The 68829-nt window shown below is 47.5% G+C and overlaps 4 protein-coding genes and 1 long non-coding RNA gene across 6 annotated transcripts in view; 3 read left to right on the top strand and 2 right to left on the bottom strand.

Moving 5' to 3' along the window:
- The first annotated feature begins 11241 nt into the window (after window positions 1–11241).
- On the top strand, window positions 11242–18723 carry LOC144102071 (uncharacterized). Its single transcript, XM_077635348.1, has 3 exons — window positions 11242–12098; window positions 12860–12995; window positions 13863–18723. The coding sequence occupies exons 1-3, from the start codon at window positions 11452–11454 to the stop codon at window positions 14079–14081; spliced, it is 1002 nt and encodes a 333-aa protein (XP_077491474.1). The 5' UTR covers window positions 11242–11451; the 3' UTR covers window positions 14082–18723.
- LOC144102072 (cyclin-dependent kinase 2-associated protein 1-like) lies at window positions 18719–23474 on the bottom strand. 2 transcript variants are annotated; one of them, XM_077635351.1, is made up of 3 exons: window positions 23374–23474; window positions 22996–23060; window positions 18719–20660 (listed from the first exon to the last, which is right to left on the bottom strand). In XM_077635351.1, the coding sequence occupies exons 2-3, from the start codon at window positions 23026–23028 to the stop codon at window positions 20358–20360; spliced, it is 336 nt and encodes a 111-aa protein (XP_077491477.1). In that variant the 5' UTR covers window positions 23029–23060; window positions 23374–23474; the 3' UTR covers window positions 18719–20357. The 2 variants fall into 2 exon arrangements, with proteins under 2 accessions (XP_077491477.1, XP_077491475.1); XM_077635349.1 differs by having other exon boundaries at window positions 23321–23459.
- Window positions 23475–23676: 202 nt separating this feature from the next.
- Window positions 23677–52343, top strand: LOC144102069 (Golgi to ER traffic protein 4 homolog). The gene is made up of 7 exons (XM_077635346.1): window positions 23677–23803; window positions 26822–26900; window positions 30242–30323; window positions 33835–34126; window positions 35393–35533; window positions 38830–38972; window positions 51432–52343. The coding sequence occupies exons 1-7, from the start codon at window positions 23694–23696 to the stop codon at window positions 51554–51556; spliced, it is 972 nt and encodes a 323-aa protein (XP_077491472.1). The 5' UTR covers window positions 23677–23693; the 3' UTR covers window positions 51557–52343.
- Window positions 52344–57383: 5040 nt separating this feature from the next.
- LOC144102070 (transmembrane protein 186) lies at window positions 57384–58460 on the bottom strand. The gene has a single exon (XM_077635347.1). The coding sequence runs from the start codon at window positions 58318–58320 to the stop codon at window positions 57601–57603; it is 720 nt and encodes a 239-aa protein (XP_077491473.1). The 5' UTR covers window positions 58321–58460; the 3' UTR covers window positions 57384–57600.
- An 8613-nt stretch (window positions 58461–67073) lies between these two features.
- The window catches only part of LOC144102068 (uncharacterized), a 4581-nt gene continuing 2825 nt past the window's right edge, over window positions 67074–68829 (top strand). Inside the window, exons 1-2 of the long non-coding RNA XR_013308165.1 lie at window positions 67074–67445; window positions 68619–68676. This is a non-coding gene — a long non-coding RNA (uncharacterized LOC144102068). The remainder of the gene's footprint in view (window positions 67446–68618; window positions 68677–68829) is intronic.

The following is a 68829-nucleotide window of genomic DNA, read 5'->3' as shown; positions in this document are numbered from 1 at the left end:
TTCAGGATATTAGGGGAGCCTATGACAACGTTACTCAGGAGCATTTGTGGGACATATTGGGCACATTGGATGTGGAAAATGGAGTAATTAATCTTTTAAAAGATATATATATATAGAGGTAACAGAGTGCTCATAAAATGGGAAAAAAATGTATCAGGGCCTGTAGAGATACAGCGGGGGCTTAGACAAGGATGTCCTCTGTCCCCTTTGTTGTTCATGTTGTACCTGCAAGGTTTGGAGGCCAAGCTAGAGGGGAGCAGACTAGGTTTCAACCTATCTTTTTTCAAGCAAGGGGAATTGATTAAACAGACATTACCGGGACTAATATATGCTGACGATATAGTGATAATGGCTGACAACAAGGAAGACCTGCAGAAGTTGTTAGACATATGCAGTACAGAGGGAGATAGATTAGGCTTCAAGTATAGTAAGGAAAAATCTGCAGTCATGACATTTAATGAAGAGGGAGGCGAGCATAGAATACAGGAGTTCGTGCTAAAAGTAGTGAATGAGTACAAGTATCTTGGGGTGTGGATAAATAACAGTGTTGAGTATCTGACAGAGCATGAAAAATATGTAATGAATAAAGCTACTAGGAATGCAGCTGTCATGAAAAATAGGGCACTGTGGAATTACAATAGGTATGAGGTGGTAAGAGGGATCTGGAAAGGGGTGATGGTCCCTAGCCTGACCTTCGGGAATGCGGTCCTGTGTATGAGGCCAGATGTTCAAGCAAGGCTGGAAATTAGGCAACGGGGAGTAGGGAGGTTAGCTTTGGGAGCACATGGCAATACACCAAATCAGGGGGTACAGGGTGATATGGGATGGGCGTCTTTCGAGAGCAGAGAGGCTAGCAGTAAGATAGCATTTGAGGAACGATTGAGAAGGATGGAGGAAAAGCGGTGGGCTAGGAAAGTTTTCAGATACCTGTATATAAAGAATGTTGACACGAAATGGAGAAAGCGAACTAGAAAATTGACAAGCAAATATCTGGACCGCAGTAAGGGGGCAAATCAGCAATTATCGGTTAAGAAAAAGGTTAAAGGAACAGAGAGAGCTTTGTGGAAAACATGGATGCTGACGAAATCGGCACTAGAAACATACCGGACGTTTAAACAGGAAATTGTCAAAGAAAATATCTATGATAATTGTAGGGGAAGTTCTTTGTTGTTTGAGGCCAGGACTGGAGTTTTGCGGACTAAGACGTATAGAGTCAGGTACCAGGAGATAGACACTTTGTGCATTGCGTGCGGAGAGGAGGAGGAAACAGCTGAACACTTGATACTTTTCTGTAAAGGGCTTCACCCTACAGTGGAAGGCAGCGGGGCTGACTTACCCAAGGCATTGGGGTTTAGGGATAGTGAAGGGAAAGTGGATTTTAAGAGGTTAGAAGTAACCAAGCGAAGGTTATCTGGTTGGTGGCTAAAAGCAAGACAGGAGTAAAATTTCACAAGACATGGCTAGGTGGCTTGAGCCACCGCCCGATGTAAAGGGTTCAGCCGTATCCATCCATCCATCCATCCATCCATCCATGGTCCTATGGCATGACGCCAGAAAGCCACACTTCGTTAAAAGTATCAAGTAGGGTTTGTAAAGCCCTCCCTTCCAAGTTACGGAATAAGGAGTTAGCTATGCCGTCGTGCCCGGGAGTAGCGGTAGTTTTTAAACGTTCAATGGAGGCCAGCAGCTCTGCCATAATGAGGTCAGAAGTAATCCCATCGGAGGGCTCTGTAAACAATGAGTCAGGTGGAGACGTAGCGGTGCAGTCATAATTTGGAAAAAATTGACGGGCCGCTTGTTGTGCAAATGTGTCCTCATCCACATTTAGCGCGAGACAAATGCTCTCTGTGTAATCTGCAACCTGAGAAGGGCGCTCCATGGCGTGAAACACTCTCCAAAGATGTCTATTGCCCTGCGTAGAGGACAAGCGGGCACACCATGCAGCCCAGCGTTGCCTGCCTAGCCGCTTTGCATAGCGCCGCACCCGTGCGGTAGCGTGGTGAAGAGTAGGAAGAGCCGATGGGTCATCGGGGTGACGAGTAGCGTAAAGATACGCCTGGCGACGAAAATCCCACAGATTCAAGAGATGCATGTCCGGGTTTGGGTCGTCTTCATTTACAGTAGTGGTAATAGTGTGAGTAGCGAGAACAGCAGAGAGAGTAGACAGTGCTGAAGAGGGGTTGAATGTAGATAAATGATTGTCTGCGCGTATATAGTCCCATTATGTTATTTGTACAGTGCGGCGTATTTTCCGTGGACGCGTAGGCGTGAGGGAGATAAAAAGAGGGCAGTTTTAAAAAGGCTGTTTAAAAAAGGCTGTTAAAAACGTCCGAGCTTGAGACTCGGTGCGCTCGTCCCAAGTCATTGTTTCCAACTGGTTTTTAACCCCTTCAATAATTGGGCGGAGCTTTAGTAAACTCGCTCTCACACAATTTTAACCAACAGCAGTGCAGTGGAACCGTATGTGCAAGTGGGCGGAGCCCAGGGCTCCCCGGTGCGAGCCCAGTGGACCCCACACCTCCTGGAACGTGCAGGGCGCGTGACTCCGCGTGCGCAGCTTTGCTGCATGTGCATTCCATCGAGTGCCACGCATCGGATTTGCCGTCTCCGCTGACAGCAGCAAAGGAATGCCTTCAGCGGGACAAGGTCGTCGGCCCCCCTGCCGGTCAGCAGAGGATGACTCGGCGCCAGAGCCGAAAGGATTAGTGCCGTAGCTGGCAACGAGGCACCCTAAGCGCGGGCGTCACGCCTCGACGTACATTCCTAAATTTCCCCCGGGCATGACCGCTCCCGTGAACAGGTGCGGGGGGGGGGGGGGGGGGGTCTTCAAATTTATTTCATATTTGTTAATGTACCTTTCTGAAACTTAGCATGCAGGTATATCATATGATACTGATTTTAAATAGGCATTAAGATTTCAAATATCTCACCTGGAATGAAATATATGGCAGATTAGCATATCCTAAATATGTCATTTCTTACGGGCCTTTATAGTAATTTATCAGTTAAAGAAAGCTTTTTCAAGAATAAGCAGACATTTGCAAAGGCCCACAGCACATCATAAAGCTAATAAAATGTCTATAAGTCGTTTTGCTGATCATAAATAGTTAACAAAGTTGTAAAAAACATGGCAGTAATTAACCCACACTTGGCCTAATTGCTAATCTATCATGTTTAAAGGAAAAAGGAAAGCTTTAGGATGTGCAGTGGACCTTTGAAAATGTCTACATATTCTTAAAAAAGGTTCTTTTAACTGAGAAATTATCACAAAGGCCCATAAGAAATGACCTAATTGGGATGTTATTTTGCCATAGATTTTTTTTCAGGTGAGATATTTGAAATATAAATGCGTATTTGAAATCAGCATTCTATAATACATCTGTGTGCCAAGTTTCAACAGGTTATGTTCACAAATAAAAAATCAAGGTCTTAAGGCCCTCATTCCCCCCCCCCTTCCCCCCCCCCCCCCCCCCCCTTAAAGCGATAGTGTTTTTAGTGCAGAGCTCAAAAGAACTTCTTGCCACTCTGGATGACATAACTTCGGCCACCACGGCGTTCTCAATAGATATAGAAGATTTGTTCTACTCTATCCCGCATGAAGCCTTGTTTGCAGCTGTCAAGCAGCAAGTAGAAGAATATGGTGAAATCAGCTTCCGCAACGCAGTTAGCATGTCCTTGGAACAATTCCTTGAACTTTTGAAATTTTACCTTGCCTCGACCGCAATCTGCCCCAAAGGACAGTTTTATATTCATAAAAGTGGCGTTTGCATTGGTTCATCGGTAGCACCCGTCTTATGCAGTATTTTTCTCTCTTCTTTTGACCAGCGTTTGCAGTGTTGTCTCTACGACCAACATACTGTGCGCATCTTTAGGTATGTGGATGATTATCTCGTGATGGCAAACCTCTCTGCTAATTCTAGTCTGCCTGATTCAGTGAGTAGCATCCTCAATATTTTCAAGTGTGAAGGAAAAGGGCTTCATTTCACGCATGAATTGCCTAAGGGTAACCAAATCCAGTTTCTGGATATCAATCTAGAATTTACGGCCTCACATATCTGTTGGTCCTACAACCCCAGAATGAACAAGCAGTTTCTACCCTATGACAGTGCACATTCAAAGTTGGTACAGAGAGCGATCGTCCACCTGGCCTGCCGTTCCGCCCTAGAAAAGTCATGTCAGCACAAAATGAGTTTAAGTCTTAACCGTCAGATTGAGAGATTGTATGCTGCTGGGTATCCAAGGCAAATGATAGCCTGTGTTTGCGAAAGCCTGCTACAGAGCATGAAGAATACAAAACGTCAAGCAAACGAAGAACGAAAACCTGTGTGTACCATGCCTTACATGCATCGTGTGTCACACAATTTTAAGAAAGTCGCAGGAAGATACGGCGTCGAACTTGTGTTCGCGGTGCCGTGTAAGCTTTCTAAAGTGTGTGCTTTCTTGAACAGAGAAGATAGACAGAAAAGATGCAACGTAAACCACAGCCTTGATTATACAGAATGCGCCAAAGAAGTTATCTATCAGGTTCCATTGTCCTGTGGAAAGATGTACATCGGCCAAACTGGGCGATGCTTCAATGAGAGGGCAGCTGAACACGTCCACAATCTGTCTACCAACTCAGGGGGCAATTTAGCTTTACATTGTAAAAAGTGCGAAAAAAAAATTGCCACCCGTTTCTCGACAGCACGAAGTTCCTCGCGACGGCTAGAACTAAAACAGAAAGGGAAATAATTGGGGCCTTCCTAATTGCAAAGAATGCTAACAATTGTGTGAACACACCGTCCATTCTGCTTTCGAATAAAGAAATCTCGTTTTTAGAAACTAACACTTGAAACTGTCCTTTTTTAACCCTGCACCTTTACTCTTGTTACTTGTTGTTCCATCCCTCATAGCTTTTAGCCTAGTTTTAGCCTTTGTCATTTTTGCGTCACATTTACCTTTGTTTATTGTGGTTTTCATAATTCACTCTCGGTTTCATGGTTTTAGCCTCGTTGTTAATCTTTTGTATCGTTCATACGGTTTGTTTTCTATGCTTTCCTGCCTACTTTTTAGTGCTTGCACCTTCATCTTTTACCGTTGTTACTGTTGATTTCACGTCTCATTCTTTTGCTTCGTAAGTTTTTCGCTCGTAACACATGGTTAGGCCGTCTTCGTTTTCGTTCTCTTTGAAGTTTTGGTTTCACCGTCAGGTTTTATCTTCCTCTCTCCTTTTATCTAGGTATCAAGGGTGTTTAGGCACGCATACATTTGGGGTCTTCTAGACTGGTTCTCCAGATTGGCTCTAAGAAACTCTTAAACTTATCTGCTGTGCTGGATTGGGGTCGTGTCACATGGTGGGTGGCTTCATTTAAAAGGAATGCTCGAAAGCGTTTTTCGAATAAAAGTTGGAAGTCTGCGCATTGTGTGTGTACGTGTTTCCTTGCCTTTCGTCCCTGTTTCTGTCGCGCAGTTTAATCATGAACGTTAAGGAGATCGTGTGGCAAAAAATCTGGCGGCGTCATCGGCGTCGTTTATCGTGAGCGAAAAATGCACGAAAAATCTCCAGAGATCGAAGGAACCACGTAGGTCACGTGACCTTGTGGCGTTACCATAACTTTCCCGTCGAATTGTGAGAAAACTGACCACCGCGGTTGGTGGCAGCTAAATTAATGATTGGTCGCGAGAAGTTGCTCAGGGGGAGCAACCTGGTTCGCGCAAGCTCCACCGATGGCAGCACCTGCCATCGCAGGTTTAACCACTGCGCCTGGAATAGTCTATGAGGACTGCCATGAATCTGTGAATGTTAAGTAGAGAATGACCAATTCTGCGTACATGGGCGTTTCATGCTAAAGCTATCTTGTCATACCCTTCAGGCGGAGCTTAAGTGTATCCTCCAATATATATATATATATATATATATATATATATATATATATATATATATATATATATATATATATATATATATATATATATATATATATATATATATATTCACTGGAGAGCAGTCGCTTGGACCGTGACGAAAATGAGACCTCCTATTCAGTGACGAGACGCGCACCTGGTTCAGCTTTGACTATGAGATGGCAGGAGCCGCTGCGGTGGCTGAGTGGTTATGGCACTCGGCTGCCGGCCCGAAAGACGCGGGTTCGATCCCGGCCGCGGCGGTCGAATTTCGATGGAGGCGAAATTCTAGAGGCGCGTGTGCTGTGCGATGTCAGTGCACGCAAAAGAACCCCAGGTGGTCGGAATTTCCGGAGCCGTTCACTACGGCGTCTCTCATAGCCTGAGTCTCTTTTGGGACGTTAAGCCCCCATAAACCAAAACCATGAGATGACAGGTGGAATCGCGAAACCCCAACCGGTTCGCCCAAAAGCTGCTCCGATCGTATGCTACGTTGTGCCGCCGTGGCCGCTATAAGAATGCCTCGGCGGTGGGTACCGGTATTAGCTGTTCACTCAACGGCCTCTACCCTCTAGGCCTAAAGCAGGTAATTCCGCAACGTAGAAGTCAGCGCTCGGAGTAGACATATTTCAAAGGGTTAGTTATCACCCAGCAACTGCTGTAGATATTCGCCCTGACCTTCAGCTGCATGCGGCCGTTATCAGGTATACGGCTTCTGTTCTCGCGTGTCGATATCACTTGTGCGGCGTCGGGTAAAGCGAGGCCCTCGGATTACACGCAGCTTTCTCCGTGCTCTTCCGCGTAGCGCGGGTGTCGCTCTTGCGTCAGGCGAGCACTACGTGGATAAGGTTTATCGCGTCACGTGCCGGGTACAGGAAGCATATTACGTCGTTCGTCTACTGCCTTCGGGAGCGGCTTCAGCGCAGAAGCCATGTGTGCAGCCGCCAGACAAAAAAAGCATACGAAATGCATGCTTGGTATGGTTTATGGGGGCTTAATGTCCCAAAGCGACTCAGGCTATGAGGGACGCCGCAGTAAAGGGCTTCGGAAATTTCTACCACCTGGGGATCTTTAACGTGCACTGACATCGAACAGCACACGGGCCTCTAGAATTTCGCCTCCACCGAAATTCGACCGCCGCGGCCGAGATTGAACCCGCGTCTTTCGGTCCAGCAGCCGAGCGCCATAACCACTCAGCCAGCGCGGCGGCTGCGAAATGCATGTGCTCCGAAACAAATTCAATGTAGCGCGGCATCGTGACCCACTTTTGTGATATTGATACCAGCAGGGTGAGTATGCACGCTTGGACTGCGCTTGAGTGGATGCAAATGAGTAATTAATCCCTTTTTAACAAATCTACTCCACCTTGGGGGTTTCCCCTAAACATTTGACCGACTGCACATCGTACTGTTGCAAATTCGAGATGCCCATTTGAACCTGATCGCTGAGGAAGATGATTACTTGGAAGCTGATGAGTCATGCATACTATATAATGGCCATGAAGTCGGTACCAAACAAATTTTTGGAGGAAAATTAGCAAGAACAATAGACACTCATTGCAGGCACCAAAGCAAGCAGCCAACCTAAATGTCATTGTATTTCCTTCCTTAAAGTGTGGTTAAAAAGGCGCCCAAGTTTCTTCCGCCTTGAAATGTTTTATTTTCCTTTAATTGTGCTTTCTATCATTCGCTATTGTATACATTCACCGTAAGCCTAACGTCTTTCTTTTCCTCGCGTTCACCTATGTGATTTTACTTGGCATTCACCACCAAGCTCTGGCCAATCGCCACGCGTACACATGTATACCATATCTACAGCGGTCAACAACTTGCTGCACTTTACACAATGCACCTGTCTTGCGGAATCTAGCCAATTTAGCATCTTGTACTTTGCACGGCCCTAGATGCTGCAAGAAAGCATGCTGCCTCATGCGCGGTGGCTTTGGCGGAAGAGGTACAAAATTTCCGTCGTACGTGCTGCTCCCGGAAACTCCAATTGGACAGATCATTTAGGACGCGCCTAGGGAACATATGAACCCTAAACACGATTTTTTTTATTTGGCCACGGGCATATGCACGCGGTCAAACGCTTACGTAGTGCGAAATGCCGAAAAAATTGCGGGGGCACTTAAGCTCCGTATTTCAGGAGTGCATGTTGTTGGGCGAGTCGGTCGCACATCGTTGAGTAAAGGCACTGCGCAAAATAATACAAACATGGACGAGAAGGGCACAAGGACGGGCGTATAGGACAAGAAACGGGCGCAGCCCGTCCTTGTGGCCTTCTCGCCTATGTTTGTATTATTTTGCGCAGTATACCTTTACTCAACGACTTCAGCTCCGCCTTAAGGCTATGACGCGATATCGTACGTGATGGGTTAATTCCTCTACATGCAGGATCACTGCAGTGGCAGGTGCTCCCAGCAGTGGGCCTTGTGCGACCCAGGTTGCTCATCGCGAGCGACCAATCATTTAACTGCCACATTAGGCAGTTTGCTCACAATCCAGTGGGCAGTTTGTGATGACGCCGCAAGGTCACGTGGCCTAGGCGGCCCACCTGCACCCTTTGTTGCTCTTTGGGGACCACCTGCCAGAGCCATGCCCGGCATTTTTCGCTCACAACGCCAACACCGAGTGCCCAAGAAATCCCCAGGGTACTGGCGGTCCTGTGATGATTGCTGCCCTCCCAGCAGTGCTACATTTCCGGACTGCTATCCCCTACCCCATGTCGCAGATTTCACAGCACCGCTACATGGCGCCAGCATTTTCTGTAAAATAGGTCTGGTCAAGGACTACCACCAAATCTCCGTGCAACCATCGAATGTACCCAAAACTGTGATCATTGCACACTGATTTGGCCTTTTCGCATACATCCGAATGTCCTCTGAACAAAAACTCCAATGCCTTGTGGACAATGCATGACTTACATCGACGACATCGTCATTTTCAGTGGCGATGCTCAGCGGCATCTTGCAACGCCTTTCTGAATACGGCCTCATCATCATGAGAATCAAATGTGACCTCGGCACGTCGGAGCTTGGCTAGCTTGGCCACCGTGTGGACCGTTCTGGTATCCGGCCTCTTCCATCCAAAGTCAAGGCCATTGAAGAGTTTCCGCAGCCTTCTGCAATCCGCAAACTTCGCGAATTTTGCCTTACCAATTTTTGTTGCCATTTCATATGTCACTGTGCAGCACTCCTCAAACCATTGACGTTCTCCCCGCTACACTTACCTGTGCGGTTTCTCTGCCCAAACCAGCCGGCTGCTCACCTACGCCATCTTCCACAGCCACTCCTCAGGAGCGACCCGTCTCTTTGCGTCTCCAAGCTGCACCGGGCTCCTTCACTATAGTCGGATATAACTCAAGAATGCAGCTGCTTTTCCCCGTCAAAGTATCCCCTTCCAGCCAATGGGGTCGGCCAATTCTCATGACCCTGCTAGTGTCACAAAGCAGAGAGTGGTAGATGAATGGCGATAATCCTTTCCCTCTGTGGTCAGGAATAGACCCATATCTGCATTGAGGCGCCGCTCCCTGCATTGTCACACTAGCAGGGTCGTGAGAATTGGCCGACGCCATTGGCTGGAAGCGGGTCTTTTGATGGGGAAAAGTCACTGCGTTCTTGAGGGAGAAGTGTGCGTGTTGGCGGGGGGGGGGGGGGGGGGGAGGGGGGGGTTGGACAGGCGGCACTGGCCTCCGATGACGAGGATGACACGGAGTATCATCCGAGTTGGGCTTCCGCCTCGCGCTGTTGCCTCGCGCTTGTCTGTTCTAGCTGACCCAAGGCAGCCAAGGCAGCAGCATTACCGGACATTATACTGCCAATAAATCGGCCATTGCTTCCCTCGTCCCGGCCTCAGACTGGCTGAATCGACGCTCTCCGCTAGGTGACAGTGTATGACACCGCCGGTGGGTGTGGGCAAATGTGGGGCTCTTATGCTATATGGCATAAAAATATTCTGTATTAAAGCCTTTGAGGTCTCTATTGGCCGATGTGGAGGCAAAGGCCCGGCCTTTCGTCCAACCATTTCTGGCAGTCAGGGGTGTCGCTGCGCAGAGCGGCCTCCTACTGCGTGTGTTCGGGGTTTGGAATTGGGCCGATAATGGGATACGACGGGGGGGGGGTGAAAACACTTTCCGCTTCGTACAGCCGTGCACGATGAGAAAGACACCACCAAGGAAGTTAGCAAAATAAAGGTGGAATAGATGGTTGCAGCTAATTCCAAAAATTATTGCATACCAGTGACGGCTTTAAACTTGGCTGTCGTTCGAGGATTGGTGCTAGGGTGTTCGTTGTGGGGTGGCGCAGATCGCAAGATAGTGGGGAAGGGGCGTTGAATGTTGGCATGATGCTTCTGTGCAATTGCTGTTCGTTAGAAATAAATGAACAAAATGCAGCGATGACTGAGGGCTGCACATGTACCAAGGAGGGGGCCCAATACGGGCTGCGGTATCGTGAAACGTCCTCCTTGTCAGAGACTGAGCAATACGCTCTACAGGTTTCTCAGTGGCTCGGTAAATTCGCCTCCCCTTTACGCCGCGGTGACTGGTCATTTCAGGAAAACTGCTACCGCATGACTCATAGCCGCCAGAGATATGGTTGTTACTGTGCCCAACAAAAACATTGGTTGTATAGCCTTGCAGTTAGCCACAAATAAAGGTGGCCCATACCCACTACAGGGGAGTGGCCAAAACACAGGCGGTGAATTGCTGGAAACAGAAGATTGTTGTTGTTGACCTCATAAATAGAAGATGTTGTTGTTATTGTTGTTGCCTTAGTGACATGGCACGTAAGATAGGACGGCGGCTCTGAGGCACGATCTGATCTTAAACCTCTTCACAGAGCACTAGCCCAAGCACGTTTGTTGTGTTTTACGGTTTTAATGCGACAGCATTACTAGGTTCATGAGACGAAATTCCGTCGGCGACCGTCGTTGAGGCCGAGAGATGGTCCCAAAAAATGACCTAATTACGCCGTCTCTGAACGAGGCGCACGCGTTGCGTCAAGGCCAAGCGTGCTACAGGAGGAGCACATGGTGTCGCGTCTGATGACAAACCGCGGCAGCGAGGCCAAACGCGCTTAGCCTCGAAGTCCCGAACGTGTGCCGGTCTTCGTGCACAATACAAACCACGCATACTAACCATCTCGCAGAATGAACTTTAGTGGAAGAAACTCGGCCGCACAAAACAGTCTCTACAATTTTACTTTCATTCAACCCATCGAGGTTTAAAAAGATCGAAAAGATTCTTCGGGAGCAAGCTTGATGCAACTTTCCTGATTCGTCCGAGCCGGCGCGCTAGTTACTTTTTCGCTTCACGAAAACGTTGCGCTTTGATACGTCTAGAACGAACCACGAAAGAGCAACAAAAACAAACATGGCCGCCTAGACTGCGCGCGGAAGGCGTGGGCGCGGTTAGCGCGGTGCTTATCGGGCGGAAACTAGAAACGACAAGGGCGTTTCAGCCTCATATAGGCCGTGACAACGCGCGAACGCTCTCTCTCCGGCAAATAGGGCCTGTGTCACTCGGAGGTTTAAAACTCCTGGCGCAATAAGATGAACCATCGTCGTGAAAATGGCCCTAGCCGACGACGACAGCACGGAGGTCGCCGATGGCACCCCGGCATCGCTTCCAGTTCAAGAAGTGCGGAAGGCACTGCGGAACCTGCATAAAAAAGCCGTCGCCTCGGGCCTGTCCGAAGACGCCGTCGCATGCATTGTGGCCGACGAGGTGAGCACGTCGCAGCGACCGAGCGATTCGCGCGTCTTGCTCTTCAAATGGGCCGTCATCGCAGCCACGATCGCTTTCGTCTGCTTCAACCGGGGTATCCCGGACCTCGCGAACGATCGCTGCCTTGTAAACCGAGGCGGCCTGTACCTGGAGTTCACGCGACCCGTGCTGTCATGCGACTTTTGTCGCGCGCCTACCGAGGTGACCGAGCTGACGGCGATGAGCAAGGAGGACTTCCTGCGCATCGGCTACACCGACAGGCCGATCGTGCTTCGAGGTGGGGCAGCCAGTTGGAAGGCGATGCGGACGTTCAGCTACGCGTTCCTGCGGGACGTGTACCGTAACACCAGCGGCGCGTTCGATGTGAGTCGCCACTACTGCCAGTTCTTCAAGTACGACACCGACTTCGAGGACCTGGAGGACTTCTTCGGCATGCCGGAGTCGCGGGCTGCCATGTCGAGTCCCGAGGAGAAGACGTGGTATGTGGGATGGTAAGTGAGAAGTGCGGCTTTTGCTGGGCCCGTTGGCGGAGTGTTACCGTCAGTGCGATCATGTCGATCGCAAACTTGGTCTAACGGTTCTAACCTCTCAGTGGCATCTTTGCCGACTTCAAGTGGTAATGCAATGAGCTATGAGCATAATGGAATTGACACGGACACTGCAAACTTAAGAGGCGAAGTCAATGTCTGTTCAGCAGCGATTTCCTGTTGTGCTGCTCTCATGATTGAAAGGGTTAATAATAATAATAATAATTGGTTTTTGGTGGAAAGGAAATGGCGCAGTATCTGTCTCATATATCGTTGGACACCTGAACCGCGCCGTAAGGGAAGGGATAAAGGAGGGAGTGAAAGAAGAGAGGAACAAATAGGTCCGTAGTGGAGGGCTCCGGAATAATTTCGACCACCTGGGGATCTTTAACGTGCACTGACATCGCACAGCACACGGGCGCCTTAGCGTTTTTCCTCCATAAAAACGCAGCCGCCGCGGTCGGTTTCGAACCCGGAAAGTCCGGATCAGTAGTCGAGCGCCCTAACCACTGAGCCACCGCGGCGGGATTGAAATGGTTCGGTTCAGCATCTGGAACAGAATGGGATGCACATCAACAAACACGTGGTATTGTACAAACGTAGAAAGTTGCCAACAGACTGTGGTTTTGCTCACGGCAGCAATGTTTATTCAGCCAAAGCCCGCATCATTGAAGTTGCGACTGAAGCCAACAGTGAATGAAATCACCTACATTGGCTTCTTTCAGGAGCAACTGTGACCAGCAGGTTGTTGCAACCTTGAGAGAACACTACACAAGACCAGACTTCTTCCCCGAGGATTCTGAAGCGAGCATCATAGACTGGATATTTATTGGATACGCAGGAAACGGAGTCAAGACACACGTAAGACACATTTTTCACATCTGAGTGAAATGTAAGGAGCAGTAGCTGCATGATCGATAACTAATGATGACAGGGAGTTGTGCTTCTGCTGTAGTGCCCATGAGGAATGCTTCAGCGTTATTGAAGCTCCCATTTTTATTACGCTAGCACTTGTAGTGGCCATTCCCCGCATTTAGCTGTTGTGTCTTTGTCTTTGTCTCTGTTTGTATGAAGCCTGTTTTGCGGCAGGCAGCAGCTCAATTAATCGTGAGGAGCTGCTCGCGAAGAGCAAACTGGATTGCAGTCCAACCCAAGCAACCCAAGTCCCACCTGAGGCAGTACCTGCCATAGAATGGCAATGGCGCATCGCTTGACCCTTGCACCACTGCGCCAGGAGTGGTAGGAAGACTCCCAGGGATCTGTGAATGTAGAGAATGACCAATTCCGCAAAGCAAGTTGCTTGATAAGGTCTTAGCTCCGGTCTAAGGTTTTGCTTTCAGTGGTTCAGGTTGAAACTAGTAGCCATCCATTTGCCTGTGTCGCGTTTGGTTTATGGAGTTTAACGTCCCAAAGCGACTCAGGTTATGCAGTAGGTGGAGGGCTCTGTATAATTTCGACCACCTGGGTTTCTTTAATGTGCAATGAAATCGCACAGCACGTGGGTCTCTAGCATTTCGCCTCCTTCGAATTGCGACCGTCGCGGCCAGGATGAAACCCGCATCTTTCGGGTCAGCAGCTGACTACCATAACCACTGAGCCATTGCAGTGGCTGATGAATATAACACCATAGCACAGAAGTTAGTTTTTGTGGCCTGCTAGGTTGTGCTGTGACAAGCAATCCACGACGTTATCTTTATTACTTACACTTTGCCTTGTACTACCTTATAGCTTGACTACGTGCATCGTCCGTCGTGGCAAGCCCAGATCCGGGGGGCGAAGACCTGGACCCTGCTGCCGCCTCCAGAGTGCGAAACAGTGTGTGTGCCTTCCTTGAAGGTCACAGTTAGGCCCGGTGACATCATTATGGTAAACTCCAACCACTGGTACCACAGCACTTTGGTTGAGCCTGGCGACATCAGCATCACCATTGGGTCAGAGTACGACTAAGGTTTGGCTCGCATCAGGCGGTTTCTGCAGCCGATACAGCAGTAGCACTTCATTCATCAGTCTTGAAGCTGTGCGAGGAAGAGTTATTACGGCCTACATTCGACTCCAAGAGCTTTCCACTGTGTGGCCTGGCCACAAGATAGGAGTTACAAAACTACAAGTACCCGTTCCCCTTCGTCTTATGAAGTCACAGCCACATTTTGTATAGATGGAAGGCAAACTTTCACTACGAACTGCCTGCTTTCATCTTCCTGGGCATGTGTTATGGATACAGGCTGGCAGAATTTATTTCAATGGCTGTTGAATGGGACTACAGTTAATCAAAAGTTGAAATAAGTTGACCGTGTTCATGAGTGATAAGCTCAAGAGTGAGCTTTTGAGTGAATGGTATTTGTGATTGAATGTATTGATGGGAGAGTGAATTGGAGAGTGAAAAGGGTGTGCAACCAGTGAGATCTCGCATTGAACCTGAAAGTCTCACCTTAGAGGATCTGTTGCTATGAATTCGAATCTAGGGGCACCACTGTTTGTCCGGTGTCAGAGTGTTTCTTTCATGAAAATGCAAATATGTGCTCATTATTTTTTATTGAGGTTTTGTAGACGCATCTCATTATGCTGACTGAACTGGCATAGCATTTTGTGCACAAAGACGTAGCAGCAACAGTGGATACACAAAAAAAATATACACAACAGCTGAGTTGCTTGCATCTGTGCTCGCAATAAATTCGAATTCGATACGAATTTGTAGGCACACAAATTCATCAGTGTATTCGTTGGGATGTGCCTGATTGTAGGGGAGCTTCAGCAGACAGTTTTTTTTACTGTAGGTACTTCCAACACAATTCGGCCCCTCATAACACTTGAAAGGGATCATATTTGTGTGGTGCACCTAGAATGTTCAGCCAGCTGTGTGTGAACCTCGGGAGGGTGTATTAAGAAGTGCCAATTGATTTCTGGTTCCACAATGTCTAAAATTGATGGTGCAAGTACATGACAATATGTTGTAGAACACACGTGTACAAACAGCAATAGATTATCAGTTGCTGTTATCATTTGCAAAGTCTCAATGCATTTGACAGACATGAAAGTGAATTATCAGCTGTGAAAATGCTGTGCTAACTGGGGTGACGAGTGAAAGAATTCTGGCACAATCAGGAATACTCAACCCAGAACAGAGAACACATATGAGCACCGCTGAGGCATGTTCCTTTTTTTGTTCCAGATTCCTTTTTCTAGCTTTATGCCACTTACTAGTCCAGCAAATTTCTTTCCGGTGTAAAGCCAGTCCTAGCTTTCATGACAGTGCTGCACATTTTCCAGGTGCTAGCTGTAAGCAAAGCAGTATACAATGCATTTGTCCAGAATAACTTCGAGACTGGCTGTTCAAGTGCTACTTCTGGATGCTGCTTGAGAAGGAAATTATGAAGGCACAGTACTGTCTTGTGCGTTATTGGTGCGATTGTTTCAAAACATGTCCCACCCAGATGTCAGTATGTGTTGAATCAAAGCACTGATGCAATAACTTGTAGGGATGCAAAGGGGAGAACATTTTACGGGCATTGTTGTGCTTTATCCAGCACTCTTTCGTAGGAGTCTTTTTAAAGCGTAGTTAATATGTTGGTTGAAGTGTTAGCTAGACACTCTACTGTGTTCCACTGGCAAAGCTAGCCAATGAGGGTAACCTTAGTCTCCACAGGGCTACCTTTCAATCCTATCTGTGGCGACTTGTAGTGTGGGTGCTGTTTCTTGATGCACTGCCGGTGCCTTTTGGGGAAGAGCTTTCCTGGCTTCTGGGGCTGCATTCTCTAATGAGAATTTCCGGTGATATTCCCACTTTTTTGCAATTCTGCGTTGCCTCTCTTTGAAAAAATAGTTGGCTGGAGTGACGTGGAGCGTGGAAACGTGGAGTGACAAGGTAGCTACAGCTGGCCATGTGGAACTTGGTCACCTGACCAACCATGTGACGAACCACGTGATCAGGCGTGGCGGCATAGCCATAGGGTGGCGGCTCCGCCACCACCACGCTGAAGGCTCGAAATGCTACCGTAATGTAGCTCTCGCTACAAAATAGATTGCTGGGCATTTTCGACTGGATGTACCTGTTAATCATGCTTTGGTGTCAGAAGTAATGTCCAAATTCTCCTCTGTCTTTGTAAGACAGAATGCTGTAGTAATGACAGCATCATTTTCTTTAAAAGATGCCGACGCAGGAGTGTTCCTGGTTCTGGGACAACTGACAAAAGCAAGTTGGGGGAGACTATATCATTCTTCTACCCATGTTAGCACATATGGCGTCAAATCGGCAATGAGAGAGCATATCCAGAATAATTTCTTCCACCATGCTTAATTCGGCTATTTCGACCTGTATATTCTGGAATTTTGCTGAACAGATCATTTCAGAATGCAGCCCAGTATTGTCACGCTTGCTTTTAGCTTTATTCCTCTATGGTCACTTGACAAGGACTGAACGAAACATGTCAGCGACTACGAGTCAGCTTAGTTTAGCTGTAGTGCAGTCTCGTGAACGACATTTTGTGTGTGCTGCTGTTAATGTCCCTTGTTGCAATAGCATAGTGGTGAAATCAGACACGCCTTAGGTAAACGGGGTGTGGCAATATACTACACTAAACTGTTCTGTAATTGCTGCTTCAAATATTTAGTATTATTTTTATATCTAGTCCTTTTGTACCAAAGTACCGCATATAACCAAAGGTTGCACGAGAGCCGAGGATCTGCTAGGAACATTTTCCTTGGTCGCCTCCACTGTACTTCACAACAGTGTATTTTTGAAAGTGGATTCCAGAAGTTCACATGAGCATCGTGTTTGTGTACTTTCAAGTCTTGTGCTATGTGATTGCCAAGCTTTCTTTTGACTTGCGATATACGGAGTTTGACTTCGTGGTGTTGAGCCAAGGTCACTGGGTAGTTTTTATACCTTGGTATTTTCTGTGTTATTTGCTACGTCATCTTTCCTGATATTCTGCACTCAGTTCGTTGACCTGTGTGCTTTGTTTCAAGCTGGTGACACTTTGTCGCATTTTTTTCCTTGCGCTTTGTTTCTACAAAGCACTTGAACATTTCGCTACATTTATACACTTGTTTTGCAACATCTTTACTTCCTACTCACACATGCAATATTGCGTGCAGTTATCGCATTGAGGCACCTTTTAAGCAAGCTTTTTGCTTTTTAGTACGTCAAAAAAAAAGGGGGGGAGACGTGTGAAGAAAGCAAAGCTCAAGAAAGGATGCTGTGTATGTTTTAAAATATGAAACACCTCAGCTTGAGGTTTTATTTTTGTCCCAGGGCAGCTATCTGTGCAGAATAAGTCTCAGGCAGCTGCCCATTTAGGAGAATGCAAATCTGTGTGCATTTAACCCACAAATAATCCTGCTCAACAATTTCGAGTGCAAAGAAGGTCAGCCTTCAGCCTCAAGTATGCTGTTGTCCGCATTATAATTCCTTGCAGGCTTTTAGGTACTAGTACTCTAGTAAGTGTTCGTATAATCTAGATTAGGACGCAGGATGTAAGAGTGCTTTCAACGTTGTAGCGCTGATGAACGATATGTACTTTTGCAGATGAATGTGTGCCTTTGTGCAGTGCAAAACCGCTGGGTTTGTAGCAATGCAAAAGAGTGATTTACATATAGCAGCATTTAGAAAACCGTTTTTTCTCAGGATAGCTCTAGGGTAGCATGTGAAGTGGTTTATGCATACTGTAAGCCATTGTCGAGTTTGTCAACGGATGAAATGTTCCTCTTAAGGGGTCACAGGAACAAGCTATGCATTTTATCTCGACGCCAAAGTTTTAGCATTTAAGATGTTTACCGTCGACTGCACTTGTTTAGCACTGGCACATTTGTTACACCTTCACACCCACATCTTTTTTTACAGCTGTGCCTTTCTTTGAACCGTAAACCTCACAAGGTAGAGGTCCAAGCTTCCGGTGGCATTTTTTTGCACAGGTCTTAAAAGAGTGTTCAGATTTCCGAGTTGCCCTGAATGGGCAGTAGAAATGCATGCGGTAGTATCGATTTCTTTGAGTTTGCTCACTAGATAAAGAGGGTGGTGCTACATAATGACATATTTTTCAGGTATGGTTATTGACAACAAAACTGTGAAAGCCAGGCTGTTTCTTTGTATGAAAGGATTTAGTTTTAGGTTGTTAGTGGTTTCATTCTGTCTGTGGCAGTAGTAAAATATCTGTGCATTATAAAAAGTATGCATTTGCCAAATTATTATTGCTTCTAAACATGCCACAATTGCATTTAAAGTGCGACAATCTACCTCCATTTGTCTTACGATGTGTACCTACTGTCCAACTACATTAGATTCCAAAAGCTTGACAATGTGCATTGGTGTGCAACTTCCCACATTTCCTAGCATATTTTAGACAAACTTTAACAAGAAGCCTACGAATGCATTTTTGCATTGACAAATTGTTCGCAAACATGCCATCGAAAATATGGGCAGTTACACTGGTTAAACAATTAATAGCAATACTGTTTTTTTGTGGTGTTACGGTTGTTCCTGGATTGATGAAAGACCTCATCGGGAGGTAGTTTGTTTCAGGGTTTCCAGTGCCGTCCTATTTACATGTTGATAGATGTTTCGATGAATAAAGGGGTTACACAGCACAGCATACTCTGGGTGTGTTTATTCACTCATTCATAAAGACAGCAATAGCGTGAAAATAATGTCACTCCTTGGATACCCAGGCTTGGACTTTGCACACACATTTGTTGACACTGGATCAATACTAAAAGCAGTGTGGTGAGATCAGTGTATGCTTCTATAGTTATTTGGTTAACACAAGCAGTGAAATAGACTGCTTGCAGAAGAGATTCATGAAGTGCCCCTAGGATACAACACACACTGCAATACAAAGCACTCTAAAGCCTTGTCAGTACCACTTATGGACAGAGCTTCAACGCAATACACTAAGCTGCTCACACAAGCCAACAGGTGCAGAAAAGATAGAAAAGCACGACTTTTGGCAGCACATTGTGGCATACGAGCGCTGCATTACCGACTTTACAAGTTCTCGATTAGCCATAAAACCCTGCACTGCCTTAAAAAGGCGGGTTACTAAAACCAAGATCAAACAACAGCCTCCAAATGCCATTCCCTGCAATGCATTCTTTTTTCGATATTATACAAAGGATAAATCCTGTCCTTCACAAGTGTGGCTGAACTGTCAGAAGTGTTGTTGTGACAATATAAGATAAAAAAAAGCACACAAATGTAGCAATGGCTTCCAGCTCTGTTGCTTTTCCATGCAGGGTTAAAGTGTTTAGTAAATCTGGGCAGGGGGTGCGGATGTGTGTTGCATTCGTGCCCCTCCATATCATGAGCACACACCACTTTGAGCCCCAGAGAACTCCTTTTTCTGAGAGAGTCTGGAGTAGCTACACTCTAAACAGAAGGGAGAGTAAGCTGTCCCCTAGCACACTCCCTTTTATGAAAGAAGGAGGGCACTAGAGAACAGCTTACTACTCCCATATAAGCATATTCGTGACCAGTCATGGGGCAGTGGGCACGTGCGCAGGCATCAACACCAACAAAAACAGCGCGGTTTCACCAAACACGCCATAAGGTGCAGCTGTCGCAGTAAAACAACATGCAGCGGTGCACCACACATACACACCCTGCAATGGCAAAGAAAGAGTTTGAATTGGGCCCTAGATATGCCTGCTCTTGTCCGGTACTGTCCCCACACTGTCCTTCTAGCTACAGAAAACCAACTAGCTGAACAAGCGTTAATTCCTAACCGCAGCTCAGTTCATCCCATGTTTAAGGCCCTTCTAGGAGAAAAGAAGGGGCAAAAATAAGAGTGGATGGAGCCCACACTGAACATAGTTATTGCACGCTTAAGCCAATCAAAGATAAAGAACTCTATGCCTGAAACTAGCAAAAGCGGAAAATTTAGAGAAAAAGCCAATCTGAATAAAAACTGGAGCACAACAAGAGAGGTTTGCAGGGTAACGAGGACAGAAAGCTCTCAGCAGGAAGTTGTGATGCAAACCAAAAAAGGTTTGTCCTGAATATTCTTTCCAGAGACCATTCCTGTCTTCCTCAGCACAATTCACTTCTCACGCCCAAACCCTATAAAAAGTTTAATGTTGAGCAAACACCTAGAAAGCCACGTGTTAAAAAGAAAAGGTAGAAAAACACCATAAACACTGAAGCGAAAGAGTAAAAAGGTCCTTAACACCTATTTATCTAGGAACATCCCTCTCCCTAACACCACTTTCCCTGCTGTCACTTCGTATAGTCCTCTAAGACCTGGCGTTGCGTTCAGTCTCCATGAGGCACTCCCGCACAAGGATGCGCGCATGCACAATGCCACGCTTGAGGCGTTCAGCTGAGGACTTGCTCCCGGCGTACGTGGGCCGTATGTCACGGCCAAGCTCCTCGATGACGGCCAGCAGCTGGGTGTACTTGGATGTCTGTGGGTGGCGGGCACCGTCACCGGGCACCAGGCCCATGTTGACTGCGCCCGGACTGTGGCTCGTCTGCAGGGGTGTGCCGGGCTGGCTCTGGCCCGGAGAGTCGGTGGAACGAGAGTCTTCATCCATCACCTGCAAAGACAATGAGACAAATGTGAGAATGTTGTGGATAATGGTACAGCACACGCTCGTTAATTAAAACTCATTTGAACATAGTAGCGGCTTTGTGGTTTGAACAACGGACTCATATGCTGGAGGTGTGGGGTTAGATCCTCAGTGCCAAGGCAGGTGCCTACTGCCTTTTTTAACAGGTACAACCTTTCCCCTGCCCTGATGCTCAGATTCTCGGGGGCTGAAATGTTTGGGGAAAGTGTGGCTTTGGCCCCACTGCGGAATGACCCAAAACGCATTGTGCTATAGCGGGGTTGGGCCAAGTTGTCCCTGTGCCACTGAAAATCCTTTGAAATCGCTTAAGCCAAACCACGGGTTTCTTCGGGCGGTTTATTTGAACTGACATTTTGGATATGTAAACATCAAGGGTATCAAAAAGGGTCTCCTTAATTGTAATTCTGCAAGGTTAGACCGGAGGCAAAACGCAAAGGTGGTCAAAATTATCCTGGAGACCTTCACTACGGCAGCTCTTTCTTCTCTCAGTCCCTCCTTTATCCCTTCCCTTACGGCACCCGCCACGGTGGCTCGGTGGTTAGGGCGCTCGGTTACAGATCCGGAGTTCGCGGGTTCGAACCCGATCGCGGTGGCTGCGTTTCGATGGAGGCGAAACGAAATGCTAATGTGCCTGTGCACTGGCATCTTAAATGTCCCCAGGAGGTCGAAATTGTTTTCGAGACCTTTTCCTTCTTTTCTTCTTGCACTACCTCCTTTATCCCTTCCCTTAACCCCAGTTCAGGTGTTGGCCGATATGTGAGACAGATACTGCGCCATTTCTTTTCCCCGAAAACCAATTTCACTTCACAGTTCCATCCAATTTTCAGTCTACTTTGAGTTAAAACTGCCGAGAGTTGCCTCTTCATATTGCAGACACTGCTACTTCTATTCAGAAAACCTTTCTCACCTATATGGTCTATGCAATCCTCAAGAAAGCCAATTAAATCATTAGTTTTGCCATGTGGAACATGAAATGTTATTTTTCTGCGAGCATGCAAAAATATTTGCACTAAGTGCCTCAACAGTTGTAGATATCAAAATACACCTATTTGTCACATAAGCACTAGGGAGCCCCGATTTTTTTTTTCTTGGGAGGGGGAGGGGGGATGCATATGCCATGGACTCTGTCTACAAGCCCAAGCTGGAGGACACACAGCCAACTTCATTGTTTTAACAAATATTTACTGTCTTTGCTAGCTAACATCCCAGCTGCAGTATGATGAAAGCTAAAAAAAAAATCATTGCGGGCTGTAGCACACATTCAAAAACTGCTGAGAGTATGCTATGAAGTGCATGATTTGTGTACAGGTGCTGTCAAAAGTAAATGAGACAATATAAGTGGAAAAACTCAATATCACAGCCCTGATTTCGAGCATCCTTGAATAGATATATGCAACCTAATTGTGATTGTGTGAATTTTACAGTGCACCAATAAATTTCGACCACTGTGCTTCCCATTCGTTTTTTGTTTTTCGACAGCGCCGCCTTCCATTTACTTTTGACGGCGGGTGTAGCACATGGCGTTTGAAAAATCGCATCCAAGCCGAGGAGAGCTATTGGCTAAATCAGGCGAAGCTAGTGGCCACGCTCCGTCACGCGGACCAATCACGAAGCACTGAATGTTTGGCTTTCAGAACTTTTGCGGTAATCAGCCAAACATTTGTCTGCAAGCTTAAGTAACAGAAGGTCCTCCTCTTCCAGTTCACAATCGAATTCGTGTCCCAATTCGTAAAATTGTGAACCGTCACTATTCTGCACGGTGCTATTTGATTCTGATTGGAATGGTTCTTTATTGCCTTTCGCCACACTTTGATGTTTATTAACTTTGTTATTTTTTTGCTGCCATTTCACCCACCCTGCTTGGACCTGTACAAGGTTTGCAGTATTGAATAAAGAAAGAAAGAAGAAAGAAAACCTTACGCACCAACAAGCAAGGAAAACCAACGTGCGAAACGGGACAGTTTCTCAATTAACGCTGCGTGAGTGTGTGTGTGGGGGGGGGGGGGGGGGGGTCCTTTACTTTTGCTTGGAAGTATAGAACAAACCCGGTGAACGGCACAGAATTGCGAGGATTTCGATACCGTGATTTTTTTCTTTGTAGCTTTAAAACTATTTCGCTGAAGCCATACGCGAAATGAAGTTGCGTAGCCTGAACTCCGAAAGCAATACCCGTCACAGCACAAGACGGGTTGACGACGAGATATGAAGAAGCCGCGAATGTACTGTACTTCGCTTCGAATAAAAAAAAAAAAACGTGTCCGCTCAGCGCAGCTCTCTACAGGCCATGTCGAAGGTCGCTTACCTCTATCGATTTCAACAGCCACTGATGAAGCATGTCAACGAAAGTGAAGGCACGGAATCACGAACCTGTGGAACACAAGAAAGAAGCACCATTAACGCCGACAAGTCTCTCCGCGTGCTAACGGCGTCCCGCAAAAGTTTAGAGCGTGCCACAGTCACCCGTTAGACACCGCGCAGAGCGCGATGCCTAATCACTCCTTGCACTCGCGACACCGACCGAACCGCACGTCGGCGTGTCAAAGGCTCTTGGGTCAGTTTGGAATCTCCTCTCAAGTTACCGCGCGCTGTCGATACGATCAAAAAGAAAGTATCGAAAATGAACGTACGCTAGGACCCAACATCATGCAGAGAGGTAGTACAAAATTCGGGAACTCCTCACAAGTTTCTGCCAGCCCAGCCGCAAACCCAACCCTGAGAAAGAAAATAGAAGTATCACAACGAGAGGGAAATTAAAATAATGGGAGCATTCTTTTATTAACGGGAGTGCCGAAAAGCGACACATAACAAAACACTGAAAACCTATAATTTTAAACGCTTTCTTTGTATTTAAAAGTACATGCAAGTTTGTTGCTTTTAAAACACATGCACAAATGTGGTGCAAAATTATAATTAATTACACTTTGATGGGTGGCTTACTGAAATGATTACTCCGTACCAAGTCGATTCGGGTTTTGTTACTTCCCAGATGGGCTGGCCAAAATGGCGTCGCGGGTGGCGGGGACAGTTCGTGTGCTAAACAAATTGCAAGCGTGCATCGATGCTGGAAATTACTACGAAGCTCACCAGATGTACAGAACTATATATTTCAGGTGAGCTGACGTGCCACCGAGTTTTTCGCCCCTTGTCGAGCCAGCAAACAGCTCAGCGCCGATCGCCAGTTCGTACTACACGCAGGATCGCTTCAGTTCCGTCGAGGTCTTGTTTCAGTTGTCGTCACCTGAGAACCAAATGAGCAAATCGCGCCTGCAGAAGCCCACGTAGCGCGATAAACTGTCGGAGCCTGTGCGGCGTTATGCACGGTTTTGTTCGATGGGTGCATCGCCCGACATTTAACTCCGCTCCTGTGACGAACAGACTGATGGTGCGTCTTGGAAGAGAGCTTGACGCTCATACGTCACACGTGTTTTCGTGGTTTCGAGACGTAGCACAGCCGGGCTCTGAGTCCGCAGTTGCACTACATCGTTTCGAGCTTTTCTGCCAGAAAAAACAACAACAATAAACATATGTGAACTGCTGGAAACCTTCGAAACGGAGCATAAAACACAGCGCAGCCGCATTTTGATGAGAATGCAACTGAGTGTATCCCGGCTGACCGTGATGAAACACGTTCGTTTGTCTTGCGTGGGTTGGTGGGACTTGTGCAGCTTTGGGGATACCGCGAGTTAAGATTACGCTGATGCAATTATTACTTTGAAGCTTAAGGCGCGAGCCAGAAGCTAGTTAGTGTGTTTCGAAAGCTCAAAACCGTTGTTGGAATTTCAGCGAATGACATTGCGACAGGTTGTGCGCTGATTAACGCAACGTTAACGTAGGTGGCTCATTGGTCAGGATGGTTTGTAGGGCTGTTGAGGCCACGTAGTGATCGCACCTAGTCGATAGCGACTGCGGCAGTTAACGTGGGTTGTGAAAAGCCTGCTATTGTATTGTTCCCCGAATAGGATTGAAAGAATTGCATAAAACCGAAACGTTTTGAGTGTGACCTTTTTACTTATGTAAAGCCTATTTGGCAGTGGTAGTTACGTACATACGTCATGCTAAGTGTAATTGTCATAGAAGTGCATTTGTGCTAATGTTTTCCTGCAAATCATAGTGTACTATCTAAGTTCTTTACAAGTATGCTGTTATGGCCATAACTGCAGTCCAAGTAGATTCCATCACTAATGTTGGGCACTGATTAAAAGTGTGACAAACAAATGAATTAGAAAATTATTGACTAAGTCCGATTTCTTCCTGAAAGAGATTTTTATTTATACTGATCATGTGGCAAGATTTTTGTGAAACCATATAAAAATGATTCTGCAATTTTCTGCCTTTTTTGTGCCATGAGATTTTTGTGGAGAGCTAATAGTTTAAGCAGGGCATAAATCTAAATGAAAATTTGTGTAAAACAGGGAAAACAGCTGTGTGCTTTATAAATATGTAAAGACCTTGAAACAGAAATATTAATAGGTTATGTGGAAGGGGGGAAGGCTTGCAGCTGCACAACATTGGAACAGAACACTGAAAGCTTTCTGAGCAGTAATAATCAAAATATGCTTTGTATTATGTGCATGTTCAGTGTAGCAGGGACCATACTTTGCAGTCCAGTGTGTTGGCAACCACTGTGCCTGTACTTGAGGTAAAGCGGCCTTTACTTCTGCGCCAAAGTTTAACAAACTTATCTTTTCAAGGGGATGAGGGCTCAGTTAAAACTGGCACTTGATGTTCAGGATCTCGTACTTTGGTTGTCATTCATTGTCAGTTGGGCGTTCATTTGTCATTTCGTAATGAAACACGGGGGACGTCGGTTGGCGAAAAAAAAAAAAAGGTGCCACCTCATTATCTCATTCTGTCTAGGTCCAGACCTCAGTTTAGTTTCAACTGATGCCGATCTAAAAGGTATAAAATACGAAGAGGAAGACATCTGGCAATAGAGGAAGACAAAGGACTTGCCACAGCAGTTAATTTTACCGGAAACTCATCGTTGTGATTTGTTCATTCTCCACCTGTTGTGCTGCGAAATTGCAGTTGCTGGTGCTCTCGAGCGTTGTGTGTTTCATTCCGTTCATGAGTCTGCATCCACTGTGCTATGTAGTTGTGCAAGGACTTCAAGGTTCATATGAGCACCAAAGATTGACACTGCTCCTTTATTTTGTTGGTTGTGTTACAGTTTTATTTTTGAGCAACACCTGATGCTTCCACACCAGCCGGGTTCAAGCTAGTTCGTTAAATGCTGTAGGTATATATTGTGCGGTGCATAGCAAGACTTTTTTCACAAAAAATTAGGAAGAGACAAGCCCTAAATGTCTTCATAAATGTGTTGTTTGTCCCCTTGTAACCATTGTGTGAAAAAATATTACTACGCAGTGCACAAATGTACATTCATTCATGACCAATATGAGAGGGGAAAAAGTTGAGTACTCATTTATTGATTACCCCATGATTATGTGTGACAGGCACAGTTCTATTCTGTTTTCTAACTTTTTCCTCTTGGCTTATAATATCCAAACATTGGTCCCAAATTTACTGCAGAAATAACCAGACAATTGCCAATTTTAGCCAAAATTTCGTACCCTCTCAAATTGCTCACGACTGTTTATCCAGTAACTGTATTATTATGGTGCTAAGTGTGAGGGCATCGGTTTAATACCAAGCATGGAAGGCAAGATGAAAAATGTGTGTGCTTTATTTGTCTACCTTTCATGGCTCTGTGTTTGATCTCACACATGGTGTTTCCTGGTTTTTTTTCAATGGCCTGGCAACTAGCCTTAAGTGTGCTGAGTGAGGGACACTTTTGTCCTGGTATTCTGGCGCATGTTAAATGGACACGAGGCATTTCACTTGAACTTGTCACATATTTAACAGTGCTGGTTCTTGATACATTTATGTTTACATGTCATGCTTTTAACGATAAGCAGTAGCAGCAGGGTTTTTTGTTGGGACAAAAAAAAATGCAATTTAGCACACATGTTCAGAGAAATGCCTGATTCTTCCACTTCCTGCTAAGCACACTTGCTGAGTTATTTTTTATGCTGCACAGACATTGTTTGTAAAGGTAGCAAACTTTTTCTTCACCTCTCAGGGAAATTATAAGTGGTATGGTTTCATGTGGTCTGTTGTCATTGCAGGTACCGAGCCCAGAAGAGATATAGTGAACTCAAGGAGCTACTCTACGATGGTGCCATCAAGCTTCTCTCTTTGGAACAGGTTAGCTCGTTGTCTGTTTAGTTAGCTAGCTGTCTGTCTGTGCATTTGGGATTGCTCAGAGCATTTGTGAAGTCAGATGTTAAATAGGTGTTGCGAAGTTAGGTCAGCTGCCAGTCATATATATCAGTGAAGTGCGAGGAATTAAAAATGGCAATGCTGAAAGACAGCTGCATGTAGCATGTCACACAGCCGAAATATCAAAAGCACTTTTTCAATGTTAAACGGTCCCTGAAAAGCCCACCGAGCATTCATGCTGCATACAAGACCTCAAAAGCGAGTGGAAAATTTACGATACATTTTTAAAAATTCTCCCCTTTCGCACCTCGCAGCGACCAACAGTGCCGAGCTTTCGCGCGAAACCTGGCCTACGACGTCATGTCGTGCTAGTGACGTCAACAGCCAAGGGTTATCATTGGTGGCCCATGCCAACTCTTTCAGATGTCATGCAGCTACCATGGTTGTGTCCGGCCGGTCAGGAAGCTGCCACCCCCCAGGAAATTCCCGCACGTGTGAGCAGCCTGCAGAGGTAGCAGAGAGGACGAGTGGCTGGGGCCAGTGAAAGCGCACCGATGTTTCAGCGTGCAAAAATTGACAACAAAAGAGGAAAAGGCGCGAAGACATGGAAGTTCAAATACGCATTAAAAAAAAAATTCTTGCTGGAGGACATTTGTGAAGCGCCGTCCTTTATCAGCCTAGGCGTACCACAGCTTTATTAAGTGTCCCTTTCAGAGGCCCTTTAAGAGATGGCCTCAGGCATGCTATTATCTATGCTAATTGGGTTTCACCTACCGTTGGTAGTTCATGACTATTTAGGGGCTAAAAATAACATTCAGGCATTTATAAGACTAAGGTGGCCAAAGCTGGTGCTGGACAGGGTTGAACGTCTATCACTTGGAAAGTTCTTTGTCTTGCAGTGGGCTTGAGTTGGCTGACTATTATAGTGATGATGTTTATTACAGAGTGAGAGTATTTAGCAGCAGCTGACATGTAATCACTCTTATCTTTGCTAATTGCCGCTCTTAACGCAACCCTTTCGGTCCCTGGGCAGCAGTTCTACTTGTTTCTGCAATGGGGAATAATTGAAAGCAATTTGAGACTACTATATTTGACAGTCTAATGTTGCTGGACTCACAAGTCACCATGAGCATATAGATATGTACTGTTGACCACAAGCACATGTGTGGAGGGCAGTCCACATTTATTTGACGTCCCGGTAGCCGCGGCTGCTGAGCCAGCGGAGAGGTATGTTGACGTTGCTGGCCTGGTCGGTTGCTGAAAAGCGTACTGGACTGCGCGAGCCAGGTGGTGCTCCGAGCTTCTTCTTCATCAGCGCCGCAGGCGATACCAGCGCCGCTACAGATGCTCCCCCTCTAGCGCGATGCGCAATAAAGGAAAAAAAAAACGAAGAGAGTTATGTACAAAGCCCGTGGAGGGTCTGGAGATATGGGTGAGCACATTTTGTCCAGGGAGAAGTGAAGGTCGATGTTCCGAGTGGGGGCGCCGGCATTGGGTTCAGGCCTCAGGAGGGCGGACAAGGCTGAAGGGCGGTGGCCGAGGAAGGGCCACGGGGCAGTAGGATGAAATCATAATATGGGTGTCCCAGTAGGCACAGGCGAACGACACACTGCTCACGTGAGGAATGGCGCACTGGGAGGTGACCCATAAAGAATCACTGTTGAAAGCCGAAGTGTCTCGGTGGCAGGAGGTTTTGGGAGACGGGAAGGAGCCACTGTTGTGCGCGAAAGCTTCAGGTGAAAGGGGCAGAACTGAGCTGGACTGAGGCACAGAGCACGGATGATGGGAAGCAGAGCTCTGATGAAGTCGAAGCATCTGGGCTTGCAGAAGGCCAGAGTGCTGAACTGCGCCACTGTGGCCACTCAGGTGTCCAAGCGCAGGGGAAGCGGATGTGGTACCGAGGGCAGAAGGGCGCTGTGTGTCGAGCTCACAAGGGGACTGTGCAGTAGCATGTGCACCGGAATGCACAACACAGGTCGGTGGGACAACTGAGGTCGACACAGCGCTCTTGGCATTGGCCGGGCGCCAGTGCCCGCCGGTGCCATGATCGGCGCCCGGGGGTTCGGAGGCGTGGAATGAAACGGAAGAGTCCGAGTCAATGCAGGGGCGCACGGGGCATGGGGCATCCCTGGAGGCAGTGGTAGAGGCGCTTGAAGGAGCGGGTGGAGCAAGCTTGGGAGAGACCACGGTGTAGGATGAGGCAGCTGATTGGGAAGGGTGGCAAGAGACCGATGCGTGCTCGCGTGGCACTTGCCGAACCATGGGTGGGAGCTCATTCGGTGGCGGCAATAGTCGACGCACCGGTGTGGGGAGTGGCTCCGGTGCATAAACTGGCGGAGGGAAAACCGAAGCAGCTCGGGTCGAGAATGCGGCAAGGGGCGGTGAGTTGAGTGACGCCGCAGCTTCCGAGTCCGGAACAGGAGCGCAGAGAGTCGGCGGGAGCTCCAAGCCAAAATACGCCGTCAGGCCCTTCTTGAAGTCGGTGTATATGTCGGCGCCAGGAGGCGGCAACCGCAGCTGTGCCAGGAGACCGGGAGGGAGTTCGCGGCTGGCGTGCTGACTGGACACGTTGACATGAAAGTGCGAGTCCAGCAGCGCCAGCCACAAATCGGGGTCCCTGACATAAAACGCGGGCAGCCGAGGAAGGAAGGGGCGCTGATAGGACTGAAGGAGCTCACCGGATGCGGTGGTAGGCGCGTACGTGGCGATGAAAAGCTGCCGAAAGCCTGGTGCGAACAGGGGGCGTGCAGCGGCAACGCCAAGTGGAGGGACAGGGCGGGCAGGAGCGGTGAGCCGGTGGGAGCGGCGTTGCGTGCGTCGGGGCTGTCGTCCGGTTTCACCTGATGTGGTAGGGTGAACCACATTTATTGAAGGTCCCGGTAGCCGCGGCTGGTGAGCCGGCGGAGCGGGATGCTGACGTTGCTGGCCTGGTCGGTTGCTGAAAAGTGTTCTGGACTGCGTGAGCCAGGTCGCGCTCCAAGCTTCGTCTTCATCAGCGCCGCAGGCGATACCAGCACCGCTACACATGCATAGAGAATGATCGTTTGTTTTTGTCTCCCTGGATTTCTTAGACCTCCAGGTGTGGAATGCTGCACTGCAATCACTCGCAGGGTTTTTTGTGAAACATTTCTGCTGCTAGAGTGACAAGAGACACAGTTGCTAAGAAATGATTAAGGTGCTTGGGTTTATTTACTGAGAGCATGCAAGCTGCCTTGCCTGTTCAGCCACATAGCCTATGCTTGAATGGTTCAAGTTGAGGTCTTTCTTTTTTCTGCAGAGCAGCTTTGACCTCCATCGTTTCATATCCTTTCTTTTCTCCCCAATAGTGCAACAGTGGAGCTGACCTGGCCAACCTCCTTGTCGACGTGCTTGTCCAGTCAGAGACAGAACCCTGTGACCAACAGATTGGTAAATTTCCTTCACACTGTGCTCTCTGGTTGTTTGGTTAGAAGAGACTGGGTGGCAACCATTGCTTGACTTATGCAGTGGTGCAGGTGCCGTGTCAATGCTGCCAAATTGCAGCATTGCATTAAATCAGCTACGTATTGCTATATGTAGGAAATTTTGTGATGAAATTATGCCAATCATTGGTCTAAATACAGTTCGAACATTGAACAGGGCCTTCTACTAATTCCAGATGGTCGGAGCTTGTGCGATGCAGAGAACATAATTTACACATTCATTTACTCCATATATGATGCGAAGTGTGACGAGTGTGACTTGGGGGGGGGGGCTTCCACTTCTGCTCATTTTTTCATGTGCACGGATGCATGGTGTGCACATATTTTACCTTTATGCCCTGACACTCCACTGTCCATCAAATGGGCAAGGACTTGAGCCAAGGACTTGAGCCGAAAAATGAAAAGTTGCCTCTCCCTTGCTTCAGCCTGCATTATCTACGGCAGACACTGAGCACGTAAGGCAGATTGTGTGAAAGAGCTGGGAAAGCTGGTTTGTCTTGGCTTCTGTTCTCCGCATTGTGCACTCCATTCTCACCCAGTATCTGGGGCGTGCTGGGTGTGCGCTCATGCTTTTCTTCATTGCTGCCGTGCCTCGCATTCCATTCGATTCAAGTCATTGTAACTTTTCCCAAACTTCTTGTCCCCACCGTTCTGATTCGAAGCATGCCACTATTCTTTTCCGTCATGTTTATCAGCTCTTTACCACTGCCTCTGCTCTTTACTGCAGGCCATTCACTTCTGTATTTCTTGTTCATTTCGGGCCTCGTGCTCCCTAACTGCATTCTGTTTCCTGCCACACGCTTTTGGCATACTATCAGTTTCACAATTTTTGGTGCGTCACACACCTAACGGTCCCAGCACAATGCCGGCAGCATTTCTCAGGCACCATCACCTTACATGCCATAAAAGGGCTGTGGCATGTCTGTGCAGTGACGGATTTTGCTTAGCCGTGGCCTTCCCAGTGCACTTTCCCACTCTGCGCTTGCCCGAATGTCTCCTTTTCCATTCAACTTTTTGATGTGTGCATGTTAGCGGTCAAATGCATTCAGCTATGTGCATAAATTCTCACAGCTGTGCATACAAACAAGGCAAGGCATGCGTCCGGGGTATTGTAGTTGTTGATTCATAGGGGCATAGTATAAACCTGAAAAAACCTTGGTTGCCTTCAAAAGAGCCATGCAATTAGGGACTTGAGGTGGAGAAATGGGGTGGGTGCAAGCACCTGCTGCAGGCCATGAGAGGTGGATGGAAAGTTTGGAAGTAGTGCTTCTGGGCGCTAGCAGCCAAAATTCTTTTCCCGATCACATTTATTGTTTTCCTGGCCGTTTCTGTCTGGGCTTTGCAAATTTAGTGTTCTGCGTGTAGGGGGCTCTGAGGTATTGAGATTTTTCGGCTTTTAAGTCGAAAGACATTTTGATACTGAAGGGTACAGATACATGTTTTGCCCAATTAGTCAACTCAATGAAAACAGCGCAAACTTCACGAAGGATGCAGAAAGGGAAGATGAGACACAGGCGCTGTGTTCTTCAGGTTTGTTTCTGATTAGTCAATTTTCACATTCGTGCTGCTCCAAATTAACTTCGTGCCTGCTGCAAAACCTGTTTCGAAATGCTCGCAGTCTTTCCCACCCCTACTAAAGGCATGTTTCCCCTGTTTTGGCGCTATCACAAGGAATGATGATGATTGGTTCAGAGTTCCTGGAAGTGCAGCCAGTGTGTTCAAGGTCACATTTTTTTTCAGGGTGTAGTATTTTTGTTGTCCGTAGAATAAGTTAGCATGAAGAGTATGTGTGGCAGGTCTATCTGCAAGACACGCACCACTGAAATGCAAATTGCTGCATTTCACCCATGAGGTATACTTGTGCCATTTAGACATTGTTTTAGAGGCCATGTCAGTTTAACCCAAAGTCGTGCCATTGTGAGAGAAAAAGATGAGGCATTAGTTGGCATTGTGGAGCTGCAGCAACAGATACTGATTCTGTAGCCGTAACTGTTGAATGAAGTTCATTGTATTGCCAAGTTCTTCTGCATTCTCCCTGCAGTTTTTTGGACATGCATTCATCTAATTCACGTTCCTTGTGGAAATCCTTGCACGTTTTATTGAGTGCCGCCGCGGTGGCTAAGTGGTCATGGCACTCAGCTGCTGACCCAAAAGACGGGATTTGATCCTGTCCATAGCGGTCTAATTTTGATGGAGGCGAAATTCTAGAGGCCCGCATACTGTGTGATGTAAGTGCACGTTAAAGAACCCGGATGGTCAAAATTTCTGGAGACCTTCACTATGGCGTCCTTCATAGCCTGAGTCGCTTTGGGACGTCAACCATAGACCAAACATTTTGTTAAGTCTATGTGCACTATATTTTTCATGCGTATTCTTCATGTGCACAGTCAAACCCCCCTCAATGAGCACCGCTACAGTGAAATTTCCGCTTCAATAAAGTCAACATACTGTGTTTGGCGCATGATAGCCTGAGTAGCTTATGCGCCATAAAACCCAATACAATGCAATAAAGTAAACAGAAATCAGTTCTGTGTCCATTTTAGTTTGAAGCTATCGTGTCGATGGAAACATTTTATGATAAGCGGTGGATAGTAGCAAAGCAATTTTTTGAGGCTTCATTATGGAGCACGTAGAGCTAGCAACACCGAGCAAGTGGTGCGCCACAATCCACTGTCGTTGCTGCAGGAAGTGCGTTGCAGGCCAGGGAACACTCTTGTCTCGCTTTTGTGCTGCGGGCGAGCGCAGTGATGAATGTTTTATTTTTTTTCCCTTTCTGGTGAACAACACTCCGCTGGTGTGTTCGTACCGATCATCGCAAAATGTTTGCGAAGAATCTGAGCAAGTGCATTTCTGGCATGTCATCTAGAACATCGGTTTCAAGGTGCATGTTACCCCTCTTTAACGTGCAGTGCTGCAAGCGCACGTGCATCTATTCCACCTCGCAGTGCCTCCGGGCAGTGTGGTCTCAGTACAGATTCTTACGAGACAAAAGTAGGGATGCTTTCGGAAAATAATATTAGTTTTCAGACAAAATGCAGCGGGTGCTTTTATTATGTGAATACGTGGGCCATTGTCCGAGATTTCCAGAGTAGCCCGCAAATCGACGCCACGGCGCTGATCTCAAAATAGCGAAAGACCTATGCTGACAGATTTTTAAAAAATATATGTATTCATGAAGTATCCAGTCGAATCTGTCAATGTTCTGGCCCCATTTCCAAACAAAGAAGCTTCTTCTGCATCAGTGAAAGTTTTCGCGAGTCCCCTGAAATTCGGGATTCAACTGTACTTGTCTTGTTCTTGTTATTTTGTTTTTCTCTCTTTACACTATTGAGGGGTCTTTGAGGTTGTGGAATTAGATGAATAAATAAATGAGCAAGGAATAATCGAGATTCAACACAGCCTCGTGGCAAACAGATGGACGGACATGAGTGCATACTTTGTCTCCCTTCCATGTGCAGAGCGGTTGGGGCAGTTGCACGCACTGCTGACACCGCACTCGCCGGAGCGAGCGGCATTCCTTTCGCGGGCGCTCCAGTGGTCCTCCGGTCGGGAGCAGCCCGCCCGCGGCCACCCACAGTTGCATCGACTGGTGGCGCTCACCCTGTGGAAGGAGAAAAACTACCCGGAGGCCCGGCACCACTTTGTGCACTCCACCGATGGGGACGGGTGTGCCGCCATGCTCGTGGAGTTCCAGACGGCCAAAGGATATAGCTCCGAGATAGACCTGTTCATCGCCCAGACCGTGTTCCAGTGAGTCAAAGGGAGAGGGTATGGCTAAAGTCCCAGAATGTTTATTTTTTAAGCTAAGTAACAACAACCTGTGCATTGCTCGTCGTTTCCACTGTCTGTCTTGTTCTTCGTAACACTGCCCATTGACGCTGCAGTCGGATACAACTCAGGAATGAGACAGCAGATGCCCATCAGAGGAGCCCCTCTATCTGGTGGCGTCAACCGATTCTCCCCCTGGACTGATCCCCTTAGGCCAGCTAGCGTGAAATCGAAGGGGGTGGCAGATGAATGGGGAATAGCCACGGCTTAATCGGATTAGCCACGGAGTCATGGCAATCCGTTGATGCCATTGGCTAATTAGCCTCCTTTGAAGGGCATCTGCCGCTTCATTCTTGAGTTGCGTCTCACGATAGTATACATTCTGGATCAGACCAGGAATGTAAGTGTACTGCTAGGGTGAAAAGGAAGCATGAAGCATTAGACACTACCATTATATTGTAGTTGTTATTAGTGCCACCCCTGAGCGAGCATGTTGGGAACAAAATGGTGGACTCGCCATGAATTTGTCGCTACTTACCGGAAAACCTCCCTAGGAACACATCTAGGGAGATGCTTACGGGATTGCCCAGGGGTTTCTGAACCATAGTGGAACAGAGGAGCTGTACCTTGTCATGTGGTGGTGATGGTAGAGTGGCATGAGGCTGTGGGATCCAAATCCTCTGTTGGGAAAACTTGGACCCACAAAAAGAGTCGGCAGCAGTGATAGCATTAAGTAGTGGATTCTCTCAGTGGTCATTGGGCTTAGAATGGCCTTTTCTGCTGGCTGTGCTGTTCGAGCATGAGTCAAAACATTCTGTGCAAGGGGCATTCGTTTTCCTGAAAAGTCCTGAATAGTGCAGTATTGCCCACATGTTATCGCAAATCCTCGTGTAAAATCTGGCCACACTAACCTGGTCAGCATAACAGCTAACCCATCCAGCATTGCAAAGGGCAAAGATACGGCCATGTGCTGCAGTAAACGAAGCATACATTTTGAAAAAAATAAATATTGTAATTACTTGCGTAATTTGCGACCTCCCGCAATACACAATAAACAGAGTAGTTGAGCAGCTACACTCATCAGTAACACAAATGCTAGGTAGACATGTAGGTGCTTTGTGTTAGGTGCACTGAGTGGACTGCTAGCCTCTTGCCAGCAATCTGTCTGGGTGTCGCTGTATCTTGTCAGTATCGGGACAGGGCGCCAGTCATGAGAGCCCGGCTGACTGGAGTGTCACACCTGTGCAGGTACCTGTGCCTGCGTAACCCTTCAACGGCCTCGGTTGTGTTTCTAGCATACACACGTCGTCATCCCAGCGTCCATCCAGGACCACCCTACTACCTGCCACTGCTCAACTTCCTCTGGTTCCTCCTGATTGCCGTTGAGACGTGAGTGGGATGCTGCTGCCACTTTGCTATAACATCCCTCGGTTTACTTGAGCTTTCTTTTTGAAGCATTGTAGCCGTATTGCTGTGCTCAAGTGCACGCTAATGGTGGCTGTTTTCTATATTAAATCTGAACTGCACAGAAAAGCAAACAGCTCATTCGTCACCAAACGTTCGCATTGTAGCATCAGACCTAGAAAGAAGCGCATCACTGGGCATGTATAGGAAAAACATGAAAGACCTGTTTGAATGTGGGAAAGACTTGCTGTATTCTGACCCTCTTGTGGTCAGCATACCAGGGCTCATCTTTTTCAGGGTGGTGCTTCTTTATTTGTGCCAGTGCCACAGGATAGCAGTGTTCTGTGCAGTCTGCAGCCAAACCACGTTGCCTGGCACCTTTTGACTGCAGTTGCCCAAGTATGCAAGGCAAGGTTGTAAATTGTTCCTCTGCAGCATTCTTAAAGCAGCTTCAAAAAAAGAAAAACTTGGAACTATTGGAGTAACCTCTAAAGGCAGAAAGAGAGCAGTTTGGATTGTAGAACAAACTTGAGTTCTTGAAACCAGAGAAAGCTCAAGTTAAAGAGGCTCTGAAACACCTTCTGAAGAGAGCACATCAACTCGCTCAATCACTGCGTTGGGTTGTGATAAACACCTGAGCCAAATAATACACTTCTACACGCAGCAGAGAACCCACAATCATGCGCGAAGGTTGGCGAGCCCTTCTCGGTGACTTTTTCATGCTTGCACCCTCCTCCATCGCTCACACCTGTGTATACAAGTTGAGAGGTGGCTGTTAGATTCTTCCGGACGTCAGGCAGCCACCATGGTTGCGGCCAATAAGACACGCAGCTCCGGTGAGTCAGGAAGCTCCGCACCTGGAGGTGGGGCTGGCAGAGGAGCGCCGACCTTCCAGCATGCAAAATGTGACGAGAGGAGAGGGAAAGGCGCGAAGAGGCTGAAATTCAAATTTTGGCTGCAGGCAACTTAGCATCTACAAAGCGCATTCAAAAAATTTTGCCTCAACAATATTCGTGAAGTGGTTTAACATTCCAGGCATACTGCAACTTTATTAGCGCCCCTTTCAGAGCCCCTTTAATGGTACGTACTCTAGTGGAATTGAAAAGGAAAAGTTGGGCGGTGCTTGTAATGTGGAGAGCAGATAACTGGTGGTTCCCTAGGGTAGCTCAGTCGATGCCAAGGGAAGGAAAACATGGCAGGGGGAACCCTAGGCGGGCGAGTTACACCACCTGGCAGGTAGTCTCCTGTGATGGCGTGGCCATGGCTGGCACGGGACAGGACAGGAACAGAGAAGAGCATTGCAAGAGCCTTGTCCTCGAAGTGGGTGCAGCTTGGTTAGGGATGGTGATGATTATTTTTGGAGCATGCTGCAATGGCATGCCAAGGTTGTGACCACTACATGAGACAGTATTCGCTGTCAACAACGTCGTTACTGGAGCTAGTCTTCTGTACACATTGTCTGTGCAAAGAGGTGTTGTGGGGCAGTGTCATCAAGCTTCTGATTTAGTCTAAACTGGGATTGAAATTGCCTGTGTACACGGTGGTCCATTGCTATAGTGAATTCAGGAGCACTTGAAAGAGTTAAGGCACATTTCTGCAGTGTGGCTCATAAGACTGACGTCCACACTGCTGCATATGTGAAAAAAACGTGGGAACCATGGTAGCTCTCCACGTTACATGTGCGTGCTCGCTAGTTCACAAGTGTCCATCATACGGTGCTTCCGTGCTCACTCTTTTGACGCACAGCTGTGTACATGGGCAAATGCATTATCCTGTCTTGTCAGCAACCACGTGTGTTTCCGTGCCCGGGCAAAAGATTTTGGCACATGCCAACTGGTGTAATTTGCTGGGCAAAGTCCTTGTGTAGAGTTCTGACTTGCTGTGCTATTGTATAAAACCAAAAACAGTGGAACAGCTACCTTATATAGTGTATCTTATTGCAAACACAGATTCTTTTCTAATGCTATGCTTAGTTGAGGCCTAATGCATGCAGCCAGTGCACAGGGGATAGCTTACTTTTCTTTTTCCAGCTTCAGTTCCTGAAAAGAAGGGTAACAGCTTCTAGTGTGGAATCAAGTTTAAGCAAAAATAGCATTTAGTCATTATGCAGTTGAGACGTTTTCTCTTCACCTGGCTCAGTTTCAGTTCGACGCCCTGAGCCAGACTCCAGCTACTTTGCTGTTTCAGAGAGGGACTCTTGGGCATCTGCAAGGGTGTTGTACTTGCTGGGATCATTGAATATCCCTGCGATCGGGGCCCATGTTCCAACTTGCGCCCCTGTTGAAAATGTCCCTTTAAGCCATGGAGTTTCTTACTGTTACCTAGAGGGAAAGCTGGCACCCCGTCTATGGGAGTTTGCATGGGGCTTCCTCCAGACCACTGCAGCCACCATGGGTGCTCTAAGCATCATGGGGCGGTGCGCTACCGACTGCAGAATCACAACTTTGGGCAAAAAATAATGCAAAAATAAACGTTCTATAATCAGGAGTGCCTTAACATTCAATATCCTGTCTATAAATTGCAGCAAACGAGCAGAAAAGCATGCACATGAAAAGTTTGCCCAGAATAAGAAATTGCTTGCTCTCCTATTGGCCAAGCATTGCACACTGCAGGAACTAATATTTCGTGCTTAACAGGTGCACTTTTAAAAATAAATATCTTTTCAAAAATATGTTGTTGCTCAAGCACTTTAAGAGATTTGTTAATGGCATTTCGGAAAACAGAAACCTTTTATTGGCGTCGTGTGCTGTTGCGTTTTCGCAACTATGGCTTTTGCACACTACGTTCGCGCCAAAGTCATCTCCGTGCGCCATGGACGGAATGAGACATCTCAGTAACGCCACTATGTATTCCTGAAAGAATCCGGCTGTCCAGCACCATGCAGCACTGCCAGCTTTCCTTCTAAGTAATAATAAGAAACTGTATGCTTTCAGCGACCCCTGATTGGCCAAAATGCCGGAAGTGGATGTGGCGGCTCATTCACTTTCAGGCTGATCAGATGTCACTGAAAGGGACATTTTCAAACGACTCACAAGCTGGAACACTGGCCCAGGTCAATGGTTTGTGTTCGCAAGCTGTTTGGAAAGCTTTGTTTTGCGCCAATTATTTTTTCATTACATGACTAGCACCCTGATCTGGGTACAGCAGGTGTGTTGAGCATGATCGCTACTGAAACTGGCGGAATCAAATCTGCAACCAGTGTGAAATATCAGTCGCTGCATCGCGGCACTGCCGTAGCTGAAGTTTCCCCCACCCCTCATGTGCTGTGTTGTGCAATGCAGCCGCAAGCTGGCGGTGTTCACGGTGCTGTGTGAGCAGTACCAGCCGACCATCAGCCGGGACCCCAGCTACCCGCAGTACCTGGACAAAATTGGCCAGCTCTTCTTCGGCCTCCCGCCACCCCCAAAGCCACAGGGCATGTTCGGTGGGTCTTGTCTTCTCTGTTCTGTCTCTCTCTGCTCTTTCCTTTCTTCCTCATCGCTCTACATTCACAGTACATGGCAAGCAAACAAACAGCAACACTCGAAAAGAAGTAAAGGAGGGAGGTGACAAATGATTCAGGTAATTTGTCTGCCATTAATCTGAGCACAGTAAGATTGGTTAAAACTAAACCATAACAACACATCGTGCATGAAAGTGCACCGCAAAATGGTACTTAGATGCAAATTTGCATTGCGTAGGCGTGTGTGCATATTTCGTCAGTTCAAATATTCGGTTAAATAGTAAAATATTTGTCTCGAGCGAATGATGTTTTGTAACTCTTGCTGTGTTTGGTTTCGCTTCGGCGTAACTCCTATGTGATGGCACCGCGGCACGTGCGCAACCAAAGCCCCAACTCCACACCACGTGCCTGTGCTCCTGTACGTATGCTTATCCACACTGCGCATGCTCGCAGCAACAGATGAAAGCAGGCGGAAGCGCAGTGCCCAGATCTTACCTGCCAGGGGCCTGCGGCCGCGGTACCCACAGTGTGCACGCACCGTGATCAGCACGGTGGCGTACATCAGTAAAGAGATTTAGCATAAGGCAATCAGCTTGCACGCAGCCAGCATGCACAAGCTGATTGGTATGATGGAGGCAGGTGTGCAATTATGGAATTACTAAGCCAAATTACGGAACTCTTGTAAATTGAGTGAGATTGAAACACCGAGATTTGCGGATGAAGGATTGTGAACTTTGCTGTGGGTGTTTCTAAATATGTGCCGTAGAACCTCAGTGATATAAACACAGCTGATATGAATTTCAGTATGATGCGAATTCGTAAAATTGCTTGGCCAAAATGCCATGTGTGCAGTGTGCAAAATTTTTGGACATTCCGAATATTCTTCCGTGTCTCTGCTGATGATACGAATGTAGGAGCCACACCCACACACACGAGTGGTGCAACCTGCACATTGTCGACTCTGTGATCGCTAGTCATGTAGTATGCACGACAAGCATTGAGGCTTCAAATAAGTTTCATCAGCTGTAAATCTATTTTTGTGAGCACACTTCCCATGCTTTATGAATGAATGAACACATTCCAGTGAGATTCGTATCACCGATATTCTAATGTAAGCGTTTTAAATTTTGATACTTTTTCAAGTGCATCACATGAAATCAGCTGGTATTTCTCTTGGTCTCCTCTGCCTTCATTAAATAGCTTGTATAGTAGTCGAGCGTGCGAATAAGTCGAAACTTGAAACGGGAACAGAAGAAGCTAGTGAAGCAGAAACCCATTAACAAGTTGGCGATAAGAGGGAAAGTAGAATGCTTCAGAACAGATATTCGGCTTTAATTGAGGACGACAACCTTAATGTTCAAGCAATGAACAATAATCGCACAGCTATCACTACGGAGTGCGCAGTAGAAAAAGACAGTAGGACGGTTTGACAGGATACCGGCAAGCCCTCTCAGAGACAAAAGATCTGATCATGAAATGCCAAAGCATGAAAGCATCTCCGCACACAGAATAGAACTGGAAGATCTATCAGATTTAATCAATACGCACAAGGTAACCGACATAAAGAAATTTATTGTGGACAGAATTGAGCATGCTCTAAAGAACGGAGGTAGCCTGAAAGTGGGGAAGAAGAAACTAGGCATAGGCAAAAATCAGATGTATGCGTTAAGAGACCAAGAGGGCAGTGTCATTAGCAATATGGATAAGATAGTTTAATTAGTCAAAGAATACACAAATCTGTACAGTAACCAATGTAATGAGGACATAAATGAGAGAGGCAGTAACACACAGTAATGGGACATCCCACCAGTGACAAAAGAGGAAGCAAAGAAAGCCTTAGGAGCAATGCCATGAAGGAAAGCAGCTGACAAGGATCAGGTATCAGCAGATCTGTTGAATGACTGTGGGTGTATATGCAATGCATTATGACCTTGAGCATGCCAGAAGCTTGGAAGAATGCTAACATCGTCTTAATCGATAAGAAAGGAGATGTCAAGGACTTGAAAAATTACAGACTGATTAGCTTGCTGTACATTGTCTATAAGGTACCAAAAACCCGCTTATAATACGCTTACAATTTATAATTATATTTTTACAATTTATATAATAATAATTATAGTAATTATATAATTTTCTCATAATTTCCCGCTTATAATTTTCCTATAATTAGCATCCTAAATCTCCGCCTCATACTATTCGTGGATCCGAACAAAAATTTTCGAAGTTGCTCGAAGTTTTGGTTTCTTATTGCAGCATGGCTGTGGCTTGGCTTTGATATTGGCGTGTGGCTACGGCTTGGCTTCGTTACTGTCGACAAACGACGTCGCGATGTCGTTTCTTTGTTGTTGACTCATTGGATGTGCCGGGGGGTGCTCGCATTTAAGCCGCTTTTTGTGAAGTGGATGTTTTTTTGGGAGCAAGATATCAGGGCCTTTAATACAGTACTCGGCACGGAACATAGGCAACAGTGCGGCCGGGAGACAGTTTGGTGTCATCGAGGAAAGCGTTTGTTGATGGCGACGACTGAAAGAAGCCCTTTTCGCATGCAGCGGAACGCGACAATTTTCGCGGCACGAAGAATGGCGCATTCCAGAAATTGAACTTGGCCTGACGGAGTTCGTACGGCAACAGTGAGCCGCGCATCTAGCTGTGAGCATGGAGCTTATGTAGGCAAAAGCTAGAGAGCTTTCAAAAGAAAAAGGGATACCGCGCTCTGTCTTCAAAGCTAGCAAGCACTGGATCCATCGCTACATGTGCCGTGCTGGCTTTTCACTACGCCGGCGGATCTCGATTTCACAGAAGCTGTGAGGAGCTGCTTGTGAGTTTTCAGTGCCATGTTATTTCTTTGCGCAAGTCAAAAAACTTTCTGTTGGGCCAAATAGGCAATGCTGATCAGGTGCCGGTTTACCTGGACATGCCGTCGCCCCTCACCGTGCACGAGAAGGGGCCTAAACAAGTTAGCATCCGGTCCACTGGCAACAAGAAGACGCAAGTTACAGTCATGTTATCATGCACGGCAGATGGCCTCAAGCTCCCCCCTTACGTGATCTTCAAGAGGAAAACAATGCCGAAAGGTGAGGAGCTGCCGAAAAATGTTCGTGAGATGTGATGAGAAAGGGTGGATGAATGAGGATCTACTCTTGGACTGGGTAAAGTCCGTGTGGCGTAGGCGACCTGATGCACTGTTGTCTCTGCCATCCATCCTTGTGCTGGATGCGTTTCGTTGCCATTTGGCCGACTCGGTCAAGAGGCTGCTACACAACTGCGGCAGTGAACTCGTCGTGACACCGAGTGGGATGACCTCACAACTGCAGCCTCTTGGTGTCTGTGTTAAAAAATCCATCAAGGAATCAGTCAAGCGGTGCTACGCAGAGTGGATGCGCTCAGGTGAGCCTGCAGTGACGCGGACCGGGCGGCTGAAGCGGGCATTGCCAGCCACGCTGTGCAAATGGATCGTGGACACGTGGGCGACCATCCCAGAAGATCTTGTGCGTCGTTCTTTTAAGAAGTGTGGCATCTCGAACGCCCTCGATGGCACGGAAGATGAGTACATTTGGGATGATTTGTGGGACAAAGAAATGTCCGAAGAAAGCGCTGCTGAAGATGAAAGTGATTGAAGTGAAGTGCGGGATGCGATTTGAATAAATGTCTTCTCTGAGCTTTCGTCACTCGTATTACACGCGTGTAAAACTTTATTTTCCATTTTGCGTCTTTAACTTATACTTCAATCAACCAAATGATCAGGCAGGCTTTCATAAAGGATATTCCATAATAGATTATATTCACTTTATCGATCAGGTGATAGAGAAATGCGCAGAATATAACCAACCCATATATGTACAGTAGAATCTCGTTACAACGAACTTCACGGGACCGCCGAATTTAGATCGTTATTTTGAAATATCGTAGTACTGAAAAACCATTATTTTCATGTCAGTAATGCATCACAAGAACTAAAATTGCGTACCTTTGCAGCAGATTTACGTGTTGGTAAGTAAATAATAAACGATAACGCTGGGCACAGTTTAACTACAATTTATTGCTTGAAGAAGTCTTATCTTCTTCTGGCGAGTAGACGACAAGCGCTGCAGGACGAACGCCTCCACATCCTTGACCTTCCTGTGCACGTCATCGGGGACATCTTTGCAGCGCCCGAGGAATGATCGGGTCTTCTCTAGAAAGACTAGGACATCCGAGCAGGAAACAATCTCTTCCTCTTCGTGCGCTGCTCCAGTGTCGGCATCGTCTTCGTCGCTACTACATTTTTCTTGCTCACGCACTTGATTCACGATGTCTTCGGTGGCGAGCCGCGCTGTCGCTATCCACATAATTCGAAAGTCGCTGTCCACATAAGTCGCTGTCCACGGTAGTTGCCCAGCCGCAGACGTTTTCTTGAGGGAGCCAGCTGCGACTCTCGATATAGTTTTATGATCTTGTCCCGATCTTTGAGCATCGTTGCCATTGTTGACGGTGTAATGTCAAGCTCCCTGCACAAGCCCGCTTGCTTTTTTCCAGCAGCTGCGACAGAATGTCCGCTTTTTCTTTAAGCGAAAACTGGCGTCGCTTCTTTTTAAAGCGGGGGCCAGGAGAACTCAGTGTCAGCAAAGCTAATGCACAACACAATCACAGCGCCGATAACTCTGCAAATCCTAACGTTCGCTGTCGACGTGGTGACACTGATCTGAACAGGCTTAAGACTACTGCGCAGTATGTGACCACACGCTGGATGGATGATAATGGCCTTAACCTTTGTATCGGGCGGCAACTTGCGCCGCCTAGCCTATATTCATTCAACGCGACACTCTCTTGATGGCGATACCGCTGGGGCTGCATCCGTTGCAACGAGTTCCCCAGCGCATAGCTGATGCTTCGGATGATGATGACCGGCGTCAGCTTCAGGGATTTGGTACGGAACTTCGTAATAACGAAGCGTCTTGCGACGAATGCGAGATTGAATTACATACGTTATTCTGAAATATTCGGTAATTTGAAATTCGTAGTACTGAAAGTTTTTTACATTGAAAGTATAGGCATTTTGGCGGGGATTTAAAAAAAATTCGTAAATCTGAAAATTTCGTTAATCTGATGTTCGTAGTAACGAGATTTTACTGTAGCCGTCATAGATTAGGAGAAAGCATTTGACTCCGTCGGAACCTAAGCAGTCATGCTAGCATATGGAATCAGAGTGTAGATGAGCCTTATGTAAAAATACTGGAAGATATCTTTAATGGATGCACAGCCACCATAGCCCTCCATAAAATCACCAGTACAATTACAATAAGGAAGGGCGTCGGGTGCGGAGACACAATCTTGCCAATGCTATTCACCACCTGTTTACAGGAGGTACTCAGAAGCCTGGATTGGGTACATTTGGGGATAGGAGTTCATAATGGAGAATACCTACTTAATCTGCGATTCGCTGATGACATTGCCTCGCTGAGTCACTCAGGAGATGAAATGCAAAGCATGATCAGTGACCTAAACAGAAAGAGCAGAACGATAGGTCTAAAAAATAATTGCAGAAAACAAAAGTACTGTTCAACAGTCGCAGAAAGGAACAGCAGTTCACAATTGGCAATGAGGTGCTGGAACTGGTAAAGGAATTCGTCTACTTAGGGCAGGTAGTGACAGCTGATCCGGACCATGAGAAGGAAAAAACTACAAGAATAAGAATGGGGTGGAGAGCATATGGCAGGTTCACTCAGATCATCAATAGCAGGTTACCAATCTCCCTCAAAAGAAAAGTATATAGAGTAAAAGCTCGTTAATTCGAATTCCACAGGGCCGCCAGGCCAGTTCGAATTAACCAAAATTCGAACTAATGAAAGTGAGCAAAAATGGATGCGTTTGATGCCCGGAGGACATGAAAAACATTTATGTAGCAAAACAATCTGTTATCATCTTCTGCTTCTTCTCTCTGAGGGCTACCGTAGTCACTCGGTCTTCTAGCGTCCACTTCTTTGGCTTCTCCGGACAACACCCGGAAGACAAGGTTATGTCTGTCTCGAAAGCGGTGAAACCATCCTTCAGAGGCGACAAAATCTTCCACATTCGTGCGCAAGGCGAAATCGGCAGCCTTCGCCATGATAATTGGGCCGCTCAGTGGAATGTCTGCGCTTCTCATTTCCTTCACCCACGTGATCACAGCGGTCTCAATTTCCGGATACTTGGCTAATCGGAGCCTTTTTCTGTTGCTGGCGAAATCTTCGGCTTCGTAGGCATCCTCGATGGCCTTCCTATTTCGGACGTAGGTCGACAACGTGCTTGGTGAAATCCCGTGCTTTTTCGCGATTTCCACTTTGCTGGCCTTCCGTTCGTCCCCCTCGCGTAAAATCGCCACTTTCTCCTTCACAGTCTTGGCGCGGTATTTCCCACGCGAACACATCTCGCGGACACAAGCTCACAGCAAGCGGCGTGCAAAATGAAGGCTAAAACACTAAAACGTCGTTCCTCGAATCAGTCGCGGCAGGAAAGACTGGTTAGTACTTGTTCCAGCACCCTAGCGGCGCCCCGATGGTTGTGGCATCTATCGTTCTGCCGTGAAAGCTTCCAACAATGGTTTTCAACAGCGGTGCTTGCCAGCGCGCAGTTCGAATTATGGGTGGCGGCACCAATTTTTGAGTGAATTGACGAGCTGTTACGCGCATAGACTTCTATGCACTGCGAACCGGACCACGATGACTATCTCGAATTATCCAAAATTTCGAATTAACGAGTTGTGAATTAACGAGCTTTCACTGTAACTGCTGAATGTTACCGGTACTCACCTGTGAGGCAGAAACGTGGAGGCTAACAAAAAGGGTTCATCTTAAGTTAAGGACAACGCAGCAAGATATGGAATGAAAAATGATAAGGTGTAAGAGACAGGAAAAGGGCGGAGTGGGTGAGGGAACAAATGCAGGTGAATGACATCCTAGTCAAAATCAAGAGGAAGAAATGGCCCTGGGCAGGGCATGTAATGCAAAGGCAAGAAACTGGTGGTCTTTATGGGTAACAGACTCGATAACGAGAAGGTAAGCATAGCAGGGGGCGGCAGAAGGGTAGGTGGGTGGATGAGATAAAAGAAGTTTGCAGGGATACGATACGATAAGGAGGCCGCAGCTGGTACTGGACAACAGGTGCAAGGGTAGGGTGGCTGCAACTGGCACAAGACAGGATTAATTGGAGAGAGGGGCCTTTGCTCTGATGATGATGATGATGATAGGGGGAGCTTGAAAAATTAATCTGAAAATAGCAAACTATTAGTGTGCAGAATTAATGCTTCCAAGTCATCAAGCAGACGGACACTTTTGAAAAAGACATTCACGCACTATGTCTTTTTCAAAAGTGATGCACCAACAAGCCCAAAGTTCCACCCTATTAAGACGGACACTGTCCCACATTTCTCCATTCTTCTTCTTGTGCAGCTTTTGCATGGTTCATGTTTCACCTTAAAGCACTTTGTGAAATGTGAACTGAGCAGGTGGTCACGTATCACTGTTAGCATGAGGGCCTCAGTGCATAAAATGCATTCATACTTCATTGTAGTCACTAGACATGTTCATTGTTTAAAATGAGGTTTCACGTCTCAAAGCAACTTGGGCAATGAGGGATGCCGTAGTGGTGGGCTCTGGAAATAATTGCGACCACCTGGAGTTCTTTGACGTGCACTGACATTGCGCTGTACACGAGCCTCCAGCATTTCACCTCCATTGAAATGAGACTGCCGCGGCCAAGATCAAACTTGCGTCATTTGGGTCAGCAGCCGAGCATCATGACCGCTGAGCCACCTCTAGCCAGTAGTTTACATTGGTGTACCCCTGATATAGAGAGAGCATGCAGCAAGCCAAACATTGCATATTGATCTTGGTTTATATTGCTGTTACATACTATTTATGCATTAACCGTTTGCTTGAAGTATTCTTGTTTTTGTAGGAAGCTTCGTAACTTGCTGAGCAGATGGCCTTAAGTTTGTGTGCGAGACAGCTGCTTTTGGCATTTCGGTTATCCTTCGATGTGTTCCCTGATGAAAGCATAAGCAACAGGTGTAAGTACAATAATAATGCCTCTTATTTTCTGCAGTGAGAAATTCAGAGTTCTGTGAAGTCATGACGAAAGATCTGCAATATTTGGTGGGACATGTAACACGCACAGCATATTAATGTCTAGGTTTACTTTTTAAACCTCCCTCATTTACTCCAAATGTACTGTCGGGAGCAGAAGTGATGCCTATTGTGTACCGTTGTGTAACTCAGTGCGTTTGAAACACATTTTGGCATTATGGGCAAGAGAAAGCGCCACGGATCAAAACGAGCTAACTGCCATGCCTCTAGATGATGCCAGTCACCTCCTCACCTGTCTGGACAACAGGCACCAGAGAATGGCTCACACATGAGGTTTAAACAAAACTCGAGTGGTGTACTCGGGACAATGCATTCTTTCAAATGAAAAATGGCTGTTGCAGTTCAGTGCCATGTGGAATGCTTGGTACCGTATTTACTTGAATCTAACGCGCCCTCGATTGTAACGCGCACCCGTTTTTCGTGACCCCCCCCCCCCCAAAATAAGCTCCTTGATTGTAACGCAAAACCGTTTTCCTTCGCAAAAAAAAAAAAAAGTACCACACACCTCACGCTTTCATACACTAATACAACTTTGTCTCGTTTGGAAAAACAAAGGTTTAATCTCGATGCGCTAAAGTTGCGATAATAAAACACACACACACACAAAAGGAAACGGCTTATCTTGCCAAGATTGTTTTCACTCGTTGTCGCTGTCAGGCAACTCCTTATCACTGTCGACGGACCAAAGCATTTCATCCTCGGTGCCGTCCATGGCATTCGATATACCACATTTTTTAAAGGCCTTGCTGACCATGGCAGACGGTATCGTGCACCACGCATCTTTCGCCCATTCAGTGAAGTCTTGCAGCGAGGGACGCTTAATTCTGTTGCTGGGAGTGAATTCATGGCTGCCATTCACAAGCCATTCGGTGTAGAGCGCCCGAATCCTGTCTTTTACCGACTTGTTTAAACAAACATCGAGCGGTTGGATCTGCGATGTCATGCCGCCGGGTATCACGACAAGGTCGGTGTTGCATGCAGCGAGCTTGTCCTTGATGCGTTCGTCGAGATGGTACCTGAACGCGTCAAGCACAAGCATCGCACGCAGGCCCAAAACTGCCGCCGGGTCTCTTGCGCCAGACGTGATCGATCCAGTCGGCGACCAAGTCCGTCGTCATGCAACCTTTTTCATTTGCACGCACAATCACGCCACTCGGAAACACGATTCCTTTCGGGAGCGTCTTGCGTCTGAATATAAGATACGGGGGCAGCTTGTGTCCATCCGCGGTGCAACAAAGCATTGCGGTGACGCGTGTTTTTCGTGGCCGGAAGACAACACGCGCACTTGCTTCGCCCCCTTCTTTTCAACAGTTGTGGTGGCAGGCATGTCGAAGTAGAGCGATGTCTGATCGGCATTTCCAATCTGGCCGAGATGGTAGCCGTTTCTGCGGCGCAAATTCAAAACGTACCACTGAAAACTGTGCAGCTTTTCTTCATACTCCTCGGGCAACTTCTGGCATATCCCCGTCCGCCTTCGAAGAGAAAACCCTTTTCTCTTCATAAAATTTGACAGCCAGCACCTGCTCGCTTTGAAGTCGCTCCGCATGAGCCCCGTTTGTAGGGCTAACTGCATCGCCCGGACTTTGAGCAGATCAGTCGTCACTGGCCGCTGCACCGCTCGCTGCTCTTGCACGTATTCTGCGAGCCGCTCTTCTATTTCGGCGAACCGGCCTTGCTTCGGTCCACTGAAACCCTTTCGTGTAGCCTTGCCGGCGAAAATCTTTTCCTTCTGCTTGCGCCTGCCCGCACGCATGTTTCTGGAACTCCGAATGCGCGTGATGTGGCCCGATTTCCGTCCGTCTCTGCACGCATGATGACTTTCCTTTTAAATGCGGCATCATGATGAACTCGACGTATCTTCGCTGTCGGCACGTCCATGCTGGTAGATCAAACGCAGAAAACGGGTAGACTAAGCACGAGGAGGACGCTACTGCAGCTAGGCTGGCTAGGCATAGACAGCTAGGCTCGAAGTGCGTACGAGGCGGCCATTTTGAAATGCCGATGGCGATATGATATCGGAGATTTAGTGTCGTACTCGATTCTAGCGCGCACCCAATTTTTGGACACGATCTATCGGAAAAAAGGTGCGCGTTAGATTTGAGTAAATACGGTATTCTCTGTGCTTGAAAAGTGGCACTTGTTTGACACAATGCCCACACAGCTACTTCATGATTTCTCTGATTATGCCTTGGTGCACAATTCCCCACCTTGTGCAGCGACTGCTTGCCACAAGCAGGATGCAGCCTTACAAAAGTATGGAACCCGCCTGCGAGTCACTTTCGTTTCTGGACAGCCCAGTTACACAACAAGGGGAAGCCCCCAGGGTGGATTCTGCACATTACTCAAAGCAAAAAAAAAAGATTTTGCCGCTACTGTTGTCACAGCTGTAGGTGTGGACAACGATGAGGATGAAGTGCTGACATGCGCATACATTGTGAGGCAGTCCTTCACGTCGACACTGTCTGCCCCACAGAAGGTCCCAGAGTCGCGTGAGTGAGCAGTGGCAACTTTCGGGGTCACAGGTGCCGGTGCAGCATCCCCTTCGAGTGGCATGGTTAAACAACTTCGCTCAAGGAGTGCGCTGCGGAGTTCTGTCTTGGCTGTTGTGGTTATCCCGCACATCCACCAATAACATAACGAGAAGAAACAGCAAGGAGCAATCAGCACTTCGTCCTCATCGTTGTCCACACCTGTGGCTGTGGACAATGACCAATATGATGACAGGGAGAGAGAGGTGAAACGTTATTATAGTGGATTTTCACTGATTAGGATGGTCCTTTTTATTCAGAAGTCCAGCGCTGGCTGCGATCTTCCATGAACGGCGCACCAGCAGAAGCTGGCAGCTGGGCACGGGGAGGAACAGCTAGAGTGCCCACAAGGGTCTTCTGGGGGGGGTGCCTGTGCAAAAGCTGCATGCTGGAGGTGTGTCGATGGAGTGAATGACATGTTGGTTTTGGGGCAAGGAGAGCATGTGTGTGTAGCTGCTGATAACAGGACAACTTTCTTTCATGAAGCATGCAGTGAGCTGAAGCTCATGACTGTTCTCATAGAAGGGTGTGAACGCATTGCTGCCAAAGCCTTGGCACTTGATGCGCAAGCTTGCTTGAGCTGATGGGGGATCAAGCATGTCAGGGCATCAGCAAACTTTGTTCGTTGCCAGATTCTAGCTTTCGAGAGGGTTTAAATGATACAGTATTGTGCATTATTATCGTCAAGACTTTCAAAAATTTCTCCGCCTCAACTGCTGGCTCGTTTGCGGTGAAACTGCACACAGAGCTTGCCTATTATGGTAACTTTTGTATCGTAGTAAGTTTTACAACGGTACTTTCTTAGTTTAGCCGTACATGATGCGAAAACGTAATTGTCTGCGTTGAGATTGGTGAACCAAAACCTGCAAACGCTGTTTTTTTGCTGAAAAGCGGCAGTGGCACCGTCTGTTTTCTGCAGTGGAAAGCGTCACAACAAGGCGTTGAGGCAAGCGTTGCAAAAAGTGCAGGCCCTTTGAATATGCCGTTCCAGCCATTTCGTCTACTTCAACTGAAGCGCTTCCAACATTTTCGGCTAACTGAGCGGAAAAAAATATCAGAACAACTGATTTAACGAGGCTTTCCTTTCAAAGAATATTGTTTGCAACGCTCGCCTCGGCGCCTTGTCGTGACGCTTTCCACTGCAGAAAACAGATGGCACCACTGCCGCCCTTCAGCGAAACGGGTTTCGCTGAAGGTTGCGGGTTTCGGTTCGCCTATCTTGACGCAGACGATCACGTTTACGGATCATGCATGGGTCAGCTAAGTAAGTTGCTACGATACAAAAGTTACTATAATACGCAAGCTCTGTGTGCAGCTTGACCCCAAACGAGCTAGCGGTTGAGGCGAGAAAATTTTTGAAAGTCTTCACGATAAAAATGCACAATACTGTATAATTAACCACGTTCCTATTGTTTTGTTGTCCTTGCTGTTGTAATAACAGCATATCAAAATAACGCTGCTGCTAAAACACAATTCTGTAAAAAATACTCAAATCCGCAATTTTTTGCGGAATTGCAGGAAGGTAGAAGAAACCATATCGACACAATAAAGGTTGGGCTCCGTTTGCAGTTGTCTGTGCAAATGACTGTGTGCAAAAGAGTACTGATTAGGCCTTTCAGTGCAGACTGCTGTTTATTGAAGGTTATGGAGGTTTAATTTGCTGCAGATTCCTAGGCATTTTCCATGTGACTAGGTTGAGTTTACTCAGCTTGACTGTGTTTGGCACAGGGGGGACCCAGGCAATATATGGGTCATGTGGTGCTTTTGAATTCATTTGTTTCCATTTCACTCGTGTGAAAATCTTCTTCCAGGTAACCTGATCCAGACATTATTGGGAGGACTGGAAGACGACGATCAGAGCACATCAACATCACAAGCGAATGCGGCATCGGCATCCTCAGCACATGCCGAGGTCCAGCCCGAGGAGCTGGATTAAAATCCGATCAGAAGACAACCTGCTGCAGTCCAGCTTTCTTGGCTGCTAGATTGCAACGCCTGCAAGGTTACATGGCCGGGATAGCTTCTTTTGTCCAGTCAATGGGAGAGCAGCTGGTGCAAATTCCCAAGAAGTGCGACGCGGAAAGTCCTTAAAACGCCACAAGGATGGGTGCAAGTTTGAAGTGGAGGAGTTGGCACACACAGCAGTGTTTCGTGCGTACGCTACATGTGTCTTGGCTGCAAATTGTGTCGCTGGTTGTACGAGAAACATGGCTCGGGCTGCGGATGGATTTCTGGCCACTTTGATTGTTGCACATTGTGCTTTTCAACATGACGTGAAGAAGAGGGCTGACCGAAAATTTTATTCGTGGGGACATGCGGCCACCATTGTCTTGTTGCTGGTTATTGCGACGATGATGGCTGCTGTGAAGTGCACATTCATGTTTTTACTTTATTTTTTCTCTAACATTTTTGTTGCTTGGGTAGAAAACAGTTTTTTTTTTTCTCTTTTTGATGTTTGAATGAACAGCACTTTGCGAGATGTGATGCGCGAGGCAAGCACTACAATGTACTTTCCTTATGACCTGTGGAAGAACCTCTTTACTCTGTTGTTCAGTGCTTGCTAATACTTGAGTGTTTGTTGGATGTTGACAAACAAGCATCAGTAAACAAAACAGTTCAGTTTGTGCCCTGTAAGAAAGGAGCAGGCATTTGAAGAAGCTGCTGTCGAAGGGCTAATATTTGCCGGTGGAGCAATAAAAGAAATGTGACAGAGGTAGTGTTCATTCGTGTCTCTGTTGTCTTGAAAAAGCACTAACGTTCGCGCTCTGCCACGTGGTGCGAGAACCCAGTGAGAGCTGTCAAACTGTGCCCTTTTTTTGTGACACAGTGCCTCATCTTTTCCAACTGCACTGCATTGTAGTGCTGCCTGATTCATCACTGTATGCGCTGCACCTCTGCAGTGCAGTGCTCCCCCGTCTACTGCCTGTATGCGTCACTCCAGTATCTCCTCTTACCCACCCCGGCAACCTCATTGTGCGGACATCTACGCCAACGCCGCAGCTCTCGAGTGTTCTCACTAACAGCTGTCGCTGAAAAACTCTGCTCTTTTCATTATTAATCAACCCACAGCACCCTCTGGAAATGGCCTTGTTCGTGTCATTCAAATCGCCTGCTACAAAATTATCTAAAGCTACACATAATTTACGAAACTAGTAAAAAATGAAAGGCTTCAAGCAAGAAGTACACGAGGCCATTGAACCGTCTAGCAGTGCCCACTCTGGAGGACACTGGTGTGTAGTAAGAACTGTAGGCAGGTGAAATTAAACTGGAGCCTTTGCGTGACTGCATGCCTGGCAGGGTGAGGTACATCTTAAAAATTCTTAAACTGGACTGCCGTTAATTCGGAAATCCCGATAATTCGAACTGCTGGCTTGGTCCCAGTCAATGTCCATAAAGTCTATGGTGTCATACATTTGCTATTTCACACGCTGTAAGTCTCAGACCAGTTAACTCGAATGTGCTCCTGAATTTGAGTATACCTGTTGTTTGTAATGTTTTTTCCTCAACAGTGAAAGAAACCGAAATGAACAACAGGAAATCCATCTCAGACAGTGTAATCACTAGCGAGCTTGACAACGTAGTTGCTCCTAACATGTGCGATTCTTGTGCAAATGCAAATGCCACGAAAGGAAATATGTTACCTTTCAAGTGATATTTGCTGTGGGGTTAACACCTTTGCTCAGATTTTTGCTGCTGCCATTATTGATTGTCGTTATGATGTGGTATGGTATGGTGTATGCGGTTTAACTTCCCAAAGCGACCCTGGCTGCGAAGGATGCCATGGTGGAGGGCTCCCATGACTGACTTGAACCCATGACCTGAGAGGACAGCAACCAGAAGCCACGACGACAGGTTTTATTACATGACGCTGTGTACCATGGCTGCTTTGTAGGGCAACTGTTTTGTCTCGCTGCATGTCTAGTAAATCTAAATTTGTTGTAAAGGAATGCGGTCGCTAACCAAGCCATGAAGTTCAAGACGTTTCCGAACAGGTTCCTTGATCGCTGCGCGGGACAAGAAATCGTCGCAGCACGTAGTGTAAAAAGCGTGCGTAGATGGGTGGTATGGTTCCTTGCATCCGGTTTATGGTAGCTGGTGTCGATTGGATGATTAGAGATTCCATCAGCTGCTGAGATGACATGTTCCTTTCCCTTGCGATGACAGTGGCGTGGTCCCAGTCAATCGTGTGAGCATGCTCTTGCACATGCTGGGCAGTGGCATTCGTCGTGTGATTATTTCTTACGTCACGTTTGTGGTCGTTAATTACGCCTTCTGGGGAACTTTCCCATTTCGCCAACCTAAACCTGGGGGCAATCAGCACATGGGATCCGGTAGATGACACCTGGAAATGCTTCAACCGGCAGTTTGTCTTTCGCGTTCATGAGTTGGTTACAGAGCTTGCTGGTTGGGTTGTGCGCAATACGCATGTCATATTTTGAAAACACACGCGATAGTGCCTCGCTGATTCCCTGCACGTAAGGAATGGTTGCACTTACCTTTTTCCTTTAATCCATTGCCTGACCAGACGAATTTTCATCAAACCATTGATTATGTTAAATCTAAACATGACGTATACAGGCAAGCTATCTCGGGAGACGACGAAAATCTGATTACGAAACCACAAAGCATGAAAGTGTCTAACCCTACGGACAGAATAGGACTGGCAGAGCTATCAAAGCTAATAAACGCAACATAGCCAACATAAAGAAGTTTAACATGGAGAAAATCGAGCATGCTCTAAAGAACAGAGGTAACCTAAAGCAGTGAATAGGAAACTAGGCATAGGTAACGATATGTGTGCATTGAGATGAGGAGGGAAATGTCATTAGCAATATGGATAAGACAGTTTAAGTAGCAGAAGAGTTCCACACAAATCTATACAGTAGCCAATGCAATCGGAACGTTAGTGAGAGGGACAGTAACGCACAGCAGTGGGGCATCTCGCCAGTAACGAAAGAGGAAGTAAACACGACCTTAGGAGCAATGCAAAGGGGGAAGGCAGCTGGTGCGGATCAGTACATCCCTTGAAGGACAGAGGGGAGATTGTGCTAGAAAAACTAGCCACCCTGTATGCGCAATGCCTTATGACCTCGACAGCTTGGAAGAACGCTAACATTATCTTAATTCCTAAGAAAGATGTCAAGGACTTGAAAAATTACAGACCAATCAGCTTACTGCCCGTTGCCTGCAGGGTATTTACTAAGGTGATCTCAAATAGAATCAGAACAGCCTTAGACTTCAACCAACCAAATTATCAGGCAGGCTTTCTTAAAGGATACTCAACAATAGGCCATATTCGCCAGTCAGGTGATAGAGAAATGCACAGAATATAGCCAACCTCTATATATAGCGTTCATTGATTATGAGAAATCATTTGACTCAGTGGAAACTTCAGCAGTCGTACATCAGGGTGTAGAAGAGTCTTATGTGAAAATATACTGGAAGATATCTAACTGCATAGCTACCGTAGTCTTTCATAGAGTCACCTATAAAATAAAGAAGGGTGTCTGTCAGGCAGGAAGACACGGTCTTGCTAATGCTGTTCACCGCCTGTTTACTTGAGGTGTTCCGAGGCCAGAATTGGGGATAAGATTTAATACAGAATACCTAAGTGATTTGCAATTCGCTGATGACATTGCCTTGCTAAGTCACTCAGGAGATGGGCTGCAAGGCATGATAAATGAGTTAGGCAAGCAGAGCACAACAGCAGGTCTTAAAATTAACATGCAAAAAACCAAATTAATGTTGAACAGTCTCACAAGAGAACAGCAGTTCACATTTGGTAGTGAGGTGCTGGACGTGGTAAGGGAACACGCCTACTTGGGGAGGCTAGTAGCCACTGATCAGGATGATAAGAGGGAAATGACTAGAAGAATGGGGTGGCGAGCATATGCGGCAGGTTCTCTCAGATCATGAATGGCAGTTTACCAATATCCCTTAAGAGAAAAGTGCACAGCAGCTGTATCCTACCGGTACTTACCTACGGGACAGAAACGTGGAGGCTAACGAAAAGGGTTCAGCTTAAGTTAAGGACAACACAGCGAGCCATGGAAAGAAAAATGATAGGTGTAACGTTAAGAGATCGGAAGCGGGCAGAGTGGGTGAGGGAACAAACGCACGCTAATGACATCCTAGTCGAAATCAAGCGGAAGAAATGGGTTTGGGCCGGGCACGTAATGCGAAGGCAAGATAACTGCTGGTCCTTAAGGGTAACGGAGTGGATTCCAAAAGAAGGCAAGCGTAGCAGGGGGCGCCAGAAAGTTAGGTGGGTGGGCGAGATTAGTAAGTTAGCAGGCATAGGGTGGGCGCAGCTGGCAAAGGACAGGGTTAATTGAAAGGAAATGGGAGAGGCCTTTGCCCTGCAGTGGGCGTAGCCAGGCTGATGATGATGATGACTGACAAAAGGTTTGATATGCGTTACACAAGCAGTACAACCTGCCTGGTGTGCAGCTATGTTATGTGTGGGGCTTCCACTTTGCAGTCAAATCCTTCCGAGGCTTCCGCCAATTGGGGAAGACTTGATGAGTGGCTCCGCAGAAACAGTGTTTTAGTAATTTTTCTGCAGTACACTTGTGTGAACTTTCAGATCCTATGATGGCACTGGGTTTGCATGGCAGTTAGACACATCACACAGTGTTTATACAAGCAAAATAAAAAGGCTGGAATGTGTGAGAAATTTGTCTTTCAGTTGTGTCACTGGCAGGAAGTGGAAATAAAAGCATGCGTGCTAGAAGCAACATGTCTCCCTCACAAAGCAGCAATGCATGCTTCATGTAGGCAGAAGCTGCCTCCTACTACATTTAGCACATATGGTCATGTTTGGAAAGTTAATTCTTCTTATCTAGAGAGATTGGTTCATGTGCTTTCTAGCTGACCAGAAATACAGAGCTGCAAGTATTATGTACTGTCAGCTCACTTATACAGCGCTACACTCTTGAAACAAAATTTGTTTTCATTCTATTTACAGGTAAGTCATCCTGCATGTGATCATCCTAAAACTGCCCATGCCTGCCTAAGCACTCGCTGGAGTGAACAACGACGTCAAAACTTTTAAACTTTTGTAAACGATGTGCACTAGCTTTTGTACGCATGAACATTAATGCAAAAGCATGTACGTCCTTAACATAAAAGCTGTCAGCTGACAGCGTCCATGGCATGAAATTCCTCAGTGACATCACCATGCTCTTGGATGACACCATAAGCTAGTGACGTCGATAGCAAAGAAGAAAAAAGTTAATTTCTTCCAAGGTTGCAGGGAATTGAGCAAAGCACCATCAAATTGCAAGGCGAGCATGCAACCCATTGGCTGCAAAACCACGTTACTTCTTGGCGAATTAACCTAGTGTATGCGTTTCCTTAAGACTGTAGGTGCATCATTAGAAAGAAACCTTTAATGAACCTCCCAACAGAGCAATCGATGAGACAATACTTTCGCATTTAGATCACGTGAGCAGTCTTTTTAAGTGCCCTCCGTAATTTCTTTTTCAGTTTCAGAAGTACGTCGCCCACACGGAATGCTGCGTTTTACCATGTAACTTTTGTTAAAAGCTACTCAGCTCTCCGCAGTGCTTTCTTTCATAGCAGAACCAACCGATACCCTGCTACGGTTACAGCACAAGCGGATGCTTAAACTGCATCCTTTGCCACCAATGCTACTGCAAGGAAACTGCATCCAACTGGCGAAATTGCTGTCAGACCATGTTAACAGCAACTGTAGCACCTTGATGCAGTCTACTGCGCATTTCAATCCTTCTGCACCTGCATAATAAACGGACAACATTCCCAGCTTTTTACTTTTTTTTTCTTCAACTCTGGATGCAAGAAATTTGCAAGTTCGAGGAAGGACTGCTGCTGCCGCCCGTGACCCCAAGCTTCGCAGTAGGGTCACTAGGGAAGCTGAACTACATCACCAGGCAAGTTGAATCACACCGCTAGGAAAGTTGAATCGCACAGAAAAACTTTAGGCCATATAGCACGGTGTCACCGAAACCTGGCCAGGTCCCGGCCGAACACCTTCTCAAACCGTTCCCTGTCCACTATTCCGCCGTGCTTGAGCGACACCAGGAGGGGGTCATTCGGGGCGCTGTACCGGTGCAGTTGGAGGTACCACGATCCCCACACCTGGCCCGAGTCGGCGAACTCGACCACGTCGGACGTGTCGTACACGTGGTCCTCCCGGCTGCCCCAGAAAGTCAGGTGGGCGACGCGCAGTTTCGTGCAGTCCTTGTTGACGTACATGATCCCGATAACGCGCTCGGCAAGGTAGCCCGTCAGGAAGAGCACGATGCTCGCCGACAACGTGACGGACAGGAGCATCACGTTCATGCTTCGCGACGTCCACTCCATGTAGTCGGCCACTAAGAGCGGCGGTGCTACGGCGAAAGTCAATACGCACTGGTAGATCTTGACACGACAGAGCATTCGGAGAGCCTTGATGTGCGGGTAGTGGAAGATGGTCGTCCATTCCTCCCCGTCCGACTGGTCCAGTTTCCGCGGCGCCGCCGCCTTGTGCGCCGCTTCGTCCTCGATGAACCTCCGGGACAGCGCGCTGCAGGCGACGGTGTTCGGGCGAAGCAACGACCGCGGCGTGTGAAGGAGGCACAAGAATCGCGGCGCGCCGGTCAGCGCGGGCGCGGTGCCGAGCGATCGCCGCAGCGCGCGCACGGTGAGAGGCAGCAGCGAGGGAAGTCTATGCGCCATGGTGTCGTTCTTTAACTCACATCAGTCGGTCGTAGTTCGCGCTAGCAGGGACAGAGCGTTTACCCCGCTTCGTAAGGAGCTCCGTGTGTAAAGGCTCACGAAACACCATGGCTGCTCCTCCGCGTGCTTTGCGCGTGAAAATTAGCTGTTATTCTCACGGTGGACGGCAGATTTGCGCTCACGCTATTGGAACGTCTATGCGCAGGACATTCAAACGTGTCTTCCTTCCATGACCCATGCCGTAACCTGTATTCGCATGACACGACATTGCGATGTGCCTGGTATCTGAATGCCATATTCTTATCCCGCGCACGATTGCATCTCCGTCATCGTAGGATGGCTATGTTTCCTTTAATATTGAGCTAAAGTGTGCAATATGTAGATGGAGATGTGTTGGTCTGTTTGAAGCAAATCGTTCTTAGCCGTATAAACTGCTTTTTGCTACCGAGGGCTCTAGTTGTAGCAGATCATTCTCAGTGTTTTGTTGTCGTGAACCCTAGGCCACCAGCTATGTCCTGTGGATAGTACTCACTCACTCACGTCCATGCTGGTTCTTGCATTTTCCACACTGCATAAAACCGCGTCTAGTTCCTTAGCCAGGACTGTTTGTGGGGGCCTGAGACAAATTCTTGTATCAGGGGAGAGGGAAACAGTGCCTCACGAGATACGGAAGCACGGTATCCATGGTTCAGGTGAGCTCGCGGCCATAAAGAAGGAATAACGGAGAGTAGCCAGTTGTGCTTTGTGTGGCAGTATTGTCAGCGTATCTAACAAAGGGGGGAATATGGTCCCAAATTGAGTGGTCAGATGCAACGTATACATCGCCAGCACATCGCTCAATGTGCGGTCAGTCGTGCCATTTGTTTGAGGGTGGTTGGCCGTTGCAGAGCGGTGAGCGATGCGGCATTGTCGAAGGAGTGCTTCGACGGTGTCTGGGGGAAATACGCGGCCCTGGTCGCTCAGAATTTCCTTAGGGCAACCATGGCGCAGAACGAAATAATGGAGGATGAAAGACACAACGTCTTGCGCAGACGTGGATGGCAAGGATGAGGTTTCTGCGTAGCGCGTGAGGTGCACGATCTACCGCCACGATGACCCAGCGGTGGCCAGCAGTAGTGATAGGAAGAGGACCGTAGAGACCGATGCCGACGCGGTCGAATGGGCGCGTGGGGCTACGCAAGGGCTGCAGTGGAACGGTGAGGAGGGGTTTTGTGACATTGGCATTCTGGGCAGGGGCGAACGTATTGATGAATGAAGTGGTACATTCCCCGCCAGTAGAAGCAGAATCGATGGCGTGTGTAGGTCTTGACCACACCGGCATGAGCGCACTGGGGGTCGGTGTGGAAAGAGGCGCAAATTTCGTGCGGCTATCGGAAAGGTATAGTTGCGGCGGTAAAGCAGGCCGTCCCATATTGCAAAGTGGCGGACTTAATGGCGACCCGCCGCGGTGGCTCAGTGGTTAGGGCGCTCGACTACTGATCCGGAGTTCCCGGGTTCGAACCCGACCGCGGCGGCTGCGTTTTTATGGAGGAAAAACGCTAAGGCGCCCGTGTGCTGCGCGATGTCAGTGCACGTTAAAGATCCCCAGGTGGTCGAAATTATTCCGGAGCCCTCCACTACGGCACCTATTCCTTTCCTCTTTCACTCCCTCCCTTATCCCTTCTTCCCATACGGCACGGTTCAGGTGTCCAACGATATATGAGACAGATACTACAGTGCCTAGAATATACTGGCTAGTGTGCCGAGCGCCAGCGCTGCGCAATGGGAGCAGGTGGCACCGTTTGCAATGAAAGCCCACCGATGGCGGCAGAGGGCGCTGCTTGTCGGGAGGGTGCTGCCGCAGCAGACGACGCGGTTTTCTCGCTTCGGAAGGCAGCGACCTGGTCTTGTGCGTGCGCGATTAACCTGCTTGTGCACGAAATTTTGTTGACTGAGGTGCAGTGTATGTTGTCCTGTGTGGCTCCTTGCACATGAAAGTCGACGCATCCGCTCCTCCGAGCAGTTCTGTGGTGATTTCGTCGGTTTTGTGCGCGCGTTCTGTGCGTGCGTGTATCCGTTCTGCGTGCTTTCACCGTGTAGTCAAATCATGCACTGAGCTCTCGATTGTTTTTTTCCCGTGTCCACCACTAAACGAGCTACATGTGACTGCACAAAAAAGATGTCAAAGCCAAAGCGACAGTGCAAAGAGAAGCAAGTGCCGACGCCGCTTCGTACTTTACTAGCCATTTTGACAATGGGGGCCTAGTGTACCCCAGCCAGAGCTTGTCAACTGCTGTAAAGGCCATGGAAGATGCCTTTACTGTGTTTTTTAGTAAAAACAAGCTCCATGAAATGAGTTTAGTTGAATTTTCGAGTCAGCTACAGACGCTGTCTTTTCCTCAACTTGGCTGCTCAGAGCATGAAAAGGCAGTTTTATCTACCGTTGTAAAGTTTTATGTCCTCTTAAGGTTTCGTTTTTTTTTTTTGTCAAGGGCCTCAACAAAGAGAGGGAAGCGCAAAGGCAGCGGCATAAGTTTCTCTCTTCTGTGATTCTATTCTTGTTGGAAATAGTTCTGTGCAGCGCGTGCAACTGTCTCTCTCTATTTAGAGATCACCTTCGCTGCGCGGCACATGGGGAGGGGGGAAAGGGGGAGAAAAGAGACAGAGTAGAAAACGGGTCTGGTCGGGGGAAACTGACGAAGGGAGAGGGCACGAACAGCACGGGGTCAACGCACGGCGGTGCGAGGGGGGCAGCGGGTCTGCTGGCATCCGAAGTGGGGGCGCACGGGCTTTGTGTCAGCGCTGGCGGGCACAATACGAGGAAGTGGACTGCTGTCAAAAGCGTCTGAGGAGACCCGCCTTGTCAATGTAGCGGGCCAGCGCGCAAAGTGCACTTTTCGCCTTTTGGTGCGGCGCTTAGGGGAAGGTCAGAGCCCCTACGTTGTCCGAAAGCCACGGGAGACTTCTGTCTGCTGAAACTGTGCAGCGAAGCGGGCGGCTACGGCGGCGAACGGTGCGGCGGGCGCGCCTTCGCTAGCAGACGACGCTCGCGGGGAGTGGCCGCTGCTATCCGGCTGGCGCTGCTGTTGCGAGAGCGTTGGAGAGGGGGAGGTGGCTGCGCCTGGGCGCCGTGCGGTCTCGTTTTCCCGGCTAGCAGACGACACTCGCGGGGAGTCCAGCCAGGTCCGAATTCCTGCCAGCCACCTTCGCTGAGAATTTGGGGCCTGGCTTTGCTTTCTTGGCTCCTTTTTTCTTTTTTTCCTTTTTTGGCTGCTTTGCGCCGATCCGCTGAGTCAGAGGGGGCAGGAGAGGGGGAGCCATGTTGGCTTTGTCTCGCTCGCATTCTTTCTTTGGGGAAGCCGGTCTGGTTCGGTTCCCCGGGAGGGGGTGAGGCGGGTTGACATTCCTCGGGCGTCGACCGCGTGGCGTCCGGGGCTGGCATCAATATTGTTGGATATTCGAATGAGCCATCCAGCTCCATGTTGATCAGCGACGTGGAGTGTGCTGCTGGCGTGCTGGCTTCGGGGCCTCTTGCCGTGGTCTCGGCCGGGGACTGCAGTAGCAGAATGGAGCTCTTGTCACCTGCCTCCACTGGAATAGTGGTGATCACGGCTGGGGTTGAACTCTCTGCTGTGGTGGTGGATCGGCGTCCAGGCGTTTGGCTCTCCAGGAAGGGCGGGCGTTGGCCAGCGGCGACGAGATGCCGGGCCTCGTCCTGGAGCTCCATGATCTTGTTTGCGTCCGCATACAGCTGTTTCAGCATGCGGGAGCATCCAACGCTGCCCGAACGGCGACGTTTTCCGCCGGCTAGCGAGCGGAGGTTTCGGGTGGCACCCTCCATCGTCTCTTTAAGACGGTTAATTACTCGGCCCTTTAACTGACACTAGGGTAAAATAAAGGCCCCATTGTGGGGCTGAAAGCTAGTGTACTTGGGACTAAAATATAGACGTCTTCCTTCTTCCGTGGTTGAGGAGAACGGCCCATAAGTTTCTAAAACTGCGTCGCTGCCAATAAATGCTTCTCGTGTGCACATATGGGCCCTGCTTGCTGTACTTCTGTAACATGTCCGCGATTGATATTGCACGCGAATAAAAACGAGTGTTGCACGACTGTGTTTCCTGCGTTATTCACATTGCATGTGTTTACTCGTTCGCAAATGTAGTACGTACACAGCGAGAACACCTAAATATAATCCAATAAAATTAACCGAAGCGTTTCGCCTACTTTATTAGAGAAAATGTTACCGAAAAAGTACTTCATATATATATAAAAGATATCTATGTACAGCACAAGTTTCGTGTTTCGAAGCACGAAGTTGTGCTGAATTTCAGAGCAGCTTTCGCGCAAGCGACAAGTGCTAAATGTGCAGCTCCTCGACAGAGACTGAAAACAAACCCTGAAACCTATAGTCAGCTGCCTCCATGACAGCTTTGGTCGATTACAGCTGAACGAAAGCAAAAATGCACTAGTCCTCTTGCCGATGTTGCGAGAGCGTTGCGGCTCGGCGGCACCCTCCCGACTTGCAGCGCTCCATGCGGCGGCCGTCGGCATTCATCGCTCGCGGTGCCACCAGGAAGGCCACGGTCGGCACACTAGCCAGTATATTCTAGGCACTGTACAGATACTGCGCCATTTCCTTTCCCTCAAAACCAATTGTTGTTGTTGTTATTATTATTATTATTATTATTATTATTATTATTATTATTATTATTATTATTATTATTATTATTATTATTATTATTATTATTATTATTATTATTGATGGCGGAGAGTCCGGGCCGCCGGACGTGCAGATGGTGTAGATAAAATAGGGAGGAGGGAAGCGAGCCAGAGGTCCTGGCGTTGCTCACTGGCATGTCGGCAGTGTCTCTATGAGGGAAGAGGAGTCACTGGTTCCCAGAGACGTGGAGGCGGAGTCACCGTAGAGGGGTGAACGGGATAGGGCGTCGGCATCGGAATGCTTACGATGGCCAGAACGATAGACGACTTCAATGTCATATTCTTGTGAACGCAGCACCCAGTGAGCAAGACGGCCAGAGGGGTCTTTGAGGGAAGACAACCAGCAGAGGGCATGGTGATCAGTTACAACAGCGACCATATATGTAAGGTCGCAACTTTCCAATAGGCCAGATGATTGCCAAGCACTCTTTTTCCGTTACGGAATAATTCTTTTCAGCTTTTGTCAAAGTGCGGCTGTCGTACGCAACAACATGACCGGGGAAGCCGAGTTTCCGTTGGGCACGAACAGCGCCGAGGCCGCCGCTGGTATCAGTGTGAATTTCCGTGCGTTGGCTGGGGTCAAAATGGCGAAGGATCGGAGAGGACACAGGAAGGCGTTGAAGCGTGGAGAACACGGCATCATAGGCAGATGCCCAAAACGAGAGGCTGACGTCGCCGGCAAGCAGCTCAAGTCAGTGGCGACCGCAACCCGCTGGCGCAGGAAGCAACTTCGTCATGCACGCGGGAACGGTGAGTTGAAGCCAGCTGTTTCTTCTGGACATCATAACTTTGGCAAAGTTGGATCACGTCGACGACTGCTTGCGGATTGTTCGCGAGCAACATCTGAAACGCGTCTTCGGAGGTACTCTTCAGGATGTTGGTAACTTTATCGGGCCTCAGGCATCGATGGGTTGATGCGCTTGCATATATCGACATCATCCTCGATGGGTTGCCCGTGCCAAACGTACCATAGTTTGCGCTCGACCCTCTTCGATCTTTCAGATAAAATCTGTGGCTCTTTATTCAAACCTTCTAAAGTAATTACCCTTATTAACCTTGGCGAAAGAAATTTCCGGTCATGTGACAACCCTTCGAATTTATCAGGGTGCAGGTGTTTGTATCAGAAATAAAATTACACAAAAACAAATATTTTACTTTTGCTTTTGAAAATTTTTTAGAGATAATGGATATGCATTGTGATTTTTATTCCCACCGCAAAAAAAAATGTAGCGTAAAGTTCTTGAGTTGCTTTATGTCATTATTTTTCCCCCCAAAACACCGTTTTTGCTATTTTTTCATACTCTTTCGGGACATTGGCGAGCAACATCACTTGTTTCACCGCTCCTCTATACTATGTACTATCTCATTAAATGGCTTAAAAGTATGATACAACACAGTATATTCCAGAAAAAAATGTCGAACTTAAAAAATTGTGCTGTGTGCACGCCTCTGCCGGTCCCCGAGAGTCATACGCTGCCAGCGAAGCGAGCTGCAGCAAACATTAAATAGATAAGAGTGCTCGAGGGGGCTCTGTGTCGTCAATGAAGCCTGTGTGTTGGCCGGCTGGAAAATCAAAATCGGTCCACGGCGCCGTGACTATACTCTCGCGACGGCTTAATCGCAGTGGCTGAGTACGCATGACGAAGGGAAACGAAGTTCTGTCGTCACCACTGCTACGTGGACCGATCGCTGGGCAGCGCAAAAGCTGTGCTCTGATAGCGGCAGCAAGGGGCAGGCTGCGCGCTTTAAGACATCAGCTACTTCGTGACTGGAGACAACACGAGAACCTATGCAAACAAGTCAATCTGCGTCCTCTGAAAATCGCCATGGAGGTGAGCAGTTACCCTCCTTCTGCATGTATATGCGTAATTTATACCACACATTAAACGGTAATTGCATGAGGCTATGCTCCTCGCGACGCGACGTACGATGGTGTGCGAGTGGCGCTGGCACACGACACGAAGCCAGAACAGCCTTGGCTATGGGGAACCTGCGCTGCCAAGGTGGCACTGCAATTGTTCCATTCGGTGACTCAAAACTGCTTTTGTCAGCCGCTTGGGCCGCTGCAAACGCGAGAACACATTCTGCGCAATTAGATACCCGCGCTTGGCTGACAGCATTCATTGCCTGGCTTCCCTCGGCGTAGCCCAGATAGCTGACGCATGGCACGCGCGCCTTCGACAGAGCGCGGAGGCTCACGCCAATAAGCGCCTGAAGGTGGCGCGGAAACGTACTAAGAGTACTACCCAAAACTGCTGGCTCCTCTCGCTAGGCAGTGTGTCATGGCGCTGCAATCGGCACCGCAAACTTCAGCGCAAGTTCTCCATAGAACAGCGCATTTTCATTGTAGCATTCATTGCTACCGCTTCAATATTGAGTCGCCTGGTGTTGTCACGATTGTATGACCACACTAGTAGCCCGTCAGGATTGATAAAATCAGTGATGAAAATCAGTCTATGATAATACACAAGCGCAGTGGCGCTAACTGTATTTTAAGGTGCTGATACCATTGATAGCTGATCGATATATAGGCCACAACATCTTTTCTCTTTCTACTAGCCGCCGCTTTGGCTGAGTGGTTATGGTGCTCAGCTGCTGATCCTACAGAAGCGGGTTCGGTCCTGGCCGCGGCGGCCACGGCCGTGTTCAGTGCTGTGGCAACCATGGGTCGAGGTGCAGCGCTCAACTTCAGAAATTCTTTCTTGCTGAAAACAAAAAAGGCTGCGATAAAAAAACGCTGAGCAAAATTTCAATGCAACTATAGGTACCAATTGAGCTACAATTTATATTTTCACTAGGAATGCCTCTTTACAAAATTTATGCCCGAAAACGCTGCACAGTGCAAATTTTTAAGTTCGACAATTTTTCCTGAAATCTACTGTGTTGTATCGTACTTTGAACCGTTTAATGAGATAGTACATATATTATATATAATATTATATTATATATAATATTATAATTTATAGTACATATATATTATAGTACGTTGGCGAAACATGTGATGTTACTCGCCAATGTCGCGAAAGAATATGAAAAAATTCCAAAAGGATCTTTTTGGGGAAAAATAATGGCATAAACCAACATAAAAACTTTTGCTACAAATTTTGTGGCTGCGCAATTAAAACCCACAACGCATATTCATTATCTCTAAAAAAATTTTCAGCGCTACAGTAAAATATTCGACTTTTGTTAATTTTTTAATGAGCCCAACTTTTGCACTCCTCTGACAAATTCGAAGGGCTGTCACATGACCAGGAAATTCTTTTCGTCAAAGTTATTAAGTGCAACTTCTTTAGCCAGTTCATTTAAGAGCCACAAATTTTATCGAAAAGATTGGTGGGGGTCGAGCGAAAATTCTGGTATGTTTGGCATGGAATGACCCCGTGTAACCGCGCCAGTTTGGTGCGGGTGCTGGACGTGGTCACGGAGGCGTTGTTCGGTGCTGCGCAGTTTGCGCACAGCGGGGCGGCCGAATACCTCTGAGAAACTGGTCTTGAAGGAAGTCCAGGTAGGCAAGTCGGTCCCGTGGCTGCGAAACCGCAAATTAGCCCAATAATCATAATCATCATCAGCCTGACCACGCCCACTGCTGGGCAAAGGCCTCTCCAATGTCTCTCCACTTAACCCTGTTCTTTGCCAGCTGCGCCCACCATATGCCTGCAAATTTCTTAATCTCATCCGTCCAGCTAGCCTTCTGACGCCCCCTGCTACGCTTACTTTCCCTTGGAATCCACTCCGTTACCTATGAGGTCCAGCGGTTATCTTGCCTTCGCATTACATGTCCTGCCCAAGCTCATTCATTCCTCTTGATTTCGATTATAGGATTTCAACTAGGATCAAATTATACGCTATGATAAAGCTAGTATTTGTAATTAAATAACCTATTTTACCGTTGCGGCATTGTTACTCTTCATCTTACATTGGTTGTTTTACATTTAGAGTATTACTAATTGCTATTCTACACACTAGCGTAGTATTATGAAATGTTCTACTCCAATAGTGGAGTCCTGCGGGAAATGTCTCTCTACACTGTAAAAACCGTCATTTTGACGGCCACCTTTTTATCTATTTTGACGAGCCGCCGGCGTCAAACGGGAAAGACGGAGACTTCGCCGTGAACGAGCGGGCGAGGAGAAAGAGACGGAGAGCGCAACACAAAAACGAGAAACTCTATTGGCTGGCGCGTAGGGGTACGTCATGTGAGACGTCATTCAACGCGCGCTTCCGGCCCCCGCGGCCGCTGTCAAGGAAGGAGTCCGGTTGTCGTGGTTCCCTCTCGCTTTTCTTTGTGCGCGCTGCTTCTGCCCGGGTGTGCGTTGTGCTTTTTGCGCCATTTTGCCTTTTTGTGTGTGGCGCGTTGGAAGGCCGCGAAGACGCAATCAAGGAACGTATGGGCTGCAGCCGAAAATCAACTGCAGCGGGTTAAGGTAAGTGTTCTGCTTCGTTCGTGCAGTACGCGTTCTGTGAGGCACATAGATACGAGGAGCACGCTAGTTCTCACGCGTAATGTATACACGCACCGATGGCCGTGGGCCCGAGATTGCCGTTCAGAGACGAGCTTCTACGTAAAGCGGAAACCACACAACCGCGGTTTTTCGCGCGTGGTCCTTCGTGCGTGAATCGCGGCCTCATGGTTCAGCCACGTGCAGCGATCTTCAGGGGCGGCGCGCGCCCACGTGTAAAAAAAAAAACTTCCTGTGAGGAACACTGAAGCGTACGAAGAGCATTGGCGCACGTTAATTGAAGAAAGTCGAAGAAAGTCGTTTATAGTATCTCTATCATGCGGGCACATACAATCGCGATCGAGCCTGACTTTCGGGCACGATTACTGCTACGCGGGCCAAGGATCGAAATCGAATTGGTCGAGCTCTAGCGCGCCATGCGCCTCTGTTTAAATGCAGAACACCTTATGAATGGGCTTAATGGGCAGTAAAAATAGTCGTAAAAACCATTTTTTACATTTTCAGTTGTAATTCAGGCCAAGACATGTGCTATGACTACCATGCTGGCCATCTGCAGCTCCCTTGAATACATGGTGTCGGCACTACTGTCGTTGGTTCGTAAAAGTATTCGTGAATAAAAATCAGACTACTTTTCGTGCACTGATCAGCTTTTTTCTCTTTTATCTCTTACGCTCTCTCTTTTTTGTTGTTCCTTGCTTCCTGGCACACCGAGCCCCATACGTCGGTGTCCGGTGGCGATGGGGCAGCTCAGTGTTTAGTTCGTGTACTGATAGTGTGCAGTTTCAATCTTGTATAGCATTAAGATATGGGCCTAATTATTTCAGCAATAGCTTTTTCCAAATAAATTCTGTTCATTTTTATACCTTATTGCCTAGCCTCAAACAAGGGCCAAAAATTTCTTTCGACTGGTGTATCCATTAGCTGGGAATTATTGAATCAAGTAAATTTGTAGTCTTGTAATTTTATGCCGCATTTTCATCCATTTCTGCTGAAATGATACTGTACCCGAGGTGTAGAAAGTGCCTTGATGACAGCAGGATCGTTGGAAGTATGGTTATGATTTATTATTGAGATGCGTGTATCTGATCACTGATGTTTTCTCTGGAGTCTAATAACACGTGGCTTGTGATTTCCCAGCATGCAGCTGAAGGGGGGCTGGAAGGACTGCCAACAACACCGCACCTTGCTGCGATTGGTGTGTATTTGTCATTTATAGAACTTTGGCTCAAAACATGGCTTGTACAGTGTATTTTAATATTCTACGATGTAACCTGATTTTGTGTAACTTCACTCTACTTAGTAGGACATATTCAAAACTTAGGAATGAGGCTAGCCGTGGATGAAAGGC

This window comes from Amblyomma americanum, chromosome 8 (assembly GCF_052857255.1).
Source record: "Amblyomma americanum isolate KBUSLIRL-KWMA chromosome 8, ASM5285725v1, whole genome shotgun sequence".
NCBI classification, from domain to species: domain Eukaryota; kingdom Metazoa; phylum Arthropoda; class Arachnida; order Ixodida; family Ixodidae; genus Amblyomma; species Amblyomma americanum.
This window is presented reverse-complemented; position numbering and strand designations above follow the sequence as displayed.

Coding starts and splice junctions, on each gene's coding strand:
- LOC144102071 (XM_077635348.1), top strand. CDS start 11,452: ATGGCCCTAGCCGACGACGACAGCACGGAGGTCGCCGATGGCACCCCG. Junction 12,099..12,859: donor AAGACGTGGTATGTGGGATG/GTAAGTGAGAAG, acceptor GGCTTCTTTCAG/GAGCAACTGTGACCAGCAGG. Junction 12,996..13,862: donor GAAACGGAGTCAAGACACAC/GTAAGACACATT, acceptor ACTACCTTATAG/CTTGACTACGTGCATCGTCC.
- LOC144102072 (XM_077635351.1), bottom strand. CDS start 23,028: ATGCTTCATCAGTGGCTGTTGAAATCGATAGAG. Junction 20,661..22,995: donor GGCTGTTGAAATCGATAGAG/GTAAGCGACCTT, acceptor TTGTCTTTGCAG/GTGATGGATGAAGACTCTCG.
- LOC144102069 (XM_077635346.1), top strand. CDS start 23,694: ATGGCGTCGCGGGTGGCGGGGACAGTTCGTGTGCTAAACAAATTGCAA. Junction 34,127..35,392: donor ATCGCCCAGACCGTGTTCCA/GTGAGTCAAAGG, acceptor ACACCTGTGCAG/GTACCTGTGCCTGCGTAACC. Junction 35,534..38,829: donor CTCCTGATTGCCGTTGAGAC/GTGAGTGGGATG, acceptor TGTGCAATGCAG/CCGCAAGCTGGCGGTGTTCA.
- LOC144102070 (XM_077635347.1), bottom strand. CDS start 58,320: ATGGCGCATAGACTTCCCTCGCTGCTGCCTCTCACCGTGCGCGCGCTG.